Source organism: Ictidomys tridecemlineatus, chromosome 5, assembly GCF_052094955.1.
Source record: "Ictidomys tridecemlineatus isolate mIctTri1 chromosome 5, mIctTri1.hap1, whole genome shotgun sequence".
In the NCBI taxonomy this organism is placed as follows: Eukaryota; Metazoa; Chordata; class Mammalia; order Rodentia; family Sciuridae; genus Ictidomys; species Ictidomys tridecemlineatus.
The window spans coordinates 47,279,655-47,351,743 of NC_135481.1; the positions used below are offsets into that span (position 1 = coordinate 47,279,655).

A 72,089-nucleotide genomic window follows, 5' to 3' on the forward strand; every position below is an offset into this window, starting at 1 on the left:
GTCCAAAAAATGTACATAAGCCCAAGGTACTTTGGAAGGATATTCTAACAGGACAATGGAAAGGTCCTGACCCAGTAATTGTCTGGAGTCGGGGGTCTGTTTGTGTGTTTCCACAGAGAGAAAAGCAGCCAATTTGGATTCCAGAGAGATTAACTAAAGCGATTTCTACAGACCAAAAATAACATGATTTGGCTCAAATCCATAACAGCTGATATACAGAACTACAGTTTGGCTACCCTTACATCTGTGACAGAACCAGGATGCTTTTTTCAATATCTATTTTATTATTGCCCTTTCCCACATCATGAAGTTCTATTTTATTTTTTGAGCTCATACAGACATAGGTTAATGTTTTGCTGATCAGTTCTATTTTTTGACTATAGGGTTTTTAAACAATGGAATGGAGATTTCACCTATAAAAAGTTATAAGGCCTTTAGTATTATGTTATGTGTTGTGTGCACACTTGTGTTTTATGTTGTATGTTTGTATGTACGTATGTCCATATATCATATATGATGAACGCTCATGTAAAAATGGATCCAAATTTTTTATTCACCTGATTTAAATTTTTTAATTTAAATTGGGTAAACAGCTGTTGAGGATTGCTTTAATATGTGAACAAAAAAGGAGGTTAACAGATCTGTTTGTTTACTTTCACCTTTCTTTTTCATTATATTTAATAATTCTGTTCAAGATAATGTAAATTGTTAAGAAAAATTGTTTTCTTTTAGTGCCTTCTGGAATGTTACATAATTTTATCTTTAGCCATTATTGCCAGAATTCCTATCTTCATCCCACTGCTGGTGAAGACAATGTAAATTGTTAAGAAAATTGTTTTCTTTTAGTGCCTTCTAGAATGTTACATAATTTTTTCTTTAACCATTATTGCCAGAATTCCTATCTTTATCCCAGCGCTGGTGAAGACAAAGAGAAAACCAATCTATAGCTTCTGCAATAGCCATCACTGAACTGCTTGCAGAACTTGCCTGAACTATGTATCACTTGTATGCATTGTGAACTCACCTGTATGCACTGTGAACTATGTGTTGGTGCAGCGCCTTTTGGTAGTGTTGGGGTATTTTTACTGATGATGTCATCAGTGGTACAATTTTTCCAAAAGGAGCGGTCAATTGGCTTGGTGTATCTTCCTCCCTTCTGCTTGTCATGGTCGTTCAGCTAAAATTTGGGGGCCAACAGAGGTGAGGCAAAGAACCTCACCCCCCCACTGGTAAAAAGACCTATCCACAGGTGTGGCTGTATACTGGACTGGTAGTCAGTGATGGGTAAGATCCAATTGCAATGGTACCAACCTAAGACAAGAGGCTGACGCCTTGATGTCAGCTCATCCAATAGCGGGTAAGGACCATATGTACTATTGGACAACCTAAGGCAGGCCTGGACCCTAAGCCACATGCTTGTTGTTGAAACAGAGAGGGGGAGATGTTGAGAGCCACAGCTGAAGGGGTCCCAGCAAACTTCCAGCTGCCAGCAAATTTCAAGCTGCCAGCAAACTTCCAGCTGCCAGCTGATGATTGGCTTACAGCGACCCCAGCAACTTCTAGCTGCCAACTGATTGGCTCCTCTGCGGTGATGCTCATTGGGCTGTTTCCCTGAGCTTTCAGACCACGAAGCTGCTCATTGGGGGGCTTTTTTAGCTCTGCCCACGTGACTCAGCCAATCGGCCTCAAGAGTAAGAGGAGTGGGGGAGGTGGAGAGGCTTGTGGGAAGCCGGTGGTGGCAGTTGGGCTCTGAAGGTTTTTCCTGAGGAGCTGTTTTGTTTCGCGTGTGTGGTTATAAAAATAAAGTTTGTTTTTTTGACAAGTGGCTCCTGAATTGTGCCCAGCCAGACTGCAGCAAGTCATACTTCCCTGTGATAAGTCTTTTCCTGGTTCAACATATGGATCTAAAAAAAACTTTGCTTAGGGGAAGGGAGGAGGAAAAGGAAAGAAGGTCTGGGAAAGAGATTGAGCAACTAATGTTGCATGCATGGGCGATAAGAGCATTAACATAATCCCATTATGTACAATTATAATACACTAATAATTTTTTTTAATTTGCCTAGATTGTGACAAGATCAAACACAATATAATTTTATATAATTTTAGCTAAAATGGGTCTCAGGGAGAGTAAATTTCACTTCAGTGAAGAGAAAGAATCCACCAGGTGTCTCATTAGGAGATTCAGCTTCAGTAATCAGCTTTGAAGGGGTAGTCCAGCAAATTAGCCTGGTCAGCCAGGACACAGATCCTCCAGTTTCTGTTGAAGTTGAGAAAGATCGCCATCTTCCCATCATTCAATTTGAACTCAAAGACCTGAAAGTTCTCAAGAATACATTCTGGGGTCACAGACTTGAGGATCACCACACATTCCTCTGGATATGGAACCGGATCAGAATTTCTGGGCTGGAGATTTTTTGTGCCTTGCAGCAATCTCCTTGATCTTAGGGTCCTGCAGTAGTGAAGGGTCTTCTGGCTTGGACCAAGGTCTATCTGGAAAGCCCAGGGGGATGTAGGCTGTGACCGTGATGCCCTTAGAGTGGCAGTATTGGATCAGTTTCTCCTGGGTGAGGTATGAGTGATACTCTACCTGGTTAGTCACTGGTTTATATTTGAATCCAGGCTCATTCAAGATCTTTTCAATCTGGAAGTGGTTGAAGTTGGAAACACCAAGAGCTTTCACCAACCCCTCATCCACCAGCTCCTCCATGACCTCCCAGGCATCCAAGAACATTTCTTTACTGATGAGGTTGTTGCCTTTATCATCTTTGGGGAATAAATCCTTCCCAGCCTGAAATCCCTGGGGCCAATGAATAAGGTAGACATCCAGATAGTCCAGTTTCAGATCTTTAAGGGTCTTCCAATAGGCTTACTTCACAAGCTTCCTCTCAATGAAGGTGCACCACAACTTGCTCACAAGAAAGAGGTCCTCCTGCTTCACCACTTTCTCCAGATCTCCTCTTGGATGGCTTCTCTCACCTCATTCTCATTTTGATAGATGTAGGCACAGTGTATGTGGCTATATCCTGCATCAATGGTCACATTCATGGCTTCTTTGACTTTGTTTGGGGGAGACTTCCAGGTGCCCAGATCCAACATGGGCATCTTGGCTTTGGTGCTGAGCTCCACGAAGGTTGCCATGGTTGGCGCAGAAATGGCTTTGAGAGCGCAAATAGATGTCTGGTGTCAGATTTGGTTTATTTCAATTACCATTATGTTCTGCAGTTCCACCCTTTTGTTACCATTGGGATGTCCAGTAAAAGTGCAGGTCCCCAGTGTCAAACACAAAGAATTGAGTGAAACACGCTGAAGTAATATGTAGAAAGGAATGGCCCAAGCAAGAGAGAGAGGCTCCAGGCTCCAATGTTTGGTAATTAGGGTCACGTATCCTGAAGTGTGGAGCGGTCTATTCCTATATGGTTGTTATTGAAGAACTAACCATATTTGTCCCATTGGTTATATTATGATATCTGATTAGAATAATTTCAAATTTCCTCCCACCATTGGTTAGGTTAGAAAACCTAATTAGAATACTGCACACTTTACTTCCATTGGTCATTTTAAAATTTGAACTTGTGGGGGGCAGTTGTCATGGTCATAATTCCTCATTGGTGGGAATTGTCATGGTGATGTCTTCAGTGGTGGGAGTTTTCATGGTAATGAGATTTATTGTAAATAGGGATCAGACACTGTAAGTATTCTGACAGTGGAATTAGTCAGGGGAGCATTCCCCCAGTGAGCAAACTCCCAGAGGATAACTGGAGCCCTGATTTCCACAATCAGAATGCCCAGCCTCCTCCCTCTGAGGCAACTATACAGGCTTTGTATGGTTTCTTTAGCAGTGTCCTTGGAGAGTAGGGGCTCTGTGTTTGTACTAACCTGGACCTTATGTCAGTTAGCTAGCCCTTGGGTTAAAGAAATACTAATTAGAATATAGTCATGATAACGGGAGGTATGTGTTGTTTGAGTTAACAAACTCCCAGGCCAGGAGAAACAGACACTTCACTTCTGCACTTCTCATTTACACTTCACTTCACTCTCTCTACTCCATCCTCTCTGTCTACTTACACTTTTGTATCTTTGTCTGTTCTTTTGTGCGCCTCCTCCACAGGTCTCCAGGCACAGGTGTTTCTTTATAAGACACCTTTCCTTCTTTTGTCTAATACATTGTCACCACCATCCTGATGTCCCTGAGCTCCTACCTAACTCTTTTCCCAAAAAGTACCATAATTTCATTCTTTATGGTTGAATAAAACTCCATTGTGCATGTGTATCACATTTTCTTTATTCATTAATCTGTTGAACAGCACCTGGGATGGTTCCATAACTTTGCAATTGTAAGTTGTATTGCTATAAATATTGATGTGCCTGTATCATATAGCATGCTGATTTAAGGTCTTCTGGATAAATACTAAGGAATGTGATAGCTGGGTTATATGGTGATTTTATTCCTAATCTTTCAATAATTTCCATACAGATCTTCAAAGTCATTGTAGTAATTTGAATCCCCATCAACAATGTATGACTGTATCTTTTCCCCCACATGCTTAGCAGTATTTATTATTATTTTTTATTGGCTGTTCAAAACCTTACAAAGCTCATGACATATCATCTTTCATACATTTGATTCAAGTGGGTTATGAACTCCCATTTTTACCCCAAATACAAGTTGCAGAATCACATCAGTTACACATCCACATTTTTACATAATGCCATATTAGTGACTGTTGTATTCTGCTACCTTTCGTACCCCCTACTATCTCCCCTCCCCTTCCTTCTCATCTTCCCTCTCTACCCCATCTGCTGTTATTCAATTCTCTCCCTTGTTTTTTCCCCTTTCCCCTCACAAACTCTTATATGTAATTTTGTATAACAATGAGGGTCTCCTTCTATTTCCATACAGTTTCCCTTCTCTCTCCCTTTCTCTCCCTGCACTCATCTTTGTTTAATGTTAATCTTTTTCTCATGCTCTTCCTCCCTGTTCTGTTCTTATTTGCTCTCTTTATATCAAAGAAGACATTTGGCATTTGTTTTTTAAGGATTGGCTATCTTCACTTAGCGTAATCTGCTCTGGTGCCATCCATTTCCCTGCAAATTCCATGATTTTGCCATTTTTTTAGTGCTGCATAATAATCCATTGTGTATAAATACCACATTTTTTATCCATTCATCTATTGAAGGACATTTATGTTGATTCCAGAGTCTAACTATTGTGAATTGTGCTGCTATGATCATTGATGTGGCAGTATCCCTATAGTATGCTCTTTTAAGGTCCTCAGGGAATAGACCGAGAAGGGAGATAGCTGGGTCAAATGATGGTTCCATCCCCAGATTTCCCAGGAATCTCCATACTATTTTCCATATTGGCTGCACAAATTTTCAGTCCCACCAGCAATGTACAAGTGTACCCTTTTCCCCACATCCTCGCCAGCACTTATTGTTGTTTGACTTCATAATGGCTGCCAATCTTACTGGAGGAGATGGTATTTTAGGGTGGTTTTGATTTGCATTTCTCTGGCTGCTAGAGATGGTGAGCATTTTTTCATGTACTTATTGATTCATTGTATGTCCTCCTCTGAGAAGTGTCTGTTCAGGTCCTTGGCCCATTTGTTGATAGGGTTATTTGTTATCTTGTTGTTTAATTTTTTGAGTTCTTTGTATATTCTGGATATTAGGGCTCTATCTGAAGCGAGAGGAGTAAAAATTTGTTCCCAGGATGTAGGTTCCCTTATTGTAGGTTCTCTTATTGTTTCTCTTGCTGAGAAAAAACTTTATTTTAAGTAAGTCCCATTTGTTTATTCTTATATTTAACTCTTGGGCTATGGGCGTCCTATTAAGGAATTTGGAGCCCGACCCCACAATATGTAGATCAGAGCCAATTTTTTCTTCTATCAGATGCAGAGTCTCTGATTTGATATCAAGCTCTTTGATCCATTTTGAATTAACTTTTGTGCATGGTGAGAGAAAGGGGTTCAGCTTTATTTTGTTGCATATGGATTTCCAGTTTTCCCAGCACCATTAGTTGAAGATGCTATCCTTTCTCCATTGCATGCTTTTAGCCCCTTTATCAAATACAAAAAAGTTGTAATTTTGTGGATTGGTCTCTGTGTCCAATATTCTGTACCATTTGTCCACCTGCCTGTTTTGGTACCAGTACCATGCTGTTTTTGTTATTATTGCTCTGTAGTTCAATTTGAAATCTGGTATCGCTATACCTCCAGATTCACACTTCCTGCTTAGAATTGCTTTTGCTATTCTGGGTCCTTTGTTTTTCCATATCAATTTCATGATAGCTTTATCTATTTCTATCAGAAATGCCATTGGGATTTTGATTGGCATTCCATTGAACCTATAGAGAACTTTGGGTAATATCGCCATTTTGATGATGTTGTTCTGCCTATCCATGAACAGGGTACATTTTTCTATCTTCTAAGATCTTCTTCTATCTCTCTCTTTAGAGTTCTGCAGTTTTCATTGTATAAATCTTTCACTTCTTTTGTTAGGTTGATTCCCAAATATTTTATTTTTTTTGAGGATATTGTGAATGGGGTGGTTTTCCTCATTTCCATTTCAGAAATTTTGTTGCTGATATACAGGAATGCCTTTGATTTATGTGTGTTGATTTTATATCCTGCCACTTTGCTGAATTCATTAGTTCTAGTAGTTTCTTTGTAGACCCTTTTGGGTCTTCTAGGTATAGGATCATGTTGTCTGCAAATAGTGATATTTTAAGTTCTTCTTTTCCTATTTTTATTCCTTTAATTTCTTTTGTCTGTCTAATGGCTCTGGCTAGTATTTCAAGGACTAAATTAAATAGAAGTGGTGAGAGAGGGCATCCCTCTCTTGTTCCAGATTTTAGCGAGAATGCCTTCAGTTTTTCTCCATTTAGAATGATACTAGCCTGAGGCTTAGCATATATAGCTTTTACAATATTGAGGTAAGTTCCTGTTATCCCTAGTTTTTCTAGTGTTTTGAACATAAAGGGATGCTGTACTTTGTCAAATGCTTTTTCTGCATCTATTGAGATGATCATATGGTTTTTATCTTTAAGTCTATTGATGTGGTGAATAACATTTATTGATTTCCATATATTGAACCAGCCTTGCATCCCAGGGATGAATCCTACTTTATCATAGTGCACAATTTTTTTGATATGCTTTTGTATTCAATGCACAAGGATTTTATTGAGAATTTTTGCATCTATGTTCATTAGAGATATTGGTCTGTAGTTTTCTTTCTTTGAAGTGTCTTTGTCTGGTTTCGGGATCAGGGTGATGTTGGCCTTGCAGAATGAATTTGGAAGTTCTCCTTCTTTTTCTATTTCTTGAAATAGCTTGAAAAGTATTGGTATTAATTCTTCTTTGAAGGTTTTGTAAAACTCCACTGTATACCCATCCAGTACAGGGCTTTTCTTGGTTGGTAGTCTTTAATGGCTTCTTCTATTTCTTCCTCTGTTATTGGTCTGTTTAAATTGTGTGTGTCTTCCTGACCCAATCTGGGCAGATCATATGACTTAAGAAATTTATCGATATCTTCACTGTCTTCTATTTTATTAGAATATAGGGTTTCAAAATACTTTCTAATTATCTTCTGTATTTCTGTAGTGTCTGTTGTGATATTGCCTTTTTCATTCCATATGTTAGTAATTTGAGTTTTCTCTCTTCTTCTCTTCATTAGCATGGGTAAGGGTCTGTGGATCTTATTTATTTTTTCAAAGAACCAACTTTTAGTTTTATCAATTTTTTTAATGTTTTCTTTTGTTTCAATTTCGTTGATTTCCACTCTGATTTTAATTATTTCTTGTCTTCTGCTATATTTGCTATTGTTTTGCTCTTCCTTTTCTAGGGTTTTGAGATGTAGTGTGAGTTCCTTTATTTGTTGGTTTTTTTTTTTTTTTTTGTGTGTGTGTGTGTGTGTGTGTGAGGAATGAACTCCAGGAAATGAATTTCCCTCTTAAAACTGCTTTCATTGTGTCCCATATATTCCAGTATGTTGTGTCTGAATTGTCGTTTATCTCTAAGAATTGTTTTATTTCCTCCTTTATGTCTTCTGTAACCCATTGATCATTCAGTAACCTATTGTTTATTTTCCATGTGATGCAGGATTTTTCCTTCCTTCTTTTATCATGCATTTCCAGTTTCATTCCATTATGATCAGATATGGTGCATGGTATTATCTCCACACCTTTATATTTACTAAGTGTTGCCCTATGGCATAATATATGATCTATCTTTGAATAAGATCCATGTGCTGCTGAGAAGAACGTGTATCCACTTGATGATGGTTGATATATTCTATATATGTTGGTTAAGTCTAAGTTATTGATTGTATCATTGAGTTCTATAGTTTCTTTATTCAGCTTTTGTCTGGAGGATCTGTCTAATGGCAAGAGGGGTGTGTTGAAGTCACCCATAATTATTGTGTTGTGGTTGACTCTTGAACTTGAGGAGAGTTTGTTTTATGAACATTGCAGCACCATTGTTTGGTGCATACAAATTGATAATTGTTATGTCTTGTTGGTGGATGGTTCCTTTTAACAGGATATAGTGTCCTTCTTTATCCCTTTTGATTAACTTAGGTTTGAAGTTGATTTTATTCGATATGAGTTTGGCCACTCCTGCTTGCTTCCAAGGGCCATGTGAATGGTATGATTTTTCCCAACCTTTCACCTTCAGCCTGTGTATGTCTTTTCTTATCATATGAGTCTCCTGAAGACAGCATATTGTTGGATTTGTTTTTTTTTTTTTTTATTCAGGTTACTAGCTTATGTCTCTTGATTGGTGAGTTTAGTCCATTAACATTTAAGGTTACAATTGAAATATAATTTGTACTTCCAGTCATGTTTATTTATTTGTTTATTTTAGTTTGGCTATTTTTTACTTTTTGGTTATTTTCCTCCCCCTTTACTGAGATACCTCCTGCTGTTAGTTTGGGCACCATTTTTCAATTCCTCTTCTTGTAGTATTTTGCTCAAAATTCTTTGTAGTGCTGGTTTTCTGGCTGCGAATTCTTTTAGCTTTTGTTTATTGTGAAAGATTTTAATTTCACTGTCAAATCTGAAGCTTAATTTTGCTGGATACGGTATTCTTGGTTGGAATCCATTATTTTTCAGCATTTGAAATACATTGTTCCAGGATCTTCTCACTTTCAAAGTCTGTGATGAAAAATCATTCGTTGACCTAAATGGTTTACCCCTGAATGTAATCTGCCTCCTTTCTCTCGTAGCTTTTAATATTCTCTCCTTGTTCTGTATGTTGGCTATCTTCATAATTATATGTCTTGGAGTTGGTCTATTCATAATTATATGTCTGTATCTTGGCTTTCTTCATAATTATATGTCTTGGAGTTGGTCTATTACGGTTTTAGATGTTTGGGGTCCTGTAGGCTTCCAGGATTTGGCAATCCATTCCATCTTTCATCTCTGGGAAGTTTTCTAAGATTATTTCATTAAGTTGTCCATTCCTTTTGTTTGAACCTCTGTGCCTTATTCTATCCCAATGACTCTCAAATTTGTTTTTTTGATGAGATCCCACATCTCTTGGATAGATTGCTCATGAGATTTAAGCATCTTTTCTGTGTTGACTATATTCTTTTCAAGTTGGTAAACTTTGTCTTCATTATCTGATGTTCTGACTTCTACTTGATCTAGTCTATTTGTAATATTCTCGTTAGAGTTTTTAATGTGGTTTATGGTTTCTTGCATTTCTACGATTACTGTTTGGTTTTAAGATTTCTATCTCCTGGTAAAGCTCTTTCTTTGCAGTTTGAATTTGTTTGTTTAGTTTGTTTTCAAAATGTACTTTCAATGCTTGGACTTGCTGTCTCATGTCTTCTCTAATATTCCGTTCCATCTGAGTTAGGTATGCCTTGATTTCTTTCCCTGTCCATGTTTCTGATGCTTCTAGGTCCTCCTGTAGATTTAAGTTGTCCTGCATTATCTGTAATCCTTTTTTCCCTTGTTTTTTCATGTTGTTCATGTTACTTTCCAGCTCTGTTTGACTGCTTTGTAACTGCTTTCTCCTATACATCTGTTTTGGCTTTGTATATCTCTGTTGTCTCTCCTTTGTGGAAGGAGATTATGCCTAGAGATGTTGGGCTTTATTGTACCATAGAGCTGATTCATTCAGTTTATTAAGGGCTTCAGGATTCTGTATGCATATAGTGATTTGTTGTTTGTTCTTAGGACTTTAGGTTAGGTGCTATGAAGGTATAAGTGTTAGTATATCTTGGCTACTTTAGAAGGTTGCTCTACTGAAGGGGGATACTAACCGTCGATTGGATCAGGGTGTTGGTAGTAGCTAGGTGTTTAGGAGCCCTATAGACGGCCTTGAAACATTCACCTATTTGCATTTAGACAATTACACGTAATGGAGGATGTAATGCTTGGGATGAAAGTTGAGGGGAAGGGGAAGGAAGGTGCTTTTGAAAAGAAAGTAGGAGAGGGAGATAGATAGCATAGAGGAGAATGGAAAGAACAATAAAACTTGAAAGGAGAAAGAAAGAGGAAAAAGGAGAGAGAAAAAATAAAATAAAATAAGAAATAAAATTAGGTCTTAGAGATCCATTTTCTTCTCTTCCCATAGGCAGAGCTGTGCCCTCCGAGCTGAGTTTTGCCCTCAATGTGTCGACAGCAATCCCTGTAAGGCAGTTCCTGGGAGTCTCTCAATCCTATTGGTCATGCCGTTTCACTTCTATGGCCTCTCCTCCCCTTCCTCCTGCCAGCCAGCCAGGTCCTGCTCACCGGAGGCGGTTCCCCAAGGATCTGGTTACAATTTCAGCCCCACTGCATGCCCTATTTCCCGAATGACTGAGCACTCTCTCTGTCATTCATCTAAGCTCCAGTGCTGTGGAGCTGTGGTCTGGGAGTGAATAGTTTAATTTTTCCGGACCCCTTTGGTGGGCACGCCCTCGGAAGCTGGCGGCTAAGACCTTTGGTGTCACCACTGGTGTTACGGGAGTTGGGGGTCCAGGATTCCCTCTGCTTCCCTTAACCCCTACAATCACGACCACTCCACTGGCGGTAGTAGGAGTTGGGGGTCTGGAGTGTCCTCTATTTCCCTCCACCCCTACTACCATCACGCCCTCTCAGTTGGCGGTTGGGGGAGTTGGGGGTGGGGAGTCTTCTCTGCTTCGCTCTACCCCTACAGTCACACCCACGTCACTGGCAGTAGGGGGAGTTGGGGGTCGGGAGTCCCTTGGCCCTTACGGTCACACCCAAGGAGAGATTTTTGAAGTTTCCCGTTGTTTGTATCTGATGTGGGTGGGAGTCACACACCTGCTAAAGTAGATTCTGGGAAGGAATCTCATTGGCGGAACTTTGGTGACTTCCCCTCTCTGCTATGGCAGTCCCCTGGCTCCTTGCCGGAGTGTCCGAAGGGAGGGGTGGGACTGGTTTGTCTCTGGTCTGACTCAATCTCTGGTTTTAGTTCCCAGTTTGCTATTTCATAAAGTCTTGGTTAGAGTCCCTTCACATTGCCTCCTGAGCCGGGCGGGCGGGGGGCCATTTGCCATGTAGAGCTGGGCAGGCGGCGGCCGGTGGACATTCGGCGGCGGCCGATGGGACTGTACCTCTGTGCCACGTGGCCGAGATTCACTCGTCTGGGACAAACTGTCACCTCTAATAAACTTACTAATTCCCGGCAGGTCTCCTTTCAGCGGAATTTTGCTAGAAGTTCCTCAGCAGGTAGAATCCAGGCATATTAATGGGTCTTTCTGATCCCGTTAATGTGGAGATGCTGAAAGTGCTGATTCCTCGCAGGCTGCCATGTTGGGTTATTATTACTTATATTATTGAATATTGTTCTTCTAATTAAATGTTGAACCATGATACAAAATAAAGACTACCATTTGATTTTTGCTTTAAATAAAATTAAAGCAAGCTTGTATTTGTGTACACAAAACTGGCCAGCGACTGTGTCTCCTAAAAGCTAGAGACCAGCACCCCAGCTCCCCAGGAAAAAAGGTTTTATAGCACAAAAAATTGCAAAAGAGGGGTGTCTTGAGAACTTAGAGCTAAAAAGATATTGACAAGCATAATATAAAGGCAGAGAGTAGGTTAATGATCTACATGGCATGATATTTCAAGGTAGGGAGTAAATTCAGATCCCAACATTAGAATTTCTGAGAGGACACTGAGGTTTCAGAGATTGTTGTTATCTGGTCAGGGAGAGTAAGGCATGGGTGAGTTCAAGGCATGGGCAGGAATTCCAAACAAGTTTAGAAATCTCAGTAATTTATAGTAAAACAGAAATTAATTTTTCATGACTTTGTGATGAGATGGTTCCCAATCTTAAGATGGAATTAGGCTGGGTTTGTCATAAAACAAAATGTGTACATGTGTATGTGTGTATGTGTGAAGAATAAATGATCAGAACTATAAGTTGAAGGTTAGCATTAGTGTGGACACCTGCATGTACATCTTATTTTTTTCTGAAATTTATCAAGTTTTAATTTATGTAAAATAAATGAACAATTCCTATGAATATAGTAAAAGTGTAACAGGGGTCACTTGATGCTTTGACTCTATCACTTGTTGCTTTGAAAGTTACATGCTTTTTTTTCTTTTTCCCAACCTTCTTCTCTCTGATCTTCTCCTGAATAATGATGTCTTATTTGGCTTATTATAATGCAGTCCTGGAGGCCTCACCCTCATGACCTGGTCTACCTACCTCCAAAAAGCCCCCCTGCAAAATACTATATAGCTTTGAGAATTAATTTCAACTTGAGTTAAGGAGACTACAAATACCCAGACCCTCGCTGGCAGTTTACCTAAATATGAAATCCTTGGGTCTGGTGTTCTCTAAATTTGTCAAAGTTTTGCTTCAGTGCTACTTCCATATTCTTAATGATAGGTAATCATCTTCTGGATCAATACATGGCTGACCAGCTATATTCCTACCCAATTAGAACAGTAGAGCTTACAAGTCTAATGAAGAACTCCTTTATCAGGGTGATTATTTTGTAATTTATATATTTCACATTTTTAATTTTAGTAAAATGAGTTATTTTAGTTTGTAATTTAAGAAGCAGTAGCTGCAGTTAATTTTAATAAACAAATCATTTCCATGTTTTCCAGATATATAGCAAACAGACTCTTTTACTCAGGAGAGAAAATGAGGCATAAATAGGACAAGTTGAATCAAATATTTTTGAAAAGCCAAGAGAGTTTGTTATAGTGTAACAGAATGTGTGACTCAAAATCTTGTTTTATGTAATAATAAATTACTAATGTTGAAAGCAGTTGATACCCAGGAGTTTGAAGGGGATGTAAGTGGGGGAAGCCATCTGTGATTTACATGAGGGTCTTCTCCAGGAATGGTGGCCAGGGAGATTTGGGTTTGGTATTGTGAACTATCCAACTACCCGTGGCCCTCCCAATAGTTTGCCCAATGCATGTGATTTCTATCTCTGCTCTGCTAGGAAGTTCCCCCATAGTAGCTCAGGAGATGGGTGTAACCAGTTAGGAACTGGACAGCCCACCTTCAAGCTTTTTTGATGAAGAACATTCTATGGAAGGACTTTGCTGTTTCCTAATATAAATAAAGCAGGCCTGGGCTCCATTTGTCATAGTATAGGAGCTCGATCTATGATTGAATTGCCCGTCCTGCCCCGACTCTTGAAATTACTTTCTGTGTTATGTGATTTTTTGCTGTTTCATTCTCTTAGCTTTTATTTCTCACACAGCCCATTCCACCAGGGGTAACCCAGTTTCCACCACCTGAGCTGGAAGAGGGCAAGATATAAATAGGAAAGAAACTTAGAAAGTCTAAATTCACATTGGTAAAGCTGAGCAGATGCTGTAGGTTCAGCTGTGAATTTGGTGTTGGCTGGCTGAAGCAGAGGCAGCAATGCACATCAAAGGCTTAGCTAGGAGGTTCTGTTCTACCTGTCTCTCCCATGCACCTGCCTTCTCTAAGCCCCACTATAGCATGTCCTCCACAGTTCAAGTTAGCTCTATGCTTTCTGAAACTTTCTTTCTACTTTAGTTCTTAAATTCTCATGTGATTTTGAAGTTAGCCATACTTCATTGTTTTACAATGATAGTTTGTCTGTTTTAGGATCCATAACATTATTTAGATATGTATTACCTATACTCTCTTCATTTTTTTCTGCTTTTATTTCTATTAGGTGGATGTTTGATCCTATGAAAAAGTGTATTGTTTTATCATTTCTTTTAAAAGAAAACTCTATTCCAGACCTAAGAATTATAACTCGAAACCAGTTTTTAAGTTCTGAAATTAAAAGTCACCTTAGTAGTGAAGAAGGAACCAGATAGATGATTGTAGAAGACACTAGAATCTAAAAGACGCAGCAATGTCTACCGCCTTTCCACATTGGATCATGAGGTGCAACCTCTATTTTTAATGGAACATCAGTACATCTTTAGATAAATTGAACCTCTATTCTTGCTTCTGTTACCCATTCATCTTTGTTCATTCACAATGAAATTGTAACCCAATTCCTTGAGCTGCTGAACACATCAATTGGTCAAATAAGAAGACTGTGGCTTTATCTGGTTACAGGAAAGGACTTCTCTCTTTGATGACTCTGTCTTAGATTGGGAATTAATTTGATATACATACACAGACATAGATAAAAAGTTATGTGTTTTAAACTATAATGAATTTGGTCTAAATCAAAATGAATGGTAATTTATTCAATTCTTTGTGCCAGTAAGACAAAGATTACATAAAAAAATAATTTATTGGTGCAATGAAAGTAAGTTTGTTGCAAAGAAATAACAAATTATTAAGTGAAGTTAGCCAATCCCCCCAAAAACAAATGCCAAATATCTTCTCTGATATAAGTAGGCTGACTCAGAATGAGATAGGGTGGGAGAGCATGGGAGGAATAGATGAATTCAAGGTAGGGAAGAGGGGTGGGAGGGAAAGGGTGGAGGAAGGGAATTAGCAAGGATGATTGCATGTGATGAACACCATTATCCAAAGTACAGGTATGAAGAAATGAATCGGGTGTCAACCTTCTTTATATACAAACAGAGATATGAAAAAATGTGGTATATATGTGTAATAAGAATTGTAATTCAAAAACAAAACAAAACAAAGTATATGTAAAAAGACATGAATTGGTGTGAACATATAAAAAGATATGAAAAAGTATGTTCTATATATGTATTAAGAATTGTAATGCATCCTGCTGTTGTGTATTTAAAAAATAAAATCAATTAAATAAAAAAAATTAAAGACAAGGCTGGGGATGTGTCTTGGTGTAAAGTGTTTACCTGGGAAGTGTGAAGCCATAGGTTTAATGCCCAGCAGCTGGTGGAGGGGCGGGAGGTGCCTATGAGGGAAATAAGAATGTGTATAATAATTTGATTTCAAGAGTGTGCTTTACTCCATTGTTTATTAGTTAAATAGATTAGGAAACATAACTACAGTGAATTATTCTCAACCATTAAAAATAATATGGAGAAAATTTTAAGAAATAGTAAATTAGAAAACTATCAATTAAAATACATTGCTGGTTTAAATTTAACAGGTAAGACACAATTACATACAAATTACAAGTTAAGACAAAAGATGAAAATGAAAAACTGCAAATAAATAACAAGATGTTCCCTAAGCCCAGAAAACAAGAATTCCATTCCCCTTTGCCTGCCTTGACCTTGGAGAATATAATGAGACACTGGCTATCATAATACAGAGTTGGCTAGAAAGTACCTCAGGGGAGATATTTAAAAAGAGGTTATGATAATAAAATAAAGACACTGCTTTTTAATATTTAATACTATATCTACCATGTGCCAATTTTTTGGCCTGTATATTGAAAAGATCTACCCTGAACATTTTAAACTATTTTAAACCAGTACTTTTTTTTTGTTTTGCCATTCTTAATTCCTATTATTATATGAGAATTAATTTGCAGATATTAAGGTGCAAACTCTTAAATGAAAAGATTAAAATTTTTCCCTCTTAAATATACCTAAAATAATCACATTTATCAACTACCAAATATTTTTTCTCAAAGTTAAAAATTTCCTTAATCCACGTTGCAGTTAGTATCACTAGAAAGAATGTCTATTCTTATTTCTATCATTAAATATTTGTTTCTCTATTTTTGAATTCTTATTAGTTAAAACTTTGAAAGGATTTACTTTTGTTTTAAATGTCTCTGTATCTACATAAATAATGTTTTAGACATATCTCTATGCTGTTCGTGAATCAATTCTGTTTTTCTTGCAGTTTTCCCTGTGTGAGTATACTGGAATCCATCTTTATGTCTGCCTCTCAGATTAGCCAAGCTTACACAACTAGGAATGAGAATAGCTTGGGAAAGTAGGTGGTAAATGTGGATTTGTGGCTGAGTCACTGAGAAACTTGGTGGATAAGTAAGATTCAGTCCCAGGAATAATATAGAACCCTGGTCCTGGAAGAAGATTCCTGATTGTTAAAAGATTTCACTGATGGATCTGAGAAAATATTTTTGACTTTGTATTTAATCTTGTTTTTAAATTTATTTTCTTTCCAGTTTCCCAGTCTGGGCTTGAAATCACAATACTCCAACCTTAGACTCCTACCAGGCCTCACTGGAATAAAAATATTCATTTGGAAAATAACACCCCTGCAGGGAAGTGATTCAGGTGTTCAAAGATTGGGAATAGCTATTCCATTCCTACTGGGGAGTTGTTTACTCATTGCTAAAGTGTAGGACTCCCTTCAGAGGAATAGTGAACAGAAGGCTACAAACAAGTACTTAAAGATCCAGTGTAAGGGCCTGAAGAAATATTTGGTAGGAAAAAATAGAAGCTTATTTCCTGTGGTGAAAGGATAGTACTTACCTACATTTAATATCTAACACAATAACACAGCTCCACAATTGTATAAGCCCTTAGCCCAGATATGGGTGTTATGCGTAGATCAGGGCACTAGGAGAAAATCTAGAAGTCCAAAGTGTGGGAACAACTGGATGATGCTCATGAAAGATTTACCCCAGCATTCTCCCTACCTCACCCTGCTCAAAGAAGCTTCAGGCAACATAAGACCCTTTTGTTTGCACCTGACTTCCTCTCCAAGAGGATTACTAAAGTCCCAGTGAAAGCCCTGGGCCATGCTAGGCCTGACAAAGGAGGAAAAAGTCTGCGCACTGTATAAATTGAAAGAAAGAGCTTTCATGTTTTGATAGGTTCCATGGGTGTACTCCTGGAATTGGATTTTTTTTTAAAGAATAATCTTGTTGAGATACAATTACCGAACCATAAAACTCACTTATATATGTGAATAAGTTGAAAGTAGTATATTCACACAGCTATGAACAAACATGAGAATCTTATTTTAGAATGCTTTCATGTCCCACCAAGAAAAATCAACACCATTTTAGCAGACATACATAATGTGGTTCACACACAATGAGGTTTAATTAGATGTCCTGTACTGATGCATGCTGCAATGCAGATGAACACTAAAGTCACTATGCTTGCTTGCAGGTGCTTTTTCCTATTATTAATGGTGTAGAAAGACTGAAAAGATAATTTTTACATAATAAAGGATTGTTCTTGTATGGATTTTAGGGAAATAATTCACAACGTTGGCTGATTAGTAAAATTTAAGATCTCTGCATTGCCTCAAATCTACAGATGTATCTGGAAACTGGAACTATTTATACCTATAAACTATATTCCTTGAATTTTAAACTATATTATAAGGTCAGTGTATTGTCAATTTAAAGTACATTAAATGAATTTCTGGGCATTAAGCCTTTTCCTGGGAACCTACATAATAACTCCTGAATCTTTTCAAAGCCTTTTTAATCTCTTTATTTCTTAATGTATAAATGGCCGGATTGAGGAGAGGTGTAAAAACAGAATAAAACACAGCAAGAAATTTGTCCAACCAGGTGATGTTGAGTGGCCACACATAAATGAAGATACAGGGCACAAAAAAGATCACCACAACTGTGAAGTGGGCACTGCAGGTGGACAGGGCTTTAGATGCACCACTTTTAGATCTCTGGGAAACACTGAGAAGAATATATGTGTACGATATCAGCAAGAGAATAAAGCTGGTTACAGCCACAAACCCACAGTCAACATTCATTAAAATGTCTAAATTATAGGAATCCATGCAGGCCAGCTTGATCACCAGAGGCATATCACAGAAGAAGCTGTCTATTTTCCTGGGGCCACAGAAAGGCAACTGCACTATCACAGCCAGGTGACTCATGGCATGCACAAAGCCAGTGGTCCAGGAAGAAACCACCAGCCCAGTGCACCTTTGCAGGCTCATAATGGTGGAGTAATGAAGTGGTTTGCAGATGGCCACATAGCGGTCATAGGCCATGGACACCAGAAGCACCATTTCACTTGCTGCAATGAAATGGGCAAAGAAGATTTGGCACATGCAACCTGCAAAGGAAATGGTTTTGTTCTCTCTGAGAAAGTCTGTGATCATCTTTGGAGTGGTGACTGAGGAAAGCCACATATCAACAAAGGACAGGTTAGCCAAAAAGAAGTACATGGGGGAATGGAGATGAGGGTCAGTGATGATTAAGGTCACAATGACAATATTTCCAGATACAATGATCACATAAAGCAGCAAAAATATCATGAAGAGTAAGACCTGCATACTCCATGAGTGGCCAAGTCCCAGAAGCACAAATTCTGACACTGTGGACTGATTTCCTCCATCCATTTTATTGAGTATGCCCTCTAAAATAACCTGGAGAAAGTAGATGAGCAGTTAGTGGGAGGAGAAAGGAAACTAAATGTTTAGAATTTGATATTCACATTGAAATTCTTCATATCTAACATTAAAAAGTATGATTGCGAGGAGAAATCTTGGTTAAATATGAATAGCATCATATATCCAAAAGAATCTAACTGTGAGCCTGACTTTCCTGCATGTTAGTTGGAATTTTTATCCAAATGATTTGCCTAGAAAGCTCTCTCACAAGAAAGGAGTGAGGAAAGCAGAGAAGCAAGGTTAAATGCTAAACAATGATTGTGGTTACACCTGGTATTATGGTTATGTACACTACTAAGTGAAAAAAAACTGAGCCTGAAACTCACAATCACCAGATTTTATAAAAAAAAAATTAAATCATGTTGCGAAGATAATGGAGAACTGATATTTCAATCCATTACAAATAATTTGACATACTCTTACTGTTTCTATGTCCTATGTTTAATGATTTCAAGTCCTGATAAACAGTCCTCTTAAAAGATGATAAAATTAAAATTTTACTTCTCTTTCTAAAACAAATCTTGAGCCAACCTTCATGGAAGAAGCTGAATTGAGGGTCATATAATAAAACTTTGGCATATGATTTGGATGCAAAACTAGGCATAAAATTTACCAGCATTTAAAATCTATCAGAAGATAGAATGTATTTTGTAAAGTGAACAGGTTAGGAAAAAAATATGTTCACTATAGAGTCACATAGAAGTGAAAAAACTAAAGTGGATGGGAACTCAAACTTAGATTCAAATATAATGAGCTCTGAATGTTCCAGATATCTTAAGGTTAGCAAAAAAACTCATTTGCCTTAAATTGTATCAATGGATGCTAGAAAATCATAGGCTTTGAAACATTAGTTTCTTAACCATCAAAAATACAATACTCTCTCTCTCTTCTGTTTTTTTCTCTCTCCCTCTCTTTATGTATCAATCTCTCTATATATGTATATATACATATATGCATACAAATATGTTTATATATACTTATAATAGTTACAACAGTTTTATTGCATTCTACATAAATATATATACATATACGTATGCATGTATATTCGAGTATATATGTGTGTGTATGTATACATATATTTATTTATAATTTGGGAATAAATTACATTTACATACATGTATAAGTAAATTACACCTTTGGAATGTTAGTACTGAATGAATGTAAAATTAAACCTTCAGTAGTAAACACCAATATTGCTTAGCTTGATCTCTTAGCAAACGACAACACTTCTCAAGCTGGACAATATTTCTCAAGCTCTTAGCAAATGACACTACTTCCCTCTGGGGACATAACCCATCTTATGCTCAAGCTGGATGGTGGGACCATAATTTCCCTTCGCCATGATTATTTCTTGGCATTGTTTTTCTCATCTTTTTCTAGCCTTTAAAATGTCAAGTTTGGATCAAGGAGAACAGGTGAGTAACAAAATCCATTATCTTATTGTGACTATTTTTCCCTTTTCTTTTACTGAGGACTCAGAAGTATAGATTAAAAAGAGAAAAATTGCAAAATCAAACAAAATTTTGCTAGGGAAAAGGAGATATATGATAATAGTCTCATAACTTGCAAATAGATGTTATATTCTGTCATAGAGATTTACCAAATTTCTAAGGAAAATAAATCAATATTACAACTAATTGATTTATGCCCATTGCAAAATTATAACAAATTGAACTTTTAACCAAAATTTAGTTTCTTTTTACAGAATATTTTCTGGGCTAAATTTTCAAATGATATTTTTATACCCCCTGGAATAAATTACATATACAGTAGTGTCACAAATACTATTGCAAATATGTTTGAGGTGGAAATTTACTAAAAAATAACTATGCATGTTCGAGAGAAACAACTGACCCATAAAAACTCACATAGCCACTTAAAAATAAGTTTTGTAACTATTATTTTCAAAAATATTGGTAAATAATTATACACAACAGATTTATTGATTAATATTTGCATTTTTGCATGCATATATAGGACTCAGACTATTTAATTAATTCTGTAATATCTACACATGAAATATGTAGTTATATTCTATAGTTCATAATTATACTCTTTATTCTTAGGCTGTTAGTTTAGTCATATTTTGTAATAACCAGGTTTATAACGTTTCTGTGTGTTTACTTTTTTGTTTATGCTAAGGGCTATCATCATATTCTATGCATTCTTTGATAATAAAAATAATTTTATCCTCTTAAAAGTCAGGGACTACTTGAACAAGGTTTACTAGAACCTGTTCATGTTGATTCATGGGGAAACAACTATGCTCTTCCTACCTGGATCTGAGAGCATCTCTGAGGAAGGCATATTACAGTTGTGTTTACTCTTGTTAACTCCATAGAAATTCTACTAGGAACAGGTAGGAGGAGAAATTTTGTGGATTCTCTTTTGAAATTTTCAGAAGCTAATGAAGCCATTCTTCCCACCAGGTGTAGCACGATTCTTTTAAAATAAAGGCATGAAAATATTTTAAGAATTATCTTAAAGAAAATCGAAGAAATGAGATGACTTACTAAACACACTTTTCTCTTAGAGCAGATTCTGTCTTCTGAAGTGTGCTTGTGTTACATCCATTTATGGGTGGAGATAGTGTCTACAGAGGTGCTCTCCCTCGGCATGACCTATATTCACCACCTAAAGCCATCCCTTGGGGAAATTAACCCATTTTATGCTCAGAACACAAGTATGGAAATAATTACCTGAATAACTCTTCAGGTCTTCTTTAAAAGGGTGATACCAAGTGTTGCATTCTCTTGAAGTCAGAAAAGGGAGATAAGTAAAAAATATTGCAAATCAGCCCAATGTTAAAAATCAGTGAGTATTTTAAACTTTATTCAATGGGACAATAAGCACAATAAGTACCATATTTAATTCAATTTTATTTACAATTTCTAGAGAGGTCATATGCTGAAAGGTGTGATAGACAGTGCCGTAACACATTTCAAGATTGTCTGAATTGATAGGGAATCTTGGTCAAATGACCTGATGTAATGTTTATTCTATGATTACATGAGATGCTGACTGTTAACATATTGTATGTCAAGTTATTAAGCTGTTTCCAGTTTTTTAAAAAGGACTTTGATATGAGTTCTAAATATATTTATTTTGTATTCTTAAATTTAAAACCAAATTTATTATAGTACATTGATATATGTACAGGAGGATTGTGAGTTCAAAACTAAGTCTCAGCAAAATCAAGGCCCTAAACAACTCAGTGAGATCCTGTCTCTAAATAAAATACAAAATAGGACTGGGGATGTGGCTCAGTGGTTGAGTGCCCTGGGTTCAATCCTTGGTAACCCCCCAAATTTTTTCTTTTATTAATCATAATTATTTTTATATTTATCATGTTATTTATATCAATAGAACATTTCTTTTCATTGCCAAATATTTCATTGTACTTAAAACCCATAACTGTTTTCACATTCATGTCCTGAGGCACATTTGTGTTTTTTTCAGTTTCAGACTATTACAAATAAAACCTTCTTTGCTTTGCTGTGTACAACTCTGAGTGACTTGAATACTTTCAAAGTTAATGAGACTTGTTTTATGGCCAAGAATATTATCTAACTTGGCAAGTGTTTGTGCATTTCAAAATGGTGTATTCTGAAAAAGCAGCACTCTTAGGTGGGACTGCAAATTAGAACAACCACCTTGGAAAACAGTATGGATATTCCTCTAAAGACTACAAATGAAACCACCACATGACCCAGTTGTTCCAATCCTCAATATTTATCCCACACCTAAAATCAGCATATCATAGTGATATAGGTTCATCCATGTTTACAGCAGTACAATTCCCACTAAGTCATGGAAACAGTCCAGATGCCTGTCCAATAAATGAATTTTAAAATGTGGTATATATATACACAATTGAGTTTTACTTAATTATGAAGAATAATAAAATTATTCCATTTATATGTAAATGAATACAAGTGAATAATATTATGCTAAGCAAATAAGCAAGACTCGGAAATTCATGGAATCACTGAGAAGGACACATCTTGGGGGGTTCTACTGCCGCAATTGAATAATCTGAATCTACTCATATAATATTATATATGTCATATAAAATATTATGAATATTATGAAACATTACATAAAACCTTATAAAACATTATCTGAACTTTGACAGATTCTACACATTCTAATATTTATCGCCATAAAAATATCAAGGAAAAATTGAGGAATTGTTGAAGATTAATACATAATAAAGAGACATAGTAATGAAGTAAAATTTGTGGTTCCAGAGGTTTTACCTTGTTAAAAGGATACTATTTAGTTCGTGTTTAATAAAATCGAATGAGTCTATTGATTAGCTATTCATAAAATAGCACTGTGAATTTCCTGATTTGGAAATTATGCTATTTTAGGAAATGCACTGAACTAGTCAGTAGTAAAATAACATTGAGTCTTTACCTTCCTCTCAAGTTTGCAAACAAATATTATATATGTATATTTATAAAATACATGTATTACATATGAGATTATGTATATGTATATATAAATATGCATATATGTGTATCAGTCAGGGTTCTCTGGAGAAACAGAACCAAAAGGATGTGTGTGTATATCTTTGTGTGTATATGTGCATATGTACACATACATGAAAGATTTTTGAGTAATTGGTTCTTGTGATTGTGAAGACACTGAATTTAATATCTGAGAAAATAAATCAATATTTATTTTTTTATATTTATTTTTGATACATTTGCAGTGGGAATGAAGGCATTTTGGTACAATGGCTGTCTCCTGACAGTTCCTCATGCTTATTAGAGGTCAGTCTTTTGTCTTTTGAAGCCTTCAAGTGATTGGATGAGTTTTATGTTAAGTATAGAGGGTAATATGCTCCATTGTCCCATCAACTCAAATGCTAATTTCATCAAAACCAGAAACTTCCAATATAATGTTTGTCCAAATATCTATGTACCATGAAATTAATATGCATCTGCATTTATATGCATATTATTTATATGTGTACTTATATATTACCTATATCTATATATGGATATATTCATTATATATGCATCCTTGTCATATTTATTTTTATTTTATTTATAAAACAAATTTAAAAAATATTTATATTGTTATTTTATTATAACAATATGAATTTCTTTATTTACCTTAAAGAAAAAAAATGATACATGTAAAAATTGAGAATAATAGAGGGCATTACAGGCATTACATTGAACTCTTACAGAATATAAACTGCAATTCAAATAAACAAAAGGATTTTCTCATGCCCATGATCATATGCAGAATAACACAGCATAACACAAATGTCAATGTTATCTCAGATATACATACTCAATAAAAATTTAGCTTGTCTTAAACTAATCTTAATAAAACTAAAATAGATAAAGATTCATGCTTTCCTATTTCAACTTTCAATAGGAAAATGAAGAGAGGGATCACATCCACTAAATCTTAAACCATATACAAAGTGATTGTCCCCAATATAATGAAGGTAAAGCAAAAGACATCTATGAAACTAAGCAGAAAACTTGAATCATAAATGTATACATGAGCTGACATACACACAGAGCCATATTGTGGTACAGTTCTATGCTGCCCTTTGAAAGCAATGGAGGAAGAGAAGATTAAATTGGAAATATTGCTGGGAACAGTCATTTAGTAAAAGGAGGTAAAAAATTGAGTGTCTCCTTCCATAGAAAGGTGAACTACAGAAACTTTTAATCACAAAATGCAAACAATGAAACAATAATAATAAAAGAAAATGTTGAGGAATATCTTGACAATCTGTTGCTGGGAAAGAACAAAACTTTAAAAGTAAATAGAAGGTAACATTTGAGTAAATATGAGGATATAAATAGTGAAAAATAGCTGTCTAATGAAAGATACTAGGAGGAAACTAAACAGATAGCAAAGTCAAAAGTTATTTGTAGTATATAAAATCAATAAAACCCCTGCTTTCAAAAATAACTTTCTATGATGGTGGACATGCTCTATACCTGTCCGATCTGGTAACAACTATTTACATGCGGATGTTGAACATTAGATGAATGTATGTGAAGGGCTAAATTTTCAATTTCTAAGAAAAAATAATTTAAATTTATGCTTACCTATCCATATATGGTAATAGTTACTTTATTTTACTGTGCAGATTTACATAATTCCAATGAATAAGAAAAGTAAAGTAAACCTTCTTAAGTGAATGAAGATGATGAAAGAGTAAGAAATTCAAGTTTATAGCTAATGGATATGGGAAGGAGGCTCCAAAATTCCTGGGAATCTGAAAAAGCAATAAAGCAACAAGCTATTAAGTTAGATAGAAAACAAAAGTTAGAATACTGACTGGTGGAAACTCTGTCTCTGGAGCTGAAAGTAAGTAATAATCTGTAGCTGTTAGTGAAATTAATTATTTTCTTCCCTGGGTGTTTATACTACAGAAATTTTTACACAGGTTTCCCTGCAGAGAGAGTATAAAGATATTAATCATGAAAATCCTTATATTATTAGGAAATTGAAGGTACCTTAATTATTAATTAAGGCACAGTTGGTTAAAGTGAGTTTGATTTATATGATGAAAAAATAACAACACTTTGAATTAATGAATTCTCTCTAGAATTACCTTATTGATGGGTTTGAGAAGAAAGGAAACTGAATGGCACTTATGCAAGTCAAATCACTACTCTGATAAGCATTTGAGGGACAATAGTAAACAATTTTCGAGTAAATGATAATATAAGTATAATATAAGAAAGAATTAATTTAGGAAGAACAAAGTAAAATATCAAATTCTAGTGCATTTAGCTGAGGGTCAATTATGATCTTAGCCTTTTATATACATGTTCAAGCGTCATGGATGGTCTATTTATTCCAAATTTAGGGTTTCTGTAGGCAATTTTAGCAGCTTTCCTAATCCAGTTTTATCATGGTATAAATGCCAGGAATCCATGGGGGCTACTTTAGTTTTTCTTTGTCCAGGGGACGAACACTAAAGTAATGTTCTTACTTGTTTATCGAAAGGTGCATGATGTAAATCTGTACACAAACATGAATGAAAGATAAGACAAAAGGTCACCCTTGTTAGCTGTAATTTCTGTTAAGGAAAAAATGCATTCTTATACAAATTGATATCTGCTTCTGTTCAGTCACAAAAACAACTTGTTTGCCCTGTTGCAAAATAATCTTGTTAGGATCCCAAAAAATGTAAATGTTTATGTCCACGCCTGGGGCTCAGAAGAATTCACATAAACTTGACTCTCTTTACTCATCTAGAGAATTGAGCTGAAAGATCCTTGACTTAAAGTATAGAAATTCAGTTTTCTTTCTTTTCAGTAACTACTAAATTTCTAAATATAGTTATTGAGCCAAATTTTCAATCACAATACTTATTATGTTAAAAAATCAATTTACTAATGCATATCTGAAATAGATTTCAATGAAAATAATTTTTCTTTCAATACAACTACATATATCATAGAAATACGACAATGGGACATTTTGTAAAACTTTAAACGTATGATATAAAAATATTTAAAAAGCTACAAGGAACCTCCATTTCAGGCCAACCTATTCTGACATGTAATTTATGTGGCTTTTCCACAAAACCCTTCATCTCCATGGCTGTTGTTTAGAAGGTGTGTATGGAGCTAGTGTGTTGGGTCCTAAGTCTGTTCATGGCTGATTTCATCTCCTGATTCCTCAGTGTATAAATTATGGGGTTCAGTAAGGGTGTAATGACTGAATAAAACACAGAAAGAAATTTATCCACTGAAAGACTACTGAACGGCCAAGTGTAAATGAAGATGCAGGGCCCAAAGAACAGAGTGACCACGGTGATGTGAGCAGACAGTGTGGACAGAGCTCTGGAGAGCCCACCTGAGGCTCCATGTCTCACAGTTACCAGAATGATAGAATAGGAAATAAGCAAGAGTATGAAGCAGATGAAGGACAGGAAGCCACTGTCAGCAATTACCAGCAACTCCAGAACATAGGTCTCAGTGCAGGCAAGCTTTATTACCAGGGGAAGGTCACAAAATATGTCGTCCACAATGTTGGGGCCGCAGAAGGGCAGGTTGACAGTGAAGACCATCTGGCTCATGGTGTGCACCAAGCCAACAGCCCAGGACAGCAGCACAGAGCCCACCAACACCCTATGGCTCATGATGGCTGTGTAGTGAAGAGGCTTGCAGATGGCAATGTACCGATCAACCGCCATAACTATGAGAAGAGTCATCTCACTGCCCCCCAAGAAATGGAGGAAGAACATCTGAGCCATACAGCCCCACAAGGAAATAGTTTTCTTCTCCCTAAGGAAATCTGCCAACATCTTAGGGGTCGTGATGGTGGAAATGGACATATCCAGAAAGGAGAGGTTTCCAAGGAGGAAGTACATTGGTGTGGAATGAAGGTGAGAGTCACAGGTCACAGTGATCACAATGAGAAGGTTTCCTGCCATGATTGCTGCATAGGCCACCAAAAATATGCAAAAGAAGAAAATTTCCAGTTCCGGAGTGCTGCTGAGCCCTAACAAAACAAACTCAGATATCATAGAGCTGTTCTTCATAACCATGCAGTGGGAATTACAAAAGTGTTTGAAGTGAAGGTAATCTGGAAAATGTTAACTTAGCCTGTGATGGTTTGAAGGTGTGGGCATAAATGAAGTGAAAATTTGAGTCCTATAGAAAGGAAGAAGATGGACATTTATGAAAAATACATTTTATTTGATTAATACAAGGAGTGTTAATCACTGATATTGGAATTTTTATCATTCAGAACGGCAGAAAAGATGAGAAATTTATTACAAAATTTCACACATGTATATACAGGCCTAGATGCATCTCCACATGTATTTGTAGTTTCTATCATGAAGTCATGAGTTCATGAACCCTGTGTTCAATGTAATCAATGAGAAACACGCCAATCACAATTAGTTAAATACGTTAGTTCAAGTGATAAAAATATTCACTTCACATTTTGATGATGAGTATTCATTCTTTTCCACTCCTAAATTTGAAGTATTTATATATATGTATGTATATTGAAAACATATATACATTTATATCAATATATATAATATATATCATATTTAAATTATATTTATAATACATAGGTGCATACACAAAATACGTCATCATACAGGTACTTACACAGAGCAGATTAAGGTACATTATCCTACCAGCTCCAGTATGTTCTTACCTTTCCCATTTATTCTAAAATGATAGCTCAATAATTTTACTAATTCCTAAATAAGCAAAGCTTAAGCTATGAACAGGTTGTATTTTTCCTCTGAGCCCTCCAAATTATTAGATAAATTCTGTTCCTGAGGAGTTTTTGTATATTTAGATAATTGTTTTTTTCATTGTCTCAGATTTTTCTTCTTTTGGAGCCATGTTCTTATTTATACTTTGGTTGTGAGCAGAAGTCCTGACCTCTCCTGTCTAGTCCTCTTGCTTATTTTCCTGAATCTGTTGTTGCCTGGCTCTTGTCTGAAGCTCTTCCTTTCTTCCCTTTGTGTTGTCAGGGCAGGTGTCCCCTGTGAGAAGTGTTTGTTTCCCTGGCTCCTCAGAGCTGACCTTCTCTTCTGTGTCTGTGCTGCCCTGTGATATCTCTCACCTGGAGATTGAGGGGACTCACACAGCCCACCTTTGCCCTCTGTGAGATTTCCCACGTTGAACTGCAATGTATACAGCTTTCTATTTTTAGTACTCCAAATTTACATACAAAATTCTGTAATGTACCCTTTTAATCAGCTCCATATTTTCTACTTTTAGCATGTTAAGACTAAGGATAGCATAGATATGAAGAATAATTTTGTCACTATTGTGTGGGATCAATTTTTGCCAGGGCAAGGATACTAACAATGATGACAATAACTCTTAATAAAATAGACAATTTGTCAGCTGTAAAGTTTTATTTACCAGAGAAAAACATTTTCATCCACACAAATTTCAGTATTAGCCTTTCCTAGTAAAATGTATCTGAAGTGCGTACTGGTTTAAATATCTTGACAGTCAACAGAAAATACATAAATGTTGAAGGACATAATTTCATTAATGCACATACATATCACTTGTATGTACACTATGAAATATACAAGTATATTCACATGCATTACCCTTTGGATTCTCATAATTATTTTTAATAGGGTATTATTTCTAAGTGGGTATTATTTCATTTTAACAATCAAATAAATACATATTCCAAACTATTGGAAATAGATAAACATTGAAATAGTTAACATTGAGGGCAGGACTACTTTTTTATATTTTACTTTGAGACAAGGTCTCACTAAGTTGCTCAGAGCCTTGGTAATTGCTGAGGCTGGCTTTGAACTTGCAATCTTCCTGCTGCAGTCTCCCAAACCACTGGGAATACAGGTGTGCACCACAGAGCCTGGCTAGAGCTGACACTGTCAGCTCACAGGATCACTTCTATTTTATATTTTAGCTTTGTATTTGGATTATTTTTGTTTCAGCTTTTTTCTTTTGAACTCATACTACACATATGAATAAAGCTACAAATACACACATACACACACACAAATTCAAATGACCATGCTTGTGCCTCATCCTATTCTGCACTATCAGAATGGAAGGTAGAAATCTATTCTTGTTTTTAGTTGGTTTTTGCCTAATACTTTATCACATATTCAGAAACAATATTTATCCCCAAATTATAATTAAAAACAAACTGAACTGCTAAGATTTAAATTATAGGTCTTTCTTAACCATTTGCTAGGAATATATATTCCCAATTGTTTGGAAAATTTATTTATTTGACTGTTAAAATGAAATAATACCCACTCATAAAAAATACCCTATTAGAAATAATTATAAGAATCCAAAGGGTAACATATGTGAAATATACTTGTATATTTCATAGTATATATAAGGTAATATATATGTACATTAATGAACTTATGTTCTTCAATATTATCTATTTTCTGGTGATAAGATATTTAAACCAGTATACCCTTCAGATGCATTTTACTAGGAAAAGCTAATACTGAAGTTTGTGTGGATGAAAATGTTTTACTCTGGTAAATAAAACTTTACAGCTGACAAATTGTCTATTTTATTAAGAGTTATTATCATCATTGTTAGTTTCCTTGCCCTGGCAAAAATTGATCCCACACAATAGTGACAAAATTATTCTTCACATCTATGCAGTCCTTAGTCTTAACATGCTAAAAGTAGAAAATGTGGAGGTGAGTCAAAAGGTACATTACATAATTTTACATGTAAATTTGGAGTTCTGAGAATAGAAAGCTGTATTTATTGCTTTTGTCTTTATTATTTCACATTTATGAAAATTCCAGCTAAGTTGACATAGAGATGGATTCAAATATATTAAGATAAAATTATTTAGGAATAAAATTTGTCTGTATGATGAAAGATTAAATACTTTTAGAACTATGTCTTTTACTTATTTAGATGCAGCAAAATAAATTCCAGTGAGACAAAAAAAAAAAAAAAAAAGGAGAGGCGATCTTCCTCTGAAGCTGCAAGTAAAATTTAGTGGAAATTTTAAATTTGTAAGTAGTATTGAACACACACCAATAAAAAAAATGGAAAATAAGGATCAGGCAACGTTTCACTTACAGCCACAGGTGTCTGAGAATGAGATGAATGGCATGTGACTGGGGACCAAGCTAAGCTCTCCGTGTTTTTCCTAGGGCTAAAAGATGATCAATTTCTACACTCAAATGTGCTTACTGCTTAGGAGTAAAAATCATGGATGTTCATACTGTTGGTATAACAGAAACATTTCCACAAAGAACTTAAATAGAAAACTTACTGTGTGTGGAAATATGTTAACTGAGACTTTTGATAAGAGTAAAAGTATATGTGAACCATATTATGTTTCCATTTTATGGAAGTGTTAAGCCATGTATGAATTAGATAACAATTGGGTAATGTTCACTTATGACAAAGAACATGTTTGGGAAACAAAATAAAATGCCTTAGTGCCAAAATAACCACTAAAATATTTTCTAATTAAAATAATACACTTTTTAAATGGCCCCAAAGTCGATGTCTTTCTGCTTATTGTATCAATTTTATGCAGTAGTCCACATAGGTAGGCCACATAAATATAGATGATGATGGTGTCTAGCTCATAGTAATTATAGATTTAATTGAAAAACCATTAACACAAGTTCTTTGGCATGAAGAACTTTCTTAAATGTTGATCAAGTTAATAACATATGAAAGAACTATTTTAGTTAAAGGTAAAAAAATGCCAGTAGGTTTAGAAAACTGGAGATAGTCCTTGGATTGCAAAAATGCATGTTTTGTACAGATTGCAGAATCACATTGTTGTCATACAGTCACCTATGTACATACAACAATCATAATGTCTATTCTATTCTACTGCCCTTCCTATCCCTCCTACCCTCCCCTCCCTTCCCATCACTTCTCTCTATCCAATCTAATGTGACACACAAATTGTAATGTCATATGTAGCTAATAAAAAATGCATGTTTTAACATCACAATTAAATAACTTTATTTACTGAAATATTAAAGACCTTCAGTGGAAGAAATAAGTATATAGTGGAAGAAGAAACCAATTGATTTAAATTAGTCATTTATACAATTTATCTCAATTAGCTTTCTATACATGTTTTCTAATTTAATATAAATACTCAGTGCAGGAAAATTGGAACATGATTAAAGTAATATTTTAAAAAATTTAAGAATCATAAAGTACATCGATTCTCATTTTTTATCTGTGATTTTATTAGTTTCAACCTCAGGCTTATCAAAAATGCTAAATTCTTTCAAATAATTTCCCACAGTTTCACCATATAAGTTATTTAGTCCTTTGATACCTTTTGGATTAAATAACTCAAATTTATGTTCCTAAACTCAGGCTCAAACTGTGAAGCTAAGTGTGCATCAGGAATGTGAATGGCATCCACTTGTCAATCACAGTGGCTCCTCTGCTCCTCACTGCATGCAGGCACATTTGTCCAGATGGAGGTGGGCACAATCAGCTCTAAGAATTTCCCTTCTGATCAGAGTAATATAGTTTCAGGTAAGTTACTACTTTCATGTCAAATGACAGATCTTTTGTTAAAGTACATGAAGGTACTGACTTAGGACTGCTATTTAAACCTACCTGTTCTAGTCGAGCAGTGACATCTTCAAAGACACAGCGATGTCTTCAAAGACATGTAGACACAGTGAAGTTCTGAATATATATGGCCTAACATTTTTACTTCTAGTAAAATGGCAGTCGTTTATGCATGTTTGAAGAAGAGGGCAATTGCACACTGTGAATAACTCCCAGAGGGAATTATTAAAATAACCATGTGGATTTCCCCTAGAGTTCAGAATAAGAACTTGTTTTAACTATTGTTTAGGTGAATCATGAATTCACCAGATGTTTCATGCATGTAAACTTTCTCTAAAGGGTGTTTGCTCAGCAAAGCACTAAGTGGGTTGGTTGGTTCTGGGTAGAAGATATTTATAGAAAATTAATTTATTCTAAATAAAACATGAAGAAATTATAGTTCTCTTAACTTGATTACATAAATAATTTATAACTAATATGACGACTGATTTTCTTATTCAAGTAAATTTATATAAGCAGTGTCTACTACAAGGAAACTCATAGAACATTGACCAGTTAGTAACACAGATAAAAATATTTTCCTATACTTGGGACTAGAGAGAGAGGGTGGTGTTGGTGGGGCTTTCACCATTCTTAATGACCTGAATTGATTACGAGTAGTCTAAAAATCAGAGAAGTTCATGGACCACTCTAGTATAACATTATGATAAACAACATAATCAAGCCAGCAAATTCTAAAGGCTTACAAAGTAACAACAAAGATCAAAGATGAATTCATTCGCTAGAGCAGTTATTCTGTGTTTATTGTAATAAGGAATTCCTTTATGTTTTTAAAACAATTATAGCCTTCTTGAAAGAAATACCAAAGAACTGTATTGATAAACATTTGATAAAGGTGGTGACACATGAATTTCCAAAAAACAAAGTAGACATTACTATAAGATTTTTGACTCTCTTAACCTCAAAGCTTTTCTTAGCGTTCCCCATCTCAGACCTTAGTATAAAGTAAGAATTGTCATTAAAATGTAACCTTTTCAAAGTGTCTCTGCTGAAGATGTATGCTGTAGTATGCATTACTGCTTGAGGATGTGTTTGTAAGACAGGCAGGGTTCCTAAACACAGAAATTAGAAAGATAATATGTGCACAAATTGGTGCTCAAATGTAATTACTCAAACCAGTTGATAAGTATACTTAATTTTCTAAAATAAAGATAACAATTTAAAAGACATAGTCCAGGGCCAAATTGAAGAAAAGACAAGAAGGGAAGATATATAAGCGTGATTTCCTGGTATAAGATATCACTCTGAATGTAGTCTGTTAGATTTTTTGCATAATTTTAGGTTTTTATTTACTTTTAGAATGTCTCATTATACAGATTCAGTAAACTTACTATTATTATGATTTAACAGATCCAGGTTAAAAAAAAAAAGCCAGCTCACCTCCCTTTTTTGCTTGTGCACTTAAGAGGATAGAGCTATATTAAACTTAAAGATTACTAATGCTAATATCTCCCATTTAAATTACTCCATTGATAATTTTTATTAAACAAGAGGATTCACCACAATTACATATTCTGGTGCCTTTACCTGTATTCAACCTCAGTATTAAACTTGCCAGCTTAAATCCATAGGTCTCCTTCATAAAGGTCAACCTTCAGTAGATACAAATTCTTTTTGACTCCACAATATCTGAATAGACTGACACTTCTGTCTGAAATTCTCTACCTTTGTCTAATGTCCGGTTGCACAACTTCCTTAATGTTTGTCCTTGGTTTAAAGATCTCATTCTCACAGTGGTTTTCTGAGATCACTATGAATATCATAGAACCCTCATCTCACCCCAACCTATTCTCCTCTTTGGAACAGGGACCAGACATATATCACTAACAATGTATTATTTTGCTTGGACAAGAGTCTAGTACTTAGGAAATATAAAAAAAGGTTGTTTCACAACAGTTGAATTAATGTAAAGAAACACTGACCCATCAGTGTCATTTAGTATTAAAAATATATTGAAAAAGAAAAAAAATTAGTTCTTATTACTGTCATTGATTTTGAATTTTAAGAAACTAATTAGGAACATAAAAAATGTTTCAAAATCTTTTCCTCATTTTCTAGGTAAGTAGTATAATTAGACTGTTGAGGCTAAAAAAAAAGAAAGTTTTTGTAAATCCTAATTTAATGCTACTGAGAAACCTTCATAATATTGACATATAATGGAAGATATCTTTAAGAACATTAAGTTAAAGAACACAATTGTAAAAGTAAAAATTTATATTAAACACCATCTTTGATATTATCTCATTGAAGTAAATATTTTGCAATTTCATTCACCAAAATATAGCAAAAATTTTGTAAGGAAACACTATGTTTACATATTTTTGATATCTTAAGACTCATGTTATAAAATAATGTTTGTTTTTCCAAGAACTGTATCTCTGTTATGAACATTTTAAATCAAAACATTTAAAGTGCTTTAATATATAGAATATGGCAGGAATAAAACTGATATCATTTAGTATTTTTATTTCAACCACTCGATTAAATACTTAAGACTCAACTCTCTAAAATAGTAGAAGACAGACAAATAAGCAAGGACACAAAAAATATCTAAGAGGAAACACAGGAACCAATCTGTTGACTGCTCAGTCTCTTAAGGGCTGCCTTCATCTCCTGATTCCTCAAAGTATAAATAATTGGATTAAGGAAGGGGGTGATTATAGAGTAAAACACAGACAGAAACTTATCTACAGAATAACTGTTGAATGGAAAAGCATAGATGAAGATAGCGGGGCCAAAGAAAAGAGTCACTACAGTGATGTGAGCAGAGAGTGTGGACACAGCCTTGGAGGAGGCCCTGGAGGAGTGCTGCCAGAGGGTGACGAACATGATGATGTAGGATATGACCAAGAGGATGAAGCACACCAGGGACAGGAGCCCACTGTCCACAATCACCAGGAGCTCCGGGACATAGGTGTCAGTGCAGGCCAGCTTGATGACCAGAGGGAGGTCACAGAAGATGCTGTCCACAACATTGGGACCACAGAAAGGTAAACCCACTGTGAAAACCATTTGACTTGTGGTATGAATGAATCCAACTGCCCACGACAGCACCAGAAACCCAATGAGCATCCTGCGTTTCAGGATGGTCTGGTAGTGCAAGGGCTTGCATATGGCCACATACCTGTCGATGGCCATAGCTATCAAGAGAGACACCTCACCACCCCCAAAGAAGTGCATAAAGTACATCTGGACCATGCAGCCCCACATAAGATGGTCTTGTGTTTTCTGAGGAAGTCTGCAATCACTTTGGGAGTTCCAACAGAGGAAAGACATAGGTCAAAAAATGATATATTTGCCAGAAGGAAGTACATTGGTGAGCGAAGATGGTTATCAAATATCAGAGATCACTATGAGGAGCTTCCCCACTACTGCAGCTACATAAACAAGAAAGAAGATAACAAAAAAGAATATCTTAATACCTTGGGAATGAGAAAGTCCAAGCAGAATAAACTCAGAAATACTTGTGTTTTTACTTAGGATATCCATATATTTACTTTTGTGAGTCTGTCAGAAGCTGTCTAAAAGAGAAGAAAACACAGAAAATCACAGAGAATAATAAGACAGTGTTCCTATTCATTACTTCTGCATTTCACTTTATTATTTATTCAGAACATCAATCCTTGTGTCTGTCTTCATGTTCGTCTCCAGATCAAACTGTGGCTAAATGCTTAGTTTATTATAGAGATAGTGAAGGACTTTGAAAATCAATAATGAAGTACACTTTTATCTTGAGCTTTGTGGAAGTACATTGAAACATTCATATATCCCATCTTCACTATGCACTAAAAAGGCTTTTTATTTTCACATTAAAAAATAGTGTTCAAATAAAATGTGCACTAAATATTACTGAAAGAAACTATAAGAGAGAATACTCATATCATTAGTATAAAGTTTGATGTTGATAAATGTTATATTGTTAATTGAAATTAAAGTTAATATGTGAGGAAAGATAGAGATTCGGAACTGGAATGACCCATATGACGTCTGCTAGACATTAATGATTTTCAGTTTACTTAGCTAACAAAATAATTATTTGCAAGTGTGTTACAAAACTGAATCCAAAGGCCATCTGGATGTGATGTTTCTATTTAGTGCATATGTCTTCATATATTAACAGTGCATAGAAATACAGAATCACCTTCTTAAGGCTAAGATGTACCAAAGTTCACCATTACTGTGTTACTCAACTTTTCTTAAAGAAGTTGAGAAAAAAATGAGTGAGATGAACCATTAACTTTTGCTTATTAAAAGAAAAAACAAAGACAATACCTCTAAAAATGTGAATGCATTGTTTGTACAGTATCGTTATGAAAGTTATTGTCCCCTTTAGATCTTTGTTTCTTTTCAATTATTTTCACAAGGGCTTTATTTAAACTTAAGTTTTTTCAGAATAAATTAAATCAAAGATATTGTGCCACTGACTGAGGTAGATTCAGCTTAGTGAATTAAGAAAAAAAATAACATACTCACATTTAATGAGGTCAGGACTTGATCTACTTTGAGCCATAAAGTGGAGAGCCTTGCCTTTTCCTTGATTATGGCTGTAATGCAATTCTTATTAGAGGTCTGTGAATTATTTCTAGAACTTTTCTTGTGTTTATCAGAATCTTACAACCAGACTCAATAATGATTATTAAGAAAGAAAATTAGATACATGGGATTATTTTTTTGTAAGTTTTAACCTGTAAGTCACATGTTTTAAATGTGAAAATACAGTGTCTCTAGCTAACCACACTAAGCATGAAATTACATATTTTCCCTTGCAGAGCTAACATTAAGGCAAAATCTTATCAGAATTGTATCATATGCCAATCATTATGTTTGATTACATCTTCCAGAGTTATGTAAAAATTAAATGAGCAGAATTTGAAAGTGGAAATGTCTGATTTTTCTCATTGACCACCAAGACTTGTTGACTATACTTGTACTCTTGCAGTAAGACCATCATGTGCAGTTATTTCCTCTGGACAGTCTATATTTCTAGGAAGTATATAAATAATATACTTGTAGAAGCACATGGACCCCCAAACTATTGATTGCTTTCTAGTTGAATTAGTGTTTAAACAATTACCCATTTTTAGACTGCTTCTTTGAGGTGATAGATTTTCTTTCATGTCATTTCTCTTAAATTTTAATGAGTCTAGCAATAGCATCATGTGTGGTAACATATTGTGACTTTGTAAGCTATGGATCAGGCACATTATGCTTGCAGTCTTATTATTTATCCACTTTTTAAAATAATTGCATGCCCTGAAAAGAGTAGGTGACTTTCTTCATATTATGAGATAATATAAGACCATTCCATCTAATCAGTGTGGCTGAGCAATTTAAACACACCGACATCTCTTTTTTCTAAAGATCACTTATTCATCTGGGAGTATTGAATTAATTTCTTAGCACTTATGTAAAAATATTGTTTCATTTTTGCCAGTTTGAAACAAAGTCAAATTCATTTCCATTTAGCTAAAGCTTTCCAATTCCTTCCTTCTTCTAGAAATTTGGCATTTGTATCTATTACTTAGGAACACATTCAATTTGTAAGTTCAAATAATATGGAAGATGTAGTTTATAGTTAGGATAATATGTCAGGGTCATCAAATCTACCAGGCTGCACTTGGACTTTAGACGTAACACCTTTATGAAATCCTGAAATGCTTAGTCTTCCACATCTAGTGAGATTGTCTGCCCTGAATTCAAAAAAGTACAGTATTTAAAAGTATGCATTGGTAAGGGACTTACAGGAGAAAACAAATTTGATAGTTGTTAGATTCCTCAGAGACTGGTGGTAAAAATGTCCTGGGGATTGTTAAAATCTCTCTGCCATTGCAGAAAATGTGAGGTAATTTATTTTTACCTATGGTAAGATCTAATATTCATAGGGTGCAGAAAGATAGAACTAAAGGTAAATTATGGGATTTTTGTATAATATTCATACTTCTGCTTCCAAAATTTTATACAATAAACATTGATAATAATCCTATTAGGAAACTATAAGAATTTACTCTGTTTTGTTTTCATTTATTTGACAAAATATATGTATGTTGTCCCATGTGATATTTTGATGTAAGTACACATTGTGAAATGGGTAAATTAAGCTAATTAACATATAGATTAACTAAAATAATTATTTTTTGTGGTGAGAACACTTAAAATGTATTCAGAAAATTTTAAGATAATCATACACACTTTAACTATTATATCCTTGATGTATAATAAACTTGTTAAATTTATTCCTATTTTATAACAATTTTGTACCCTTTGATAACTCTTTTCAGTTCATCCTCTGGTAACCACCTTTCCATTCTTTATTTCTACGAGCTTGACTTTTTTGTTTCCACATATAAGTGAGATTATGTGGTATTTGTCTTGCTGTACTTGACATACCACATTTAACATAAGATCTTTCAGTTTCATTCATGTTGTAACAAATGTCAAAATTTCACCCATTTAAATCCTAAATATTATTTCATTGTGCATATATACTCAAATTTATTCATTTGTTTGTTGTTGGATGGTTATGTTGATTGTATATCTTGGCTATTGTGAATAGTACTAAATAAACATGGGAGGAATTAGACCAGAGGCCCTACACCTAATAGAAGAAAAAGTAGGTCCAAACCTTTATCATGTCAGATTAAACCCTGTCTTCCCTAATAGGACTCCTAAAGCACAAGAAGTAAAATCAAGAATCAATAAACGGGATGAATTCAAACTAAAAAAAAAAAAAAAAAAAAAAAAAAAAAAAAAAAAAAACTTCTTCTCGGCAAAATAAATAATGAAGTGAAGAGAGAGCCTACAGAATGGGAGCAAATTTTTTATCACATGCACAGGAGATAGAGCACTAATCTCCAGAATATACAAAAAAATTCAAAAAACTTAACACCAAGAAAAAAAACCATTCAATTAAATGGAATAAGGAACTTAGCAGACCCTTCTCAGAAGATGATATACTATCAATCAACAAATATATGAAAATATGTTCTTCAGCTCTCTAAATAGGGAAATGCAAATAAAATCTTCTCTAATATTTCATTTCACTCTAGTCAGAATGGCAGTTACCAAGAACATAAGCAACAATAAGTGTTGGTGGTGATGTGGAGGAAAAGGTACACTCATACATTGCTGGTAGGATTACAAATTAGTGCGCCAATCTGGTTAGTATGGAAATTCTTTTAAAAAATTTGGAAAGGACCCACCATTTGACCCAGCTATATATATATATATATATATATATATATATCCTTCCATAGATGAATGGATAAAAAAAACTGTGTTATGTATACACAGTGGAATATTAATATTACTCAGCAATAAAGGAGAATAAAAGTATGGCATTTGCAGCAATATGGACAGAGTTGGAGAATATCATGTTAAGCAGATTAATCCAATCCCTCCAAAACAAAGGCTGAGTGTTTCCTCTGATAAGTGGATGCTAATCCATAATGGAGGGGGGCATGGGACAAGTGGAGGAACTTTGGTTTGGGTAGAGGGGAGGGAGTGAGGGAAGAGGGAATGATGGTAGGAAAGATGGTGGAATGAGATGGGCATCATTACCCTAGGTACATGTATGATTGCACTAATGGTGTGACCCTATTTTGTATACAAGCAGAGAAGTGAAAAATTGTACACCATTTATGTACCACAAATCGAAGAGCATTTTGCTGTCATGTATAACTGATTAGAACAAATTTTAAAAAATTTAAAAAGTGTAGTAGGGCAGATACATCTTCAGCATGCTAATGTCCTTTGGATGCATAGTCAGTAGACAGGTAGCTAGATCATAAGCAGTTCTATTTTGAATTTTGAGAAAACCTTCATACTTTTTCCCATTTATCTGTATTAATTTATATTCCCTCAGTATTTTCCATTAATACTTACAGGAATTTCCTTTCTTCCATATTCTATCCATACTTGTTACTTTCATCTCTGGCAGCCTTTGTAATGGGTGTGAGGATACATCTCATTCAAGATTTAAGGTATGTATCCTGGTAACTAATAATAAAGGAGATTTTTCATATACATGTTGGCTACTTTTTATGCTTCTTTTGAGAAATGTCTACTCACACCCTTTACTGATTTTTGAATTATTTTTCTATTTAATTGTTTGAGATTTTTATATATTTTAAACATTAACCCTCTTATCAGATGTATATGCTGCCAATATTTTCTCACACTCTGAGATGTTTTTCTACTTACATTGTTTGCTGTGCAGAATCTTTTAATTTGTCTCAATCCTTTTTGTTTCTGTTTTTGTTTTTTGTTTTTGGTTTGTTTGTTTGTTTTCTTGCTTTGTGGTCATAGTCAAGAAATCATTGGCCATAGTGATATTATAGTGGTTTTTTGACATTTGTATTATGGTAGTTTTAAAGTTCAGCTATTGAATCTGGATTTTCTGTATTTCTAAAAAACATATTGTTCAAATATAGAAAATAGACTTTCAGAATCTCATGGGACTGAAAAGACAAATTCCCATTATTGAAATATTTCTCGATTAATGAGTATTTAGTACTTACTCATTTTTTTGACTTTCATAGGAAGATTAAATTTTCTCATCTGTTGCTCCTCTCTCTCTTTCTCTCAATCTCTCTCAGTATTGAGGATTGAACTCAGGGACACTCAACCACTGAGCTACATCCCCAAACCATGTAATTTATTTAGATACAGGGTCTAACTGAGTTGCTTTGTGCCTCACCATTGCTGATGCTGGCTTTGAACTCATGATCCTCCTGTTTCAGCCTTTGGAGCTGCTGGGATTACAAGTGTGCACCATAACACCTGGCCCTTACAATTTTATCATTTATCTATCCTTAAAAATTATTGCATCCTATGTGAGGGAAAAGGTACATTCATACATTGCTGGTGGCACTGAAAATTGGTGCAACCAATCTGGAAAGTAATATGGAGATGTCACAGAAAACTTAGAATGGAACCAGCATTTGACCCCAGCTATCCCACTCCTTGGTCTGTACGCAAAGGACTTAAAAACAGCAAAATACAGTGATGCAGCCACATCAATTTTTATGGCAGCACAATTCATAATAGCCAAACTATCGAACCAAACAAGATGTCCTTCCGTAGATGAATGAATGAAGAAACGGTGGTATATATACACAATGGAATATTACTCAGCAATAAAAGAAAATAAAACTATGGAATTTACAGGTAAATGTATGGAGTTAGGGAATATCATGTTAAGCAAAGTAAGTCAAACCCAAAAAAACAAAGGCTGCATGTTTTCTCTGGTAAGTGGATGCTAATCCATAATGGGTGGGGGGGAGCATATGGGATGAGTGGTGGAACTTTGGATTGGGCAAGGAGAAAGTGAGGGAGGAGAAGAGGAATGGGGATAGGAAAGATGGTAAAATGAAATGGATATCATCACTTTAGGTACCTATAGGATTGCAGGAACGGTGTGACCCTACTTCGTGTACATGCAGAGAAATGAAAAAATGTGCTCCATTTATGTACAATGAATCAAAGAGCATTTAGCTGTCATGTATAGCTGATTAGAACAAATAAAATTTTAAAAAGTGTACCCTAAAATAAACTTTATTTATAAAGTTTAATAATAACACATATGATAGTTAACCATTAATGACAATAATTTAGAGAATAATGCAATATATCTTTCCACAAATCTCTGGTCTCAACATTTTCATCAAACAATCAATACATTATTTTGTTTATCTGTGCTTCTTTTAGAAGACTCCTGTTTTAAAATGACCTCGCTGCCACCAGCATCACTCCTGCTTGAATGAAACTTAACTAACACAAACATTATTAGTCCCAAAGGCATATCACAGACTCCTTGTGCTTTGGAATATTGTTGGTAATTAGCACTCTGATGGAGGCCTGTTGGGAGTCACCCAGGCTCCAAAGACTAACTTCTCCATCCCCCAAGAAGAGCCATCCAATGGTGAGCCCTGCTGGCTCACTTGATCCTTACCCACCAATCAGACTAGCCCTGCTGAGTCACATGATCCTTACCCACCAATCAGACTAGCCCTGCTGAGTCACATGATTCTTACCCACCAATCAGAAACCACCCCTTGCCAACTGTCAAACTCTTCAACCATTAAACTGTCCTATCTGTCAAACCACCCCCAGCTCTATAAATATGCAGAGCTGTTCCTCAATAAACTGGCATTTTCTCTGACAACAAACCTTGTTCGTTCTTTCATTGGTGCTGAAACCCAGGAGGGGGAATGCCTCACTGCTCAAGGGCCCCCTCTCTCAAAGCTTGCCATCCTTGTCCACTCTTTCGAGCACTGCTACTACTCACACAACACCGGCTCTTCAGTAGGTGAGTTCCCCTATCTGGTATCCAACTTCAGATGGGCTATACACAGAGGCTTTGACCATGATCATCCAGCAAACCTCTGATGCCCAATATGGAGGAGAGAATGCACCCCACCATGGCCTTCATGGTCATGGTAAACTCTCTGGAACCTGTTCATGAGTGGGAGATACTGAGAAGTGGAAGAACAAGCACTCCTCTCTCTCTCTCTCTCTCTCTCTCTCTCTCTCTCTCTCTCTCTCTCTCTCTCTCTTCTTCTTCTTCTTCTTCTTCTTCTTCTTCTTCTTCTTCTTCTTCTTCTTCTTCTTCTTCTTCTTCTTCTTCTTCTTCTCTCTCAATAACCACCCTTGTATGGGGGCCTCTTCTTCCCTCCCTGCAGACTCCTTCTTATTAAATTCTGCACACAAGATTGGTCTTACTATCAATTAGACAATCAAAGTCAATGGCCCCCAGGAGGATCCCTAGATCCTACAATTCTCAGAGATCTGTTTAACTTATGCAAGCATTCGAAAAAGTGGAAGGAGATCCCCTATGTTGAGGCTTTTTCTCTTCTTTGATCTCACCCTGACCTATCCAGCAGAAGAACCCTCTCCCTAACGACCTCCCCCATCGGTGCCGTCCAGCCCCTCAGGTGCTCCCCCTAACTCGGCCAACATCTTTAGTCCCCCCAAGCTAAGTCTCGCACCCTAGTCCCACAAACTATGGCCCCTTAAGAGAGGTTGCTGGAACTGAGGGCATTATCCAGGTACATGTCCCGTTCTCCATGAATGACCTCATGCAACTCAAGTGAAGGTTGGGCTCATTCACCACAGAAGAGCGATTCAATGGGTCCTCCAGGCTTGTATGTTATTGGCTAATACTCTCCTTCTTGAGGAACGTACCAGAGTCTGGGAACTTGCCAGAGCCCATTCGGATGAAACTCACCAAGTTAATCCCAATCACTCTCTGGGGCCACTTGCTGCCCCAGATCAAACTCCCGACTGGAATTATACACAAGCTGTCATACAGAGTAGGGACCGATTCTCCACATGTATTATTGCTGGACTCAAAAAAAGTGACACATAAGGCTGTCAATTTCCAAAAATTACAAGAGACCCCATCGGAATTTCTGGATTGGCTTACGAAAGCCCTTCAGCAATAACCTAGATCCCAAAACCTCAGATGGCTGTCATGTCCTTATGACATATTTCTTCTTGCAGAGCTACCCCGACATCCAGGCCAAACTAAAAAAGCTCTAACAAGGCCCTGCCATCCCCCAGACTGAGAAATTTCAGATACTCACCCAGGCCCTTCGGGATGCTTCCTCAGGTCACCACCCATCACCACAGGTCAAAATCCCCCTGGGTGCCTGTTTCAAGTGTGGCAAGGAGGGATATTGGGCAAGGGCATGCCCTGCACCACGCACTCTGTGTACCCCATGCCCTAAATGTCAACAACAAGTCATTGGGGCTCTGACTGTTCTAGATCCCATAGGAGGCCTATGGCCAGGGAACCCTCCAATCTTCTGGTCATGGCAATCGAAGATTGACAGAGCCTTGGGTCCTTGTCCCCAGCTGTAACGATCAATAGACAGGAACTCAGGGTGTGGATTCATGTGGAAGGACACAAGGTTGACTTTCTCCTTGACACCGGGGCTACCTTCTCAGTCCTGACAGAATTCTGAGGGCAAACAGTGCTGTCCACCTCTCCTACTGTCGGAGTTGGAGGAAAGACCATCTATCCAAAAAAGACTCTCCTATTACTCTGTTCCATAAACAACTTCCTATTCTCTCAGATGATCCTAGTTATGCCCCAATGTCCAGTTCCTTTGCTCTGTCAAGATAGTCTTTCTAAATTCAATACAACAATCAACATCTGGGCTTCTGGCATCAGTCAGGCCCCAGAATTGGCCTGTTCATCTTTTCTGGTCCTTTTGGCATGAGACGTGAAACATCATACTAAAAAGGACCCCTTACCTACGAACCTGGTTGACTTGATTGTATGGGATACCCATACCCCCTCCACTGTTTCCTGCCCACCAGTTAACATTCATCTCAAAGATCCTGACACCTTCCCCAATCAGGATCAATACCCCCTGTCCACAAAAGCTCTTCTGGGCCTACAACCTATTATTCAGGACCTTCTTAGCAAGGGTACCTCCATCCTGCTCACAATACTCCCATACTAGCAGTAGAAAATCCCAAAGGGTCCTATCATTTAGTTCAGGACCTACGACTCATCAACACCTCCGATAGGCCCATACATCTTTGGTTCCCAACCCGTACACTCTGCTGTCTCAGATCCCCCACACTGCCACCCACTTCTTGGTCATATATTTATAGGATATCTTTTTGCTTTTAACCTGGACTGTCCTTCCTCAGGGATTTCGAGATAGTCCACACCTCTTTGGACAAACCTTGGCCTCCGACCTCCAATCTTTTCACCCCCAGTGCCCCGAATCCACCCTCTTGCAATTGTCCGGCAAATCTCTTTGCCCACCTGCAGGGAGGAAAGCACCCCATCACAGCCTTTAAGGCTACGGTGGCCCTCAGGGACTCCTTCCTTGGGCAGATTCAAAAGTCCTACTCCTCTCACCTTTAAGACTCGGCCGCTAGAGAGATGCTTACCCGCCCCTTCCTCTCTCTTGCCCTGTCTCTCTCTCTCCCCTCTTTTAGGCCCTGGGAGTATCCAGCCTCTCCAGGAGGGGTTCAGAAAAGCCTTGGCCAACGTCTCCCACAACTCCAGCTCCATCCAGGATGAGAGCTTCAACTCTAGGATTTGGTGATGACCAATCTCTGCAGCTCGAACCTGCCACTTAGGCACTCCTGATTTTTTGGATCTAGTGGGGATGCCCCTTTTGCCCATAAATCAGTTTTCTCCTTCTTTCTTACTACCACGTTTGCATCTTCTTCCCTCCTCCTTACATGGGTAATATGTCCTCTCTGCCGGTTGACTCTCCCCTATAGCACCCAGGCCAGGTCCACTTATCCCTTAGACAACCAAAGCAGATGGCCCCTTTGTGGGTCCCTGGATCCCTCCATTCTAAGGGATCTCTACAATTACTGCGAGCATTCAAAAACAATGGGTAAAGATCTCTTATGTCCAGGCTTTCTTTTGCTCCGATCCAATCCTGCTTTCTGCACCTCTTGCAAACCTCTACAAATTCTTCTAGCCCGTCCAAAGGGAACTCAACAGATGACACAGTTCTCCTACTTAATTTCTTGGTCTTAAAGGGATATCGGGCCTATGCACAAAAGGCCCAAATAGCATGTAAAGAGTTCACATATCTCTCAAGGGAAAAAGGCCATTACAGTAGACAGAAAACAGCTTATTGTGTCTATACCTACACCAAAGACCAAAGATGACATACTCTCCTTCTTGGGTTTGGCTAGGTACTTCAGGGCCTGGACTCCCTCCTCACCAGGCTGCTATATAATCTGGCCAAGGGCCCCCAAGATGAACCCCTACCCTCAGCAGCAGGGAAGCCCTTTACAATCCTTAAAAATGCCCTCCTCCAGGCACCTACACTGCATCTCTCCGGCCTCTCCCAATCCTTCACCCTCTATGTACATGAGAAACAGGGACAAAGTCTGGGAGTTCTGGGTCAGCAATATGGCCCCACATTTGCACCAGTGGCCTACCTATCCAAATAGCTTGACCCCACCATCAGTGGCTGGCCCCATGCCTCAGAGCCTTTGCAGCAGCCCATGACCTCCAGGAAGAAGCACAGAAGGTTACCTTTGGCTCCCTGCTAACCATCTCATCTCCTCACCATCTAAATGATTTCCTCACTTACAAGGGGCTACAGTCACTTCCTCCTTCCAGGGTTCTATCCCTCCTTGTCTCATTCCTTGAAAATCCCTCCATCTCTTTTCAGTCCTGCCCTCCATTAAACCCTGCCTCCCTCCTCCCATCTTCTCCCTTACAAGATCCCATCCACAAATGCCTGGAGGTATTAGAGATGATTTTACCCTGTCCTACCACCATTTCTGAGGGACCCCTAAAGAGAGAGATAGAAGAAGATCTCAGAAGATGGAAAAATGTACCCTGTTCATGGATAGGCAGAACTAACATCATCAAAATGGCGATATTACCAAAAGTTCTCTACAGGTTTAATGCGATGCCAATCAGAATCCCAAAGGCATTTCTTGTAGAAATAGATAAAGCAATCATGAAATTCATATGGAAAAACAAAAGACCCAGAATAGCAAAAGCAATTCTAAGCAGGAAGTGTGAATCTGGAGGTATAGCGATACCAGAGCTCAAACTGTACTACAAAGCAATAGTAACAAAAACAGCATGGTACTGGTACCAAAACAGGCAGGTGGACCAATGGTACAGAATAGAGGACACAGAGACTAATCCACAAAGTTACAACTATCTTATATTTGATAAAGGGGCTAAAAACATGCAATGGAGGAAGGATAGCATCTTCAACAAATGGTGTTGGGAAAATTGGAAATCCATATGCAACAAAATGAAATTGAATCCCTTTCTCTCGCCAGCCACAAAAGTTAACTCAAAATGGATCAAGGAGCTAGATATAAAAACAGAGACACTGCATCTGATAGAAGGAAAAGTTGGCTACTATCTACATATTGTGGGGTCGGGTTCCAAATTCCTTAATAGAACGCCCGTAGCCCAAGAGTTAATAACAAGAATAAACAAATGGGACCTACTTAAACTAAAAAGTTTTTTCTCAGCAAGAGAAACAGTAAAAGAGGTAAATAGAGAGCCTACATCCTGGGAACAAATTTTTACCCCTCACACCTCAGATAGAGCCCTAATATCCAGAATGTACAAAGAACTCAAAAAATTAAACAATAAGATAACAAATAATCCAATCAACAAATGGGCCAAGGACCTGAACAGACACTTCTCAGAGGAGGACATACAATCAATCCACAAGCACATGAGAAAATGCTCACCATCTCTAGCAATCAGAGAAATGCAAATCAAAGCCACCCTAAGATACCATTTCACTCCTGTAAGATTGGCAGCCATTATGAAGTCAAACAACAACAAGTGTTGGCGAGGTGTGGGGAAAAGGGCACACTTGTACACTGCTGGTGGGACTGCAAAATGGTGAGGCCAATTTGGAAAGCAGTATGGAGATTCCTGGGAAAGCTGGGAATGGATCCACCATTTGACCCAGCTATTGCCCTTCTTGGACTATTCCCTGAGGACCTTAAAAGAGCGCACTATATGGATACGGCCACATCAATGATTATAGCAGCACAATTCACAATAGCTAGACTGTGGAACCAACCTTGATGCCCTTCAATAGATGAGTGGATAAAAAAATTGTGGCAGCTATACACAATGGAGTATTATGCAGCACTAAGAAATGACAAAATCATGGAATTTGCAGGGAAATGGATGGCATTAGAGCAGATTATGCTAAGTGAAGCTAGCCAAGCCCTAAAAAACAAATGTCAAATGTCTTCTTTGATATAAAGAGAGCCACTAAGAATAGAACAGGAAGGAAGAGCATGAGGAAAAGACTAACAGTAAACTAAGACGAATGGGGGGAGAGAAAGGAAGAGAGAAGGGAAAACATATGGAAATGGTAGGAGACCTTCAGTGATACACAAAATTATAAGAGGTTATGAGGGGCAAGGGGGAGGGGGAAAAAAGGGGAGAGAATTGAACAACAGCAGAGGAGGTAGAGAGGGAAGATGGGAGGGGAGGGGAGGGGAGGGGGGATAGTAGGGGATAGGAAAGGTAGCAGAATACAACATTCACTAATATGCCATTATGTAAAAATGTGAGTATGTAACAGAAGTGAGTCTGCATTATGTATTTGGGGAGTTCAAAACCCAATTGAGTCAAATGTATGAAAGATGATATATCATGAGCTCTGTAATGTTTTGAACAATCAATAAAAAAAGGAAAAAAAAAAGAAGGGGTTAAAGTGGTGGGGAATGCTGTCATTTCCTTCTCATCCATCATAGAGGCAAAACCTCTCCCACCCAATACCACCAACCAACAAGCTGAACTCATAGCTGCCACAAGGGCATGTGAGCTAGCAGAGGGAAAAACCCTCTCCCTATATACAGATTCCAAGTACATCTTTCATATCCTGATCTCCCACGCAGCCATTTGGAAAGAAAGGGGGCTATTGACCACCAGAGGGACGGCAGTCATTAATTCCACACTTATTTCTGGCCTACTATGAGCCTCCAGGCTGATTTCCCAACTAAAAATAATCCATTGCAAGGCCCATCAAACTGACTAATTCCAAGGCTCATCAAGCAGCTCAATCAGCTGCCCTACAGAGCTTTACCTCCTCTCCACTACTCTTCATTACCACCGGGGATTGGCCCAAAGATCCCCAACAACTCTTCCAGTTTCTTCACTCTCTTATTCCATTCTAGTCCACAGAGTCTCACTATTTTCCTTCACTCCTTTTTCACCCTTTCCCCACGTGATAAGACCCTCCTACAACAGATCATTTCCACTTGTCAGATCTGCCAGAGAATCAATATTAATACTCCATTAAAACCTTCTCATCAGGCCCATGGTCATATACTTTTTCAGGATGGGTTGAAGCTTTCCTACTTCTAACAAAAGGGCCTCTACAGTAGTTGATCTGTTGCTTACTCACATAATCCCCCGTTTTGGGATGCCCACTTCTATCCAATCAGACAATAGCCCAGAATTCACCTCACAGATAACTCAGGGACTGGCTCACACACTATCACTCCCTTGGCATTTCCATTACTCTTACTGCCCCCAGGCTTCTGTAAAGGTTGAAAGGACCAATTGGTCCCTTAAAGAGACCCTCACCAAGCTCACCATGGAATTAAGCCTGGACTGGGTAAAGGTGCTCCCTTTGGCTTTATTGCTCATTAGGGCCCTGCCAAAGAAGCCTTCTAATCTCTCACCTTATGAAGTCATGTAAGGCTGTCCCCTCATTCCTCCCAGATTGCCTACAGAACCCCTACTGGTCTGCAAAACCTATGCCCTGCCCCTCCTCTGAACTCTGGTCCTATCAGGACTGTCTCCTTCCTGACCCCAGTCTCTCTGAAAACCCTACCTACTTAACACCTGGTCAACTTGTTTACTATTGTCCACTGGGGGAAAAGCCCCCTCTAAAACCAAAATGGGAGGGTCCTGCTCAGGTGATTATGTGCCCTCCCTTGGCGGCCAAACTCAAGTTGTCTGATAACCAACTTACCCCGTGGATTCACATTTCCAGGCTTAAGCCCAGCACTCCTACACCTTCAGCAGAAGAGCCAATGATCGTCACCTGTCATTAAGTACTCTTGTCATCCCTCCCCACAATATGCCCTCAAGCTCCGCCTCTCTTGTGTCTCCATCTCCGTTCTTAGCCCAATACCTAATGCTCCCCCTCATTTCTGGCCCCTCTTGGTTCCTCTCTTCGCCCTATGTCTGGAGATTCAAAGCAAGTGACCCTAAGGGCCCTCTCCAGCCATACCCCCTTCTCCTCCTTACAGACCCCCTACTTGCTTGGATCTGGCCGGTAGTGGGACCGTTGTGTGTTGTCCTTCTGACAAACCACTTAGGTGTCCGGAGCATGGTGACCCCTGAATAAGTGTGAACTACCTTTATCATAAGAGAGCACTTTACCAGTTGCCTTCTTGGCCTAAGGAGAAACATGTGTGTTCTGTTTACCCTCCCAGAATTTTAAGTATTTAAGGTTGAGGTGTTTCACATAAAACCTGGAGAGATCTGAACAATGGGCCACCATCCTCCCTTGGCTACCTTCGTTCAGAGCTTAGGAGAAGCTGCCTTCTTTATTACAAAGCCCGTGCTTTTTTGATGTGACTAGGGAAAGCTGGGAACAATGATGGAAGTGAGAGAAGCAAGCTGGTTTGGGAAGCTGGGAAGAGAGAAGCAAGCTGGTTTCAGAGACACCCAGGTAGAAGAGAGTTTGAAGAGCAGCCTTAATAGAGAGGGGAGGGAGCTAGATTGGACTAGGAATGAAGAATGGAATTTAGGGTGTTAGGTACAGGACAGCCTGGTCTGCAGGTCATGCCAAACAAAGTTAGCTGCAGGATGACCTGGCTTCTCAAACCCTCTGTCTGGTTCTTTATCACCTGTTTGTTTCAAGCCCAAATGCCCAAGCCCCCCCCTCAAGGTTGAACACTTAACCCCCCTTGTGCCAACAAGGCAGCTTGCAGACCCAGAGACCCCCTTTGATTTGGGCTATAGAAACTCCCTGTGCCTCTTCCTTCCCTTTATCATAAAGTTCATTCATACTCGGGTAAAAAACCTCTAATCAAGCTTTTAACCAGCTTCTCCTCAGAAATTACCAACTTCTGGCTGCTGGATGATACCTCCAGTCAAGACCTATGCTGAATGGACTGACATCATCATGGATCCCTGATGGCAAGGAACATTCGTTGATCTGGTTCCTGAAGTTATACCAGTCCTCTCTGCCCTCCTGTGGGGGCTCCTTACTTCCCTCCTCTCTGATTCTCCCACACTGCCTCATCTCAGCAGAAAGCAGCCATAATGAGTTGATGCTCACTCTCATTTAATAACAAAGAGGGGGGAATGTTGGGAGTTACCCCGCTCCAAAGACTAACTTCCCCATCCCCCGAGAAGAGACATCCAATGGTGAGCCCTGCTGGCTCACATGATCCTTACCCACCAATCAGACTAGCCCTGCTAGCTCACATGATCCTTACCCACCAATTAGAAAGCACCCCATGCCAACTGTCAAACCCTTCAACCATTAAACTGTCATATCTGTCAAACCACCCCCGGCTCTATAAATATGAAGAAGAGCTGTTCCTCAATAAATGGGCATTTTCTCCGATGATGAGCCTTGTTTGTTCTTTCAGGGCCCTTCAAACAGCAGAATCACCAACAATAACTGTAAATACATGGAAAACAGTGCTGTGAATAGACTGTGAAAGGGACACCTGTAATAGGAAGAGAGATGAAAGAAAACTCACTGTCACTTTGTGCCACCTTAGCTGGGAGTACACACACAGGGTGATTCAAGGATTTTTGTTTTTGTTTCTGCTATTCTCTGCATGTGCTCAAATGACTCTAAAAGCATAACAGATGTTGACTTGGGGTTTCAGATAAATTTCCTAAGTAGGCAAATAAACAAATATAGAACCCATGAACAAAAAACAACTGTTTTTATTATATTTCAAACTTTCCTTTTATTTCAACTTGTTTCTACCTATGTATTTAGTATGTGAAAATATTCATGCTTGAAGTTTAGCAATTCCAGATTTTAAATGAAGCTTTTAATGTTTATTTCTTGTAGTATATTTACTTTACTATGTTTTTTCTTATTTCATACATTCTTTCTTTCCTTTTTCTAGCTGTTTTCAGGCAAAATAATACTTTTTCAAAATTGTCCTGAATTTTATAGTTAGAAGACTTCGTATTAGTATTTTACAGGATTTCATAAAGATTAATATCAAAGTATTAGTTTGACCAAATATTTTAATATATTAGAATCATAGAACACTTAAATTCCATGTTTATTGTTTCTTTCATTGTTCATGACTCTTTTCATGTGTACATATGTATGATAAACCCCTTAAAATACACTACTGTTTGTACAGTCAATAGTTAGTCTATACTTATTTACATATATCAACTTGACAATTAACTTATTCTTCATTCTTTAATTTATTGTTTCCTTCCAGGATTAGGGTCTCTTAACTGAAGAACTACCCCTAATACTGATTTAATACAAATTCTCAGGAAACAGATTTTCTAATTCTGTCTGAAAATGTCTTTCTCTCTTCTTCATTTAAATGGGTTTTTTTATCTCATAAAAATTATTTGAGGGCTGGGGATGTGGCTCAAGCAGTAGCGCGCTCGCCTGGCATGCATGCAGCCTGGGTTCGATCCTCAGCACCACATACAAACAAAGATGTTGTGTCCTCCGAAAACTAAAAAATAAATATTAAAATTCTCTCTCTCTCTCTCTCTCTCTCTCTCTCTCTCTCTCTCTCTCTCTCTCTCTTCTCTCTCTCTCTTTAAAAAATTATTTAACTTGCATTGTCATCTTTCAGCAATTTCAAGATATAATTGTACTCTGATTTCCATGTTTGTTTTATGAGAAAAAGCTGCCTTTACTGTTTATCTTTTCAAGTCAATATGTGCTTCCTTCTCTCAGTGGCTTCTAAGAGTCTCTGTATCATTGACTTTTCTCTGCTTTACATTCATGTGTTTGGGTCTTCTTTGTCAAATCTTTATTCTGCTTATGGACCAAAGACTTGTGGTACATGTGGTCCGTGTTGATGCCCTTTATCACTTTGTAGAAGTTCTCTGCAAATATTGCATCCCAGTTTCTCTTTTTCCCACAGTGCTTGGATGTCCACTACACATAGGTAGGACATTTCCTTGTATTTTACATAATTCTAATACACTTTCCTTAATTTCCTTTTTATCCAATTTGCATTTCATTTGAAATTTTTTGTTCACTTTATTTCTTGCTAACTCTTTAGTATTTTCCTGTGTTTACTCCAATTTTAAACTCATGATGAATTCTTATTTTCACAATTTTTAATAAATAGAATTTTATTTGATTTTTTCGTGAATTCTAATTTTCTGCTTAAATTTTTTATCTACTTATTATACATTATCTTCTGCTATCTTGAACATAGTTATCATTTTTATTTTAATATTATTATTTATGTTTATACACTGGATAGTCTCAGTGTACATGCAAGTGATTTTTTTTCTTATATTTAGAGAGCATACTCATATATTCCAATGATTTTCATTATACTATGAGTATAGTTTATTAAAAACAATAAGTTGCCTAGGCTCCAGATCATATACTCACTGCAAAATAAGATTGACCATGTTACTATAAGATCTACACACAGCACACTATTCTTCTTAACCCATGGAGTTAAGTGTGGGAAAACATTACCTTCAAGGGACATAGGCAATACATGGAGATAGTTGTCATTATTACAAGTGAGGAGGTGGTATTGGCATCAAGGTAGAGGTCAGGGATGCTTCACAGCAATCTATAACATACAGGGTAGCACTTCACAACAAAGAATTGTTGGGCTATAAATATCAGTAGTGTCATGGTTTAGAAAGCCCTCCTTTATCTAAAGAAGACTGTGGGTTTAAGCTAATTTCCAGCCTTCTTATTTCTATATTTATCCTCTTCAGAGGCATGGGAGATTAAAACGAGACCCTAAAGTCTTCTTACAACTTCTGATTAACTTATGTAAGTCTTCAATTCAGAAATCAGGGAAGTGGCCTAGGGACTAAAGAATATAAGGTTTCCATTTTATATGGGGATATCTACTACTGCTAGAGAAGCTCTAAGCTATTTTCCTGAGTATCGCACACAGTTTCAGTTCTATGGTCTTGTAGACTGCAATAGAAAAATAACTGTTCTATTCCCCATATCAATAATTGCTTGAGGACAGGATTTGCTGTTAACATTTTAATATATACTACTGCATTCCAAATTCACAGCCTGTTTTACAGTCCATTCAACTATTTTAAAAATACATAATACTTGGTATTACCCCCATCCAAGCAAACAAATAAATAGACAAAGAAATTGTAATGGATAAACATCTATAACTAAATAAAAATTAATACAACAAATAACCAACATAATTGCATTCAGGATGAAATCATTTGAAGTGAACTCAAGTTCCTCTCCAAGATTAACAACAATAGTAAAGGAGATCACAACATTCTCCAAATTTAGGAAAAAATAACTAATTAAGGTACCATTAAAATTACTTAACAGCATGATTTTTTTCTATTTAATAATATTTTATTTCTCATAGAATTCCTCCAGAATCTTGAAGCTCTTGCCTTAAGGCAAGTAAAAAACATTAATACTTACTCTCCAGTTTAATGCCTTTTATGGCCTCATTTAAAGTTTAAATGGCATGAACTTCTTTCCATTGCTTAAAATACTTCATGAGTGTTTTACCTGCAACCTCTCCTCTTTCAATTCTTTCTACTTTCAGATTCTTCAACTCCACTAAGCAACATTGTTCTTCTTTGTGGTCTTCAAATGTACCAATCTTATAAAATTGTGGATCTTTGTGTTAGTCATCCTTTCTGCCTAGAATATCTCAGGAAATTGTGTGGTTACTTCTTTCAGATCATTTTGTATCAGCTGAACCTCAAAAGACCACCTGGTTTGTGTCAGAATATCATACTTAACTATGAAAATTAAGGTATTTAGTACCTCCCCAATCAAACCACAGTACACCTGCATTTATTCACATGAATATAACCTAAGAAACCTGGAAAGTTAGTTTATCTCATTCATATACTTTAAACAGAGCCTGAAAATTGGAAGTGATTCATAATAGTTTGTTTACTAAATGACTCACTTATTCAGTACATGAAGTAATAATTTATATTATTTGAATTGGACTTTCTACTTTGTTGATTTACTCATTTTTCTACTTCATTTAGAACACCCTGTGCTGTCTTAATAGCTTTATCATGGAAGTTTTAACTTCCTGGTTGCGAAGTGTATAAATTACAGGGTTCAGCAAAGGAAAGATGACTGTATGAAAGAGAGCAACTACTTTGTCAACTGGAAAAACCCTGAAGGGGCGGGTGTAGATAAAAGTGGCAGGTCCAAACATGAGGAACACAATGATAATGTGGGTGGTGCAAGTGGAGATAGCCTTACTCTTCCCTTCGGAGGAGTGTCCCTTTACTCTGCAGAGGATGACAGCATAGGAGGCCAGAAGGCCCAGGAAGCCCAGCAGGGTGAGCAGGCCATTGTTGGAGACCATCAGGAGTTCCACCACATAGGTGTCAGTGCAGGCCAGCTTGATGACCTGTGGCACATCACAGAAGAAGTTGTCCAGCTGGTTTGGGCCACAAAAGGGCAAGTGCAGGATAAGGGCCACTTGCACAATGGCATGGGCAAAGGCCCCAAGCCACAGAGCCAACAGCAATGCATAGCAGACCCTGGGGCTCATGACTGTTGCATAATGTAGAGGCCGACATATGGCGATGTAGCGGTCAAAGGCCATGATAACAAGAAGGAACATCTCCCCGACACCAAGGAAATGCAAGAAAAACAGCTGGGTGATGCAGCAATTGTAGGAAATTACTTTCTTCTCAGAGAAGAAGTCCACCAGCATCCTGGGAGACACAATGAAGGAGTAGGAGGCATCCAGGAAGGCCAAGTTTCCCAAGAAGAAATAGAGGGGAGCATTAAGTCCAGGATCTGATCTTATAGTAAGAATGATAAGAACATTGCCAGGGAGGATTATGAGGTAGAACATTGAGACTAGCACAAAGAGCAGGATTTGGGCATCTTGAGATTGGGTCAAACCAAGGAGGATGAATTCTGTCACCACTGTGCTGTTTCCTGTGTCCATCACTTCCTAATCCAGAGAATCACAAAAGCAAATTGTTATGACCAACCTTTTTCTGCTCAATAGAACTTCTCCTAGTAAAAATAATATTTGCTACATCCCAAATTAGCATAGCTGAAAGCAACTTATGCCCCGTAATTCCCCTGAACCCTGAGTTTACCCTTCTTTCATTCTACTCATTCCTCACCAAGAGTTGCGTCTTCTAAATACACTTTCATTCCCATTTAACCTTGAATTTCTATATAACTGTGCTTGTGTAGGACTCGAGGCTATTTTGCTCACAATGTTTGGGAATATCCTCACTAACACACAACATAATCTTTAGCAAGATTGTCTGTTTTGGGGTTATTGATGACTCATCATTGTTGTTAATAGTAATTCATTATTTCTAATTGTCAGAATATGGGCCAACTCTGGGTCCCTTCTCCTGATTGACACACAGAAGTCTGAATTCCTGCTTGTTACCTTTCTGTTTGTTTTCTGAATTGCAATGATATTTCTGATGTCATGCTCTGCATGTATAGCTTTGTGAATTCTCAATCTAAACTTGTTATCAGGCTCTCAAACAAGATCTGTACATTTGACATGACTTAGAGGTATTATCTTGATTAGGAAAAATTACATGGTTATATCCATGATTAGGTGCCAATCTTATATATGCACTCCATTCTGTTTTTGAATTCTAATTAGTAGCAAGCTTTATTTGTTTACCATATACCTAAAGTCTGTTTCTCCAAATGTTGTAAGGTTAGCCAAATGATATACTTCTCTCAGATATTTTTTTGTGTTATCAAAAGATTTTGACTGTCCCAACTAATATAATTAGAATTCAGCTTAAATTTGCCATATACAACATATAGTATACAAATTTAAGAGATAATTAAAATTAATTGCAGTTGATTTTTAATTTGCTATGTATTTACTTCTTTGGTCTCATTAGCCAGTGGTAAAGTGGGTGTGTGTTTGATTAGGAAAGTATTAGTGGTTCATTTATTGGCACTATTTTATGAAGACATTAAATGACAAATCATGACATTGCTTGCCTTGATAATTTCCCTTTTGCTGGGTATGATGTAGTTTGCCTGTAATTCCAAAATCTCAGGAGGCTGAGGCAAGAGAAATGCAAGTTCACAGCCAGCCTCAGCAACTGCCTTTTGGTTAGGCACTAAGCAACTCATTGATACCCTGTCTCCAAATAATATACAAAATAGAGCTGAGGATGTGGCTTAGTGATAGAGGGCCCCTGAGTTCAATCCCTAATAATCCCTACCCCATCCAAAACCTTCTTTTATGTCTAAAACTTTGTCTAAATAAGAGTTCTACTCATTTTGGAGAAATTGAGAATTAATATTTAGTCTGTGTACTAGTCTCCAATTAGAATGTGTTCATTCTAGGATGGGGAAAGTAACAGAATAACATGTTGGAGTGTTAAACTCTGTGGAATTTCTCTGTTACTACTGATGTTTTTTTTTTAAATCATACATTTGTGTTAGTTTATTGTAAAAACATTTTACAAATAAAACATTAATATTGTGAGACTACATAGTTCACTGTTGTTTATATAAAAGACAAATGACCACTGATTAGGAAAAATTACTGTCATGTGAAATATTCAGATATTAGGATTTATTTTCATGTATATGTAATACTTTTCAAAAGTGCTATGGATACAGAGGAATGCAATTTGGCAAAAAAATGAAATATTGGTACATGTTACAATAGGAAAGAACCTCAAAAACATTATACGTGGGAAAGGAGGCAACGAAAAATAGCTATGTAAAATGTCCAAAGAAACTTTTACAGGCTGAGAGTGTAACAGTGATTTCCTAGGACTTGAGATAAGGCGAAAATTAACACAATGTTCCTGACAAAAAGGTTCTAGAATTATATCATGCTGATTCTTGAACAGTTTTGTGAATACACTCAACATGATTAAATTATGCATCTTAATTTTTGAGTTTTGTGATGTGCTGATTAAATCAATATTTTGCAATAGTATAAGTGAATGTGGGGGAGGAATACTAATGGAAACATAAATTATCAATGACACACTATATAGAAGAGTTATGGACAGAAAAAAGAAAGGTAAGGAATAAAGAACTATCAGCCTTAAAAGTCCCTAGAGAACTCATGAAACTTAGGCAATGCATTGCATTTTACAGCACATCTGTGAGAAAATATCCAAACATTTGTTGTATGTGATTAATAACATTTGTAACTATCATTAAATGTTATAGAAGAAGTAGTTAAAATACAGGAGCACATATATGAACACAAAAACACATCATCCCACATGCATTAGCACAAAAATAGTGAGTCTAAGAGATCTGAAATACAACAAAATGTCTTTGATGTCCTTAGAAGTAGCTGGGGAGCTCCCACTCAACCCAGTTGACTTTCATATCCACACCTCACGCCGTCTGTAGAATCTGCTCCCAGAACAATAAGCCTGGGAGCTCCACTACTATACTTACACCTGGTGCATCCACTGCAACCCTGGGTTGGGAACCAGTGTTTCTTCAGGTTCAGGATGCCAAGACACAGGTAGCACCTGATAATCAAAGTTTCTCTCACTCTTCCTTTTTCATTTCTACTGTGTCTATTCCTTGTCACCCAATAGATGGAATTCCATATCACCCCAAGTCTTTGGTTCACTTCCTGCTCTCTTCTAGTCTCATTTCTGTACTCTGTTCCAGACAGTCTCAAATTGTGCTCATTACAGAGACTGAGGACAGCTGTCTCTGAGATGAATATTCCTCTGCACAAAGTGAGTTCCTGCACAAGAGTGTGTCTCAGGTTCAAGTGAAGTGTTCAGGCAGGGAAGACAAAGAAGTGCTGTTAGTGTAGGCTAAAGAGGAGCCCAAAGGCTTTCACCACCTCTAGCCTTCCTTGTCATTTTGCCTGACACAAACTCCTCTGGCATTGAAGATGCACAGGCAGAGTATGTCAGCTGGATATGCATACCTGTTGCATGCTTGTGAAGTCAATGAAGTTTGTCTTGAGACTCTGCCTACACTTTCTGACTGATTGGGATTTCTTATTCCTTTTTCCACTTTACCTTTGTTTCTGGGGTGGGAAGGTTGGAATCAATTATTTGTATTACACCCAAATTAATATCCAAATGGTTAATCTCCTAAAGTTCTTGGCAATTCCCCTTATTTTAGTCTCTTTCGAATGATGGTAGGAATCAAACGTGAAAGGGGCTTCATTTTAGGGCCAGGATAGAAAGTGCTCACCTTTATTCTATTTCTGCAGCATTATTCTGTTCTCATGAAATTGAAGGCAGCAGAGTTCCCTGATAAATGCATGAATTTTTGCATTTCTTCTTTCTATTTCAAATACAAATGATGACAAGTTTTACCTTGTAAGTACCCTATGCTACTCTCAAATAGCTGTCCTTTTCTATGTGCTGAAGAGGAAGTCAATGGGACATTCTAAATGTTTTCCTTAAATATATGTTCTAATGTTTGTACATCACAGATTCTGAAATATGCACTTCTAGTTTATGATGCAATACAGAATTGCTCTGGTTTTATAACAACTTTCCTCCTGTAGAGTACTACCAGTGGGAATTAGTGGAACGACACCTAGAAGCAGACAAGGAAAATAACAAGAACATGTTTAATATTAAATAATCAAAGCATGTGCTGGTTAAAGCTCCCACATTCATGTTTTCTCTCTTCTTTTTTTAATTAGTTTCTAACTATATACAAATAGTGGGTTTCATTATGGTGTATTTCTACATGTACATTACATATTTTGGTCAATTTCATTTCCTAGACCTCCCCTTTCCCTGTACTCATACCTCTGATCCTCCTCCACTCTACCGTTTTTTTTTTCTTATTGCGTTGTAAGATTTTTTTCTTTCATTTTTCTTTCATGTATCCATATGTGAGAGATCACATTAGACTGTTGACTTTAGGTCTGAGTTATTTCACTCAGCATTACGCTCTCTATTTCTATCTATTTTCCTGTAAATGACATATTTTTGTTTTTCTTTATAATAAATAGAACTCCATTGTGTATATATGCCACATTTTCTTCATCTATTCATATATTGATGAATATCTAGGCTGGTTCCATAACTGGGCCATTATAATTGTGCCACTACAAGCACAAATATACATGTATTTCTATAATATTTGACATTTTATTAGTGACAGTGATAAAAGAACAACAGATGTTAATTAGGCGTAATGAAAGCAGTTAAACTTGGACAGGTTATTTTAGATACATAACTCATAGATGGAATGAGAAGTCATAGATTTTATCTAGGAAGTTAAATAGTGGTCCTAATCAATATTAAATATCATAGTATCTGCATATTTTGGTGCAAAAGAGTAAGATGAAGAGAATACATTAGGTTTCTAATGAATTGTCAGAAATAACTATGCTTAACTAAAGATCTTCATGGTGTCATGGAGACCAATGTCTTTAGGTTTTTGTCCTCTCAAATAAAATAATAATCTATTGCACACTTTGTATTGATAGTTATACATTTTTTAAATGTGCTTTTTTACATTCTATTTAAGGATCATTAAATAGAAGAAAATATTTAATCATTCAAAAATTTGCCTAGTTTTTCTTATACATAAAAATGAACCATGGCATTATTCTGAATAACATTAAAACTAAAATAAGGAACTTTAATTTTGCAAAGTAAATACAATATTCAATCAAGTATTCTTTCATTTAAACTATCAAGTTCAGACAGAAAGGCAATAGGAGATGATGAAAAGTGAATAAAAGAGGTAAAGGGAGGAAGATAATATTTGTCGGGGTTTCTTTTCTATTAGAGTCTATGCCGCTATTAACTTTGAACATGCATAAGTAATCCTTCATGTAAATATATCTGTAGAGTAAATCCTCAGGACTAAAAGTTAAAGATATTAGGTATCTGGAAAAGAAAGCAGAGAAGAAACAAACAAACAAAAATACATATGAAAATGCAGAAGCAAAGATGAAAAGAAAGAGTTATAATGCCCAAAGAGATGGGTGAACAAAGTCATGGAGACAGAGGGGAAGGAACTGGAAGAGAGAGGAGAGGGAGCCGGGGAGCATCCTTGGAAAGACAAAGTCTTTCACTTAATTTTGGATTTTTGTGGAGATTTTCTTTTCTTTTTTATATAATTACAGTCTTTCTTTGGCACTCACTTCTTAGTACATTAAAATTATTTAAAAGCATTATTTTAGATCTTTACTAGTCCAAAATAATCTACTACTTCTGAGAAGTAGGCCATTTTATAACATTATAAAGATATAATTTAGTGTGCATTTGTGTATAAGATTTTTGAAATTACTTTTTACAATTATCAAGACATATTAATGATACACATTAGAGATATTTATTGGGTATTTCTATACATGATCTACATTGACTATTGATCATGTCTATCCACTCTTCTACTCTCTCCTCTCATCCCTCTGCTTCCTTTCTTTTGCCTCCTTATTATTTGCTAATCATTCCTCTCCTATTTTCAGCTTTCTCTGCTTTTATGGCTACATGTGAAACAAAATAAACTATACTGGTCTGTGTGCCTTGCTTGGTTTAACACAGTGCCCTGAGGTTTCATTCATTTTACTAGAGATGATAGGATGTCATTTGTTTTATGGCTGAATCACATTCCATGACAAAGACCACATTCCCTTTATCCATTCAGCTGTTAATTGGTCCATAAAATGGTTGCATAGTCTATTTATTGGCAATAGTTTGTCACCAGTGTTGCTATGAACACTGGGTCTGTAGGCATCTCTGAGTACATTTCCTAAGGATATATACCTAAGAATTGGATAAATGGATTATATGAAAGTACCATTTTAGATTTTTGAGGAAGCTCTAAACCCTTCCATTGCAGCTGAATTAATTCACTTTCCAAGAAACAGTGTATTTCTTCTTGTTCACATCCTTCAATGCATCTATTATTTTCTGTATTTTTGGGTTTTTTTTTTGCTTGTTTGTTTGTTTTGATGATAGTCATTCTGCATGGTGTGAGATGAAATGACATTTTAGCTTTGACTTCCATGTCCTTGATGGTTAAAGATTTGGAACATCTCTCTCTCTCTCTCTCTCTCTCTCTCTCTCTCTCTCTCTCTCTCTCTCTCTCTCTCTTCTCTCACACACACACATTATACATATTTTATATATATATATATTATATATATATATATGTAATTTTTTTTGGTACAGAGATTAAACTCAGGGGCACTCAGCCACTGAGTCATATCGCCAGCCCTATTTTGTATTTTATTTAGAGACAGGGTCTCACTGAGTTGCTAAGAACCTCGCCTTTCCTGAGTCTGGCTTTGAATTACTGATACACTTGCTTCAGTCTCCTGTTGCTGGGAATAGAGGCTTGCGATACCATGCCTGGCTTTTTTTTTCACATATTTACTGGCTGTTTTTACTTCTTTTGAGAAGTGTCTACTCAAGTAATTTGCCTATTTTTAATTGAAAAGCTTATTTTATTGATGTTTGTATTCTTCATATATTATAGATATTAATTCTCTGACAGATAAATAGCTGCCAAAGATTTTCTCACATTTGTAAGTAGTCTCTTCATCCTATTATTCTCTTTGTGGTGCTTCAGGAGCTTTTAAATTTGATGTAATCCCATTTGTCAACTAACCAGTATATAAAATATAACATTGTACATATGAATGGAATACTATACCATGTAATATCTGATGGATGTGTATATTCCCGATTGCTTAAATCAGGTTAAACATTTATCTCTTCAAGCCTTTATCTTTTCTGTATAGAGAAAACTCAAAGTCCTTTAGATGGGAGCTTCTTGATGATTTTGCTTTTGCTTCCACTTTGAGTGAATACATTTAATCCTTGACATTTTGAATCTGGTTTATTTGACTTAGCATCATGTTCTCCAGTTTCACCTTTTTGTTTCTGTTGTGACGTCCAGTCAAAGTCCAGGTCCTTGGTGTCCCGAACAAAGAATTGAGTGAGATACACAGAAGTAACAGAGTATAGCACTTCGTTAGGTAGAAAAGAGGCGGGCATGCAAGAAAGAGAGGCTCAAGGCCCAATGACTGGAATTTAAGGTTATAAATCCTGAACTTTGGGGTAGTCTCTTTCCTATATGGACCTGATTGAAGACCTTACCCTATTTTCTCTCATTGGTAATTTTATGATTCCTGATGAGTATAATTTTTAGTCCCCAACACCACTGGTTAGATTAGAAAACCTAATTAGAATACTGCCCACTTTACTTTCATTGGTCATTTTAAATTTGAACTTGTAGGGGGAGTTGTCAAGGTCATAAGTCCTCAGTGGTGGGAACTGTCACGGTGATGTCCTCAGTGGAGGGAGTTGCCATGGTAATGGGAGTTATTGTAAACAGGGATCAGACACCTTTCCTTCTCTCATCTTACAACAGCTTCTTTCTAATACCTTCTCTCTACCATCGTGGTGTCCCTGAGCTCCTACCTAACACTTTTACCAACAAATGCCATGTTTTCCATCGTTCAGGTTAGGTCTATGCTTTCTGAAACTTTTAATTTAATTTTGTTTATTTTTCATTCTAATTTGTTATATATGACAACAGAATGCATTATAATTCATATTACACATATAGAGCAGATTTTTTCATATCTCTGTTTGTATACAAAGTATATTCACACCATTCGTGTCTTCATACATGTTCTTAGGGAAATGATATCCATCTCATTCCACCATCTTTTTTGCATCCCTTGCCCCTTTCTTCCCCTTCTTCCCCTTTGCCCTATCTAGAGTTCATCAAATCTTCACATGCTTCCCCTCCCAACCCCACTATGAATCAGCCTCCTTATATCAGAGAAAATATAGAACTTTCCTTCTACTTTAGTTCCCAAATTCACATGTGATTTTGAAGTTAGCCATATTTCACTGCTATACAATTATCATTTGTTTGTTTTATTTAGTCTAGGATAAAATGTTCTAGGAAAACACTGCTGTGTGTAAATACCATATCTAAGCTTCACATCAGGCCATGATCTCTTTCATACTGACATTGAGCTTATTTTTTTAAAAAAACATGGTGTGACAGAATGAGTAAGCATCCAGTTCCATGACATGTGGAGGTGTAACATTGAGGTAATGAGACAAAAGGTATAAAATGTGCTCCATTGCCTACTATTCTTATGTATGTGTATATACCTTTTCTTCCTTCTCAGTTTAATATATATATATATATATATATAATAAAATAAATATATATATTCACTCAAGTGATTTGAATATGAATATATATATATATATATATTTACTTTTTAGGATGTTTGATCCTATTAAAAAAATTATTTCTTTAGTATGTCCAGGTAAAGAGAACTCTATTCAAGATACAAGAGCCATGAGTAAATACCTGGCTTAGAATTCTTAAAATAAAAGTCACTGTAGTATTTAGGATGGAAGCTATCTCATCTAACTCAATTTAAAAGAAAGAACCACATCTACCACAATTCCATATTGAACCCTGAGTTGTAAACTTAATTCTATATTAATTGTTAGAGTATCTTTAGACAAACAGAACTTCTGGGATTGTTTCTGTTATCCATTTAATTGGTTCATTCATAATGAAATTGTGGTAGAAATCCATTTTTCTAAATAGCTAGACATATTATCTAATCAAATAAGGAGAGTGCAGCTCTATATAGCCACAGGAAAGAATCTGTAACTTTGCTGGTTCTCTCAGTTGAATGTAAAATTGATGTTTCTACACAGATATAGACTAGAGGACACTTGTCTCAAAGTGTTGTCTAAATTATAAAGTAATTTGTTGAAATCTTAGAGGAAAGAAAAGGAAAAGATAGGTAATAAATAATTTACTGGTGTGTCATAATTATTTGGCTGAAAAGAAAATAGCAAACTAGAAGCAACTGCATTGCTAGTTTAATTTTAACAAGAGACAAAATTAGAGACAAAGTGAAAAATAAAGCAAAAAAAGAGGAGATTAAGAAAAACAAATAAATAGCAAAACGTCTATTAAGCCCAGCCAATCTAGATTTGCTTTCCCCTAGGGCTACTTTGGCCTGGGAGAATATAATTAAACCTTGGCTCTCAGAATGTTGAGCTAGCTAGAAACTACCCCAAGAGGGATGCAAAATAGGTGTTTGGCAAAGAAACACAAAGAGAAGCTGCTCTTTAATAATTAATGTCTTTTACACAATGTGCCAAAATTTTCTTTTTTATTACCAGTACTTTTAAAATGTACTGCCCTGAATACTATTTTAGACCTTGTTATGTGTTGATTTTCTATTCTTTTTTTTTTTGGCTAGTATGTTTTAATGTCTTTCATCATATGAGAAATAATTTACAAATATTAAAGTGCACTAATCTTAAATACGTAGATTCAAGGGTTTTTTATTTTATACATTAATCAAAGTACAAAATATTTCTCTCGATTTTAAATATTTTCTTGGACCACTTTGCAGTCATATCACCACAGACAATAATGTTTCTCATTTTTATCAGTAAATATAATTAGTTTTGGCCATTCTTAAATTACTATTAAAATTTTCATAGGATTTACTCTTTTATTTTAAGTGTCTTCTGCCTAGGATAAATAATGTTTTAGAGATGTTTCCATTTTCATATTTCAGTTCTGTTTGTCTTGCTGGGTTATATTTCACTATGTGAATATACTTTAACCCACATTACTGTCAACTTTCAGTTGAGCCAAGGTAGCACAAATGCCCTGGAAAGCAGGTGATAAAATGGGAATTAGTAGGTGTGTCACTCAGTAACCTGGTGGGCAAACAGGACTTAATCCTATGGAGTAGATGGGACCCCAGCCCTGAAAGAAGATAGATTCCCAATTGCTAAAAATTTCACTGGTGGGAAAAAAAGTCATCTTTTTCATTTTATTTATTTGTTTGTTTGTTTGTTTGTTTGTTTATTTTTGAAACTTGGGGTCTTGCTGAATTTCCCAGAATGGTCTCCATTAGAGAAACATTCTTTTGGAAAAAAAAATACCTCTGCAGGGGATAGATTTGGATGTTTAAATATTGAGGGAGAGGTTTTTGCAAGGTGGAGCTGTTTGCTCACTGCTAAACTGTATTGATGCCCTGTAGAGAAATAGTGAGAAGGAGGCCACAAACAAGTAGTGAAAGGTCCAGTGTTAGGACCAAAGGCAATCTCTGATAGTTTACAAAGAGACACTTATTTCCTGTGGTTAAGGGACAGTTATTTAGAAGCAATACACCAAATATGTAATACAATAACAGAGTTCCAGAAATATTTAAATATTTGGTCAAGGTATATGTGTTATGCTCAGATCAGGACATGGGCAGGGAAAACCTAGAAATCTGAAGTATATGTTTGGTACACACGGATGATGCTTCTGATGACTTTGGCTGGCAGACTCTCTTCCTTAGTAGAATTAGAACTTCACTGTACTCAAAGAAGCTTCAAGCAACAGAAGACCTTTTTGACCTCGCCTGACTCTCTGCATGATGATAACTAAAGTACTAGCAAAACGTGAGATCTACTAGGTTCCGTGAAAGAGTAAAGACACTGTATACTAAAGCAATTGGAAGAACTAACTTTCATATACTTGCAAGATCCATGGGGTACTCCTCCCATGAATTGATTGGATTGTTTTTAATAATCTTGTTGAGATAGAATTACCATCCCGTAAAACTGACCTATATATATGTACAATTATTTATTGATTATTTTATTCACAGTTTTAAACAAAGAATGGCAATCTAATTATACATTTTTTTTTCTGAACCCCCATCAAAAAATCCACATTTATTTTAGTAGATACTCTCCTAGTGTTGTACAGTAGATAAATGAGATTCTGTTTGGCATCACGTATGGATGCATGCTGCAATGTGAATCAATACTAAAATCACCAGGCCAACCTAAATATGTCTGTAACCATTAATCTACATTCTATTTTTGATAATTTGCTTATTCTGGACATTTCACATAAATGGAATCGTGCAAAATATGGTCTTTTGTGACTGGCTTCTTTCACTGAATCTGACACTTTTCTGATTCAGCCATGTTTTATCATGTATCAGTATTTGATTTTATGCAAGTAATATTACATTGTATGGATATAACATACTTTTTACTTATTTATCAGCTATAAGTATTTGTGCTGTTTTACTTAGTATTTATGATTAAAGTTAATATGTGAATTCATGAGCAAGTTTGTGTGTGGATATGTTTTCATTTTTCTTGGGTACCTTATTGGAAATGCTAATATAATCTGTTGTATTTGGGATGTGCAATGTCCTTCAAAGATTCATGTGCTGAAAGATTGATACCCAATATAATAGTTTTCAAAAGTGGGGCCTGCTGAAAGGCGTTTGGATCATGGGCTCTAACCTCATTTGCACAGTAATTCATTTATAGATTCACAATTTCATGGCATTATTCAGAATCCGTTAAAACTGTAGGAGTTTGCATCTAGTTGGAGGTGGTAGGTCACTGGGGAGGATATATCTTTGTCCTGACCCCTTCCACTTTCTCTGTGCTTCTTGACCATCATGAGGTGAGCAGATTTCCTCTGCCATCACTACTACATTTCATGTCAGGCCAAAACAATGGAGTCAGATGAACATAGATGGAAACCTCTGAATCTGTGAGCCAAAATAAATCTTTCCCCTGGAATTTGTTTTGCTCAGGTATTTTGTCACAGCAATGAAAAGTTGAGTAATACATGCCAACTCTATATTTAACATTTGAGGTATTGTCCAAATGTTCTCTGCAATGGCTACACCATTTTATACAACTAGCAAAGTAATAGAGTTCCTATTGTTGTATTAAAATCCTTGTTGATCTTTACTATTTTCTTTACTTTTGAGTGTACAATTCTAATGATTTGAAGTGGTATCTTATTGTGATTTTGATTTTATTTTCTAACAACTAATTATGTTTAGAGTTTTTACAAGTAATAATTGGCCATTGTATATATCATTGGAGACTTACTTATTTAAATCCTTTGCCCATTTTAAATTGTTTTATTTGGGTATATTTGTCTTTTTATTGTAGAATTAATTGTAAAAGTTCCTTATCTCATGTAGATTGTATATCTTGTGAAGTAGATAATTTATAAATATTGTCTTCTATTTAGTTTTTTATATTACCATATCCTTTTTTCTCTCTTTCATGGTGATATCATTTTCAGTACATAATGATTTTCAGTTGATAAAATATAATTTATATTTTAGTTGCTTTCGTTTCTAGTATCTTATCTAAGAAATTATTGGCTGTCTTCAGTTCATGAAGATTTACTTCTAAATTTGATTGCAAGAGTTTTATAGTTTTAGCCTTCATATTTAGGTCTTGGAAGCATCTGTTTGGCTTTTAATTCTATGTATAAATCTATATATAGTGTAATTTTGAAGTCCAACATTATATTATTTGTATGCAGATATAAAGTTATCCCAGGGTAGTTTATGGTAGACTATTATTTACCCCATTCAATTGTCTTATCACCATTATTAAACAAAATTTGGTCATAAGTGTGAAGGTTTATTGTTTATAGTATCAATTCTACTCTATAGATCCACAGCTAGGAAGGATCTGAGCTTTTATTTGTGGGCTTCCTCGGGAGTAAGGAAGATACTTCAGATTAGAAATCTGAAGTATGTGTTGGGTACATTTGGATCATGCCTCTGATGACTTTGGCTGGAAGAATCTCTTCCTTAGTAGAATTAGAAGTTCACTGTGCTCAAAGAAGCTTCAGACAACGGAAGACCTTTTTTGACCTGGCCTGACTCTCTGTTTGATAACTAAAGCACCAGCAAAACCTGATCCTTACTCTTGAGGAAGCTCATAAATAAAAGCTCAGGTCAAATGATTTACTGTTAAATTCCACCATATATTTAAAGAGGAATCAATATCAATGCTTAGAACTGTGCCTTGATGGCTAGAGGAATGTTTTAAATGCGAGCTCTTTAGTTTTTTCGCTGTTTGCTAAGATTGGCTCTTACTTTTTTATGAATGGTTTGCAAAATGTTCACAGCTTAACAATATTGTATTTTTAACTTCACAAATGTTCACCTCTTTAATTTCTTTTGAAATTTGTCATTTTTATAGTACAAATTTAAGATTTTAACAAACTTCTTCCTGTTTTATTATTTTAATGATGTCATAAAAGGAATAGTTTTCTTGTTTTTTTATATTGCTTGTTGTTAATAATAGAAAATTTATTTATATTGATATTGATCTTATATGTCTTATACCTTGTTGAATGTTATTATTAGATCTCTTAGTTTCTTAAGAGATTTCTCAAAATTTTCTGTATATTTTATCAATGGCTTACTGAGAGCCTGAATAAGCAGGAATTAAAATGTAAGGCAGAGTCATACAGTGTGTTACTATTGTTTAAGGTGTGCCTCCACATGTATTTAGTCCCTCAGTAATAATGGAAAACTTATTGGTTGAACCCTTCTATGGAAATGCCTGACTAATCAATAGTTGACCATTAAGTTAAATGAACAGACACTTCAGTGATCCACACTATAGAGATCCCCAACTACATAGAATTAGTTAAGGAAAGAAACATACTAACAAGCAACAAGAAAAGAAAAACAAAGAAAGGACAACAAATATACTGTGTGAAAGGGAAATGTAATTTCAAGTTATCACATATCATTTAAATGTCCAATTTTTAATATGAAAGTGTAAGAACAGAGAAGAAGAAAAATATGGCTTCAGATTCAGAATAACTTCAAGCAATCAACAGAAATTACTCCTGAGGAAAACCACAAATAAATGCTCAGGTCAAGTGAATTTACTGTTGAATTCCACCACATGTCAATATTTTATAAAATCACATCAAAAAAAGATGAGAATATTTCCAAACTCATTCTGTGCTGCAAGTATAACCTTGGTGCCAAAACCATACAATGAAATCACAAGAAAAGAAAGCTAGAAACTAATAAATATTCCTCGTGAATATAAATACTAAGTCACTGAAGAATATAAATTCTAAGTCATTCAACAAAACATGAACAATCTGATGTAGCTACATATAAAAATGAATGTACACTATGGAAATGTTAGGGTTTTTTGTAATTATGTACAAACTTTATGATTATTTATTCTATTTATATGAAAATGCATTTGAATATTTATAGTAAATTCATTGACTCTGTAGATTGCTTTGGTAGTGTGAATTTTTTCACATTATTAACTTCCAATAAATAAATAGTGGGTACTTGTCCATTTATTTGTATCTTTTCTGATTTCTTTTATAAATGTTTTATCATATCTATGTACAGATTTTTCTTTTTTTCATTAAATTTATTTTTATGTATTTTATTTTTATTGCTATTTAAAATAAAGTGGTTTCCTTTCTTGATAATTCAATAGTGGATAGATATGCACCTCATTTTTATGACTCTCATTTTTGCATGTACATTTTATATAGCAAGTTTGCTGAATTTATTCAGTAGTTTAAGTGTTTTTGTTAATTCTTTGGAATTTCTAAAATAAAATCAGATCTGCTAATAGAGACAATTTTACTTCTCTCTTATTTTTATTCACTTTTCTTGTCTAATTGCTTTGGGAACACTTTAGACACACTTATTAATAGAAGTGGTGAGTGCAGGAATTGTCTTGCTCCTTACAATAGAGGAAAATATTTCATGTTTCAATGCTTGATATCTGCCAATTATAATTTAACAGTGGCCAATAGTGTATGGCTTTAATTATGTTGAGATGCACTCTTTCTCTAAAACATTATTTTTTTCAGTACATAATAGATTTTCTCAAATTTTTTCTCTGCATCTATGGAGATAATCCAATGCCTTTATCTTTTGTTCTATACAAGTAATGTTTCCTGTTCATAGATTTGCCTATGTTGAATTATTCTTGTATACCAAGGATAAAGCACAATTCATCATGGTACATGATCATTTTAATGTGCAGTTAAACTCAGTTTGTTTATATATTGTTAAAAAATTGGGGGTACATCTTCATCAGGGATATTGGCCTGTAACTTTCTTTTTTTATTGTCATTTCCTCATGTCAATGTTAGGGTAATCTGGGCTTCATTCAATGAACTTGGAATTATTCCTTATTCTTCAAATTTTTGGATAGTTTTTTTAAAAAGATGAGCCAAGGCAACAACTTCAACTTTTTGGATGGGTATTTAACTCAGTAGTTGAGTGCTTACCTAACAAGTACAGGTCCAAGGTCATCTCCCACCATCACACGTGCACAAACATACACCAATTGTGGTATTGATCTATTATTAGCTACTTGATAGAATTCTTCTGTGAGGCTATCTGACCCTGAGCTTTGTTTAATGTTAGGGGTTTTGTGATTACTACTTTGAATTCTTGTTATTGACATATTCAGACTTTCAGAATTTCTATGTCTTTCTGATTCTGTCTGGGTGTCTTATGTTTGTAGGAATTAATCCATTTTTGCTAGATTATCCCAATTTGTTGGTGTATAAATTCTCACAGTAGTCTTTTATTCTATTTCTTTCATACTGGATATAATGTTTATTTTTTAATTTATAGTTATATTTTTCTGAATGATCGATTTTGTTCTTTGGTTAGTTTAAATGATCGTTGCCTTGGCTCATCTTGTTAAAAAAAATTGAGGACTGTTTTTAAAAAGTATTTTGTTGTGTTTTTAGCTTCAAAATTGATCATGTTTACACTAATATTTGTTATTTCCATCCTTCTATGAATTTTAGGCTTATTACATTCTTTTATTAGTTCCTTCATATGTATTATTTGGTTGATTATTTGAGATTATTCTTTTTTCCTGAATGTAGGCAACTATTACTATAAAATTACCTGTTAGAACTTATTTTTCTTCATCCTATAAGCTTTGCTATGGAGTGTTTGCATTTTTGTTTCTCAGACTTTTTAAAATTCCCTTTTTAATTTTTACTTTGATTCATCGATTGCTTAGGAATATGGTGTTTACTTTCCACATATTGTGAGTTCTCTGCTTTTTAAATATGTAGTCTTATAATATATTTTCAGACCATAATACTATTTTGGTCAAAAAAGAAACTTGATATGATTTCACTCTTCTTAAGACTTACTTTAATGGCCAAACCTAGAAATTGTCCTGGAGAATACTCTGCGTGCTCTTCAGAAGAATGACATTTTTGTTTGCTGTTTCCATTTTGACTTAAATGTTATTTCATCTAATATAAATATATCTACCCTGATATATTTTGATTTCCATTTGCATGGACTACCTCTTCCTTTTCAATTTTATGTCAGTCTATATAAATTCTTAAAGTTAAAATGCATCTATAGTTGGTTCTTTCTTTTATATCTCTATCCATCACTCTGAGTCTTTTGAGTGAAAAATGTAAATATTTACATTTAAAGTAATCATCAATAGAAAAATATTTAATGTCATCCAAATATGTCTGACTGTTTTGCAGGGTTTTTTCCCCTTTCTTTATTTTGTTTATTTTCCTTTATTATTTGAAAATTATTTTTATTTTAGCACTAGTATGCTTTAGCTCCATTACTTTTGATATATATAAGTTTGTGCTTTGTAGTTATCATGGGCATGGGTAAAACATCTTATAGTTTTAATGACACAATTTACTTCTTTTTTATTATGCTTTCATTAACTTATTCTTACTATTAATGATTTTGTATTTTAAACATTATGATAAAGAGTGATTTGCCAGCCACACTTACAGTATTATACATTGCTGGATTTGACTATATAGTTAGGACTACCAGTGACTGA

General features: G+C 36.0%; 3 protein-coding genes and 2 pseudogenes across 3 annotated transcripts; all 5 read right to left on the minus strand.

Annotated features, from left to right (window-relative positions):
- Nucleotides 1-2,172: 2,172 nt before the first annotated feature.
- LOC101954761 (aldo-keto reductase family 1 member B10 pseudogene) lies at nucleotides 2,173-3,160 on the minus strand (annotated as a pseudogene).
- A 14,545-nt stretch (nucleotides 3,161-17,705) lies between these two features.
- Nucleotides 17,706-18,647, minus strand: LOC101965131 (olfactory receptor 4K3). The gene has a single exon (XM_005342470.2). The coding sequence runs from the start codon at nucleotides 18,642-18,644 to the stop codon at nucleotides 17,706-17,708; it is 939 nt and encodes a 312-aa protein (XP_005342527.1). The 5' UTR covers nucleotides 18,645-18,647.
- Nucleotides 18,648-26,292: 7,645 nt separating this feature from the next.
- Nucleotides 26,293-27,234, minus strand: LOC144377536 (olfactory receptor 4L1-like). The gene has a single exon (XM_078048978.1). The coding sequence runs from the start codon at nucleotides 27,232-27,234 to the stop codon at nucleotides 26,293-26,295; it is 942 nt and encodes a 313-aa protein (XP_077905104.1).
- A 7,117-nt stretch (nucleotides 27,235-34,351) lies between these two features.
- LOC144377637 (olfactory receptor 4K13-like) lies at nucleotides 34,352-35,290 on the minus strand (annotated as a pseudogene).
- Nucleotides 35,291-54,481: 19,191 nt separating this feature from the next.
- On the minus strand, nucleotides 54,482-55,408 carry LOC101966885 (olfactory receptor 4N5). Its single transcript, XM_005342475.2, has one exon. It carries the CDS (start codon nucleotides 55,406-55,408, stop codon nucleotides 54,482-54,484), a length of 927 nt encoding a protein of 308 aa, XP_005342532.2.
- Between the last annotated feature and the right edge of the window lie 16,681 nt (nucleotides 55,409-72,089).

Excerpts from the sequence above, each read along its gene's own strand:
- LOC144377536 (XM_078048978.1), bottom strand. The coding sequence starts at position 27,234 with ATGGTTATGAAGAACAGCTCTATGATATCTGAGTTTGTTTTGTTAGGG.
- LOC101966885 (XM_005342475.2), bottom strand. The coding sequence starts at position 55,408 with ATGGACACAGGAAACAGCACAGTGGTGACAGAATTCATCCTCCTTGGT.
- LOC101965131 (XM_005342470.2), bottom strand. The coding sequence starts at position 18,644 with ATGGATGGAGGAAATCAGTCCACAGTGTCAGAATTTGTGCTTCTGGGA.